Source organism: Drosophila eugracilis, unplaced genomic scaffold (assembly GCF_018153835.1).
Source record: "Drosophila eugracilis isolate 14026-0451.02 unplaced genomic scaffold, ASM1815383v1 contig_1317, whole genome shotgun sequence".
Lineage (NCBI taxonomy): Eukaryota > Metazoa > Arthropoda > Insecta > Diptera > Drosophilidae > Drosophila > Drosophila eugracilis.
In genome coordinates this window covers 47-71,413 of record NW_024572115.1, presented here as the reverse complement: position 1 = coordinate 71,413, position 71,367 = coordinate 47, and the positions used below count along the sequence as shown (strand labels likewise).

General features: G+C 40.4%; 4 protein-coding genes across 4 annotated transcripts; 3 read left to right on the top strand and 1 right to left on the bottom strand.

Annotated features, from left to right (window-relative positions):
- The first annotated feature begins 6,446 nt into the window (after positions 1 to 6,446).
- LOC108106034 (cofilin/actin-depolymerizing factor homolog) lies at positions 6,447 to 7,081 on the top strand. Its single transcript, XM_017212881.2, has one exon. The coding sequence runs from the start codon at positions 6,561 to 6,563 to the stop codon at positions 7,005 to 7,007; it is 447 nt and encodes a 148-aa protein (XP_017068370.1). The 5' UTR covers positions 6,447 to 6,560; the 3' UTR covers positions 7,008 to 7,081.
- Positions 7,082 to 24,566: 17,485 nt separating this feature from the next.
- On the top strand, positions 24,567 to 44,598 carry LOC108106032 (cholecystokinin receptor type A). The gene is given in 6 exon segments (XM_017212879.2): positions 24,567 to 24,661; positions 24,663 to 25,333; positions 39,062 to 39,262; positions 39,343 to 39,675; positions 43,588 to 43,909; positions 43,964 to 44,598. Coding segments are annotated over 6 exon segments (2,040 nt in total). The 3' UTR covers positions 44,382 to 44,598.
- Positions 25,418 to 26,218, top strand: LOC108106058 (mitochondrial import inner membrane translocase subunit Tim13). The gene has a single exon (XM_017212916.1). It carries the CDS (start codon positions 25,530 to 25,532, stop codon positions 25,866 to 25,868), a length of 339 nt encoding a protein of 112 aa, XP_017068405.1. The 5' UTR covers positions 25,418 to 25,529; the 3' UTR covers positions 25,869 to 26,218.
- Positions 41,514 to 43,643, bottom strand: LOC108106057 (probable cytochrome P450 308a1). Its single transcript, XM_017212915.1, has 5 exons — positions 43,561 to 43,643; positions 43,083 to 43,482; positions 42,503 to 43,033; positions 41,980 to 42,450; positions 41,514 to 41,919 (listed from the first exon to the last, which is right to left on the bottom strand). Exons 2-5 carry the CDS (start codon positions 43,265 to 43,267, stop codon positions 41,637 to 41,639), a joined length of 1,470 nt encoding a protein of 489 aa, XP_017068404.1. The 5' UTR covers positions 43,268 to 43,482; positions 43,561 to 43,643; the 3' UTR covers positions 41,514 to 41,636.
- Positions 44,599 to 71,367: the final 26,769 nt, after the last annotated feature.

The following is a 71,367-nucleotide window of genomic DNA, read 5'->3' as shown; positions in this document are numbered from 1 at the left end:
ATAGAACAGGGAAACTCATTTTCTTATTAATCATAATCGTTACATTTTTGTATGTCTTTGCCTTTGATTTTAGTTTTATTTTATTATTTGTTAAAAATGTTGTTAAGAAGTCTTCTTTGTATTTATTTTAATATAATTTTTGTATGAATTTAAGTGAGTTTTAAGCTTTTTTTTTAAATAAAGAAGTAAAGTATGTAGAAAAGTCTAAGTAGAAGTCTAATTTGTAATCAAAACCAAACTGTCTTTTACACTATGACTATAGGTTAAATTATTAGACTTTTTATACATTTTATAAACGTTTTTATTAAGAAAATAAGTAATATAAACATAAATATGAACATCTATTAAAGAAAAGGCTAGCCTTAACTTAAGTTAGCAAGAACAAACCAAAGTTCAGCTCAAAATGTAACCCCTAATAGGGCCTGTCTCATCTCTATGAGTATATATCTATCTATATCTTTTCATAAATACATGTTTTTATATATATTTCATATAATCTAATATATAAATATGTAACTTCTTTCAAACTAACTATAAAAGTTATAATCTTAAACACAAATCTTGTAACTTCTACTTAACTACCTCCAATTACACATTTTCCCTTCACCAAAAATGTAAATAAAAGTAAAACACCTCCCCTAAACCAACTTCTAGCCCTAAAATAATCATAACATACTATTTGATATACATCAAATATATCCCATATAGGTCATATATCATTCGTATATCGTATATATACCTATATATCTATACATATTATTCCTCCTTTGTGCCTGGCATGTTAATGGCCCCCCAAAAGTGAACAACTGTCGCAGTTATTTGACGAAGAAAAGAGGCCATACGATGAGGCTACCTGTACTATATATATCCTAAGATATATATATAGAGTACATCTACATATACTTATGATAACTGTAGTTGTAGTGTCTGAGGGGGAGTCACTAAACTTGCCGTGTCATCGCCATGTCATTCATTTGCATACCAGAAAAACTTGGCATCGCGCGGTTGGCAAACGCAAATACGCGGGCCGTTTGAAGAGGATGACGAGAACGACGACGACGACGACGATGATGATGATGATGACTATGATGGTGATGTGCCAGAAGAGGAGCACCACGTGGGCACACACATATATGCCAGATGATATTCATGAATACAAATGGAAAATGGCAATGGTAGTGTCCCCCTTTTTGCCTACTTTTTTTTGCCACTTTTGCAACGACTTTAATTGCCACAAAAGTCGTTACATTTTGATTAGCCTTAGCTGGGGCTAAGAAGTAGAAGTAAAAGGAAAGCTTGAAATTACTGCAACGACTTAAGGACCAATCGAGCATTCATCGATAATCAAGAGTCATCATCTGTTGAGTCCTCTTGTTGATTCGTTCGTTGCAAGTTGATGGCTCTTTTAATGACGATTAAAGTATTTACTTCCAGGGAATACACATTAATCACTGCTTGTATTAATGCGCTGCTGCAATTCGCTGCTTAATCGGATTCGGAAAAAAAACGACACTAACAGGAAAATGAGGAAAACTCAAGTGAGAACCAATCGCTGACCAATAAAATCATTTCATCAATAATGAAATATATTTCGTAAAGGTAAATATAAATACTTTTCCCGAGTGCATGCTGTTAGTCCTTTGCTCTTTTCAAGGAGCTGGTCGTTGCATAAGTGGGGGCCAATGCAATCAGTCTCTTAAGGAAAGTAAATGTAAAGGTAGAGGGGAGGCTAGAGGGGTGGCTAGGTGATGTACCGTGGCGTGCTGCCACTCCAAAAGACCAATCGATCGAAAGGAATGCCAATTATAGAATGCCCCAGTTGGGCAGTAATTTGCATTGCTGGTCAAAGCTGGGAAACACGGAACACTCCCAGTGCTCAATCAAACATCTGCAGCTTAAAGCAGCATTTTTGGTAAAATCGGATTGGTTGTGTGTGTGTGTGTATGGCAGGGTGTGGCACGGGTGTGGCACGGGGCAGTGATTGCTTTCCAGGAAAACAGAGAACTGAGAACAGAGAGAACTCTTTTTCAAAGACGAAATAGTTGCTGCACAAAATATTCCAAACTCTAACCAATTTCTGTGGCCAAATGAGCTCTTTTGGGGTCAGAAGTTCGTCCTTGTCCATCTGTCCCTCTGGCCATGTCACGTGCCCCCGGACCCGAAGAACTCTGAAACTATTTGCTCATATTGCTCATACGCACTGTTGCGCCTTGGACATTTTTACAGTTCGGCCTCTTTTTCTCTTTCGTTTTTTTTTTTTCAGATATACATCCCTCTAGCATTCTTTGGCTTCAATCAACTGGCATCCATCCCATGGCTCGATACATCAATAAAACTGACATTATTGACAAAAATCAATAGATTTTCCTTTCTGGCGGCAGTTTTGAGTACGCTAATTGCCGTTTCTCATTTCCCGTGCCTCATTTTCAGCCCCGATAACCTTCGGCAATTTGGAATTTTGCGCGTCGCAGAACCCGGAAACCCAGTTTTGGCATTCGCATAAAATATAAGCGGGAAATTCAGCATACATTTTCCCGCTCTTTGCCTCTTGACTTTAAATGCTGCACAACATTTGCGGATAATTTATATGGTCTTTGATGTCTCTAACGGCTTGCCATTTTCACAGCTATATATCATTTGATATATATATATATACATATATATACAAAGATATAGAGAAGAAAGCATATAAACACTGAGGAGCAGTCACTTTGACCTGGTCTAGGCTTCCATCGACCCGTGACTGCCATTGTTCTTGTTCTTTTCCCTACCAACCGACGGTAAGTCTTCTGAAGGTGAAAGTGCTGCGGGCGTTTTCTCACGCCAACTGGCTTTAATGGACGACAAAAAATGTGGGTGGCCCTAGTTGGGGTAGTAGTAGTGAGTAGTGAAGCCAGCCAGAGGATTGCCAAGTGTCGACAAGTAAGTAACGATGGCACTGGCACAGCCACACGAAGGTGATGCTGTGAATATAAGTGCCTCACCAGCAGCAGCAGCAGCAGCAGCAGCTACATCCAGTGGACACCAGGAGCCTACTTTCCACTTTCTATCGCCCCTGAGCCACTTAAGTGCTGGATGGGGCAGGGTTAGAGGGAGGCGACTTGGCTAGTGGTCTTGGCTTGTGGGGACGCCTCACAACTTTCATCGTAAACTTTGCTCTTTTTTTTTTTTTAGTTTTTTGCCCATGCAGATGGCACAAGTTTTTTTTGTTTTTTTTTTTAGTTTCTGAGAACCTGGACATTAAAAACTCTTCAGTTGGTAACGCCCCATGTTGCAACATGTTGCGGCAGCATGTTTCCTGAGCAGTTTGCTAAAGGTTTTTCATAGCTAATTGGGCCTGAATCGGAGTTCTAGAAGGAACAAAGCCAAAGCCTGGCCAGCATACCAGTCGACTACCCTTACCCTTAACCTCGTCAAGAACTGGGATTTCCTTTGTTCAGACTCAGGACCCAGGGCTAGCAAACAAACAAAAACAAACAAAAATAAACAAACAAATGTAAACAATGGAATGAAAAAGTAAAGTTGTTCAAATCAATGAAACTGCCATGAATAGCACCAAAAATAATTAAATCAAAAATGTGCTTTTCATTTACCCATTGCCCCTGCCACAGCTCTATGCCACCTCCTGCCTGCCTGCCTGCCACTTTCCACAAAAAAGCAACACGCTCTTTCCATTAAAATAGTTTCCCAAGGCTCTCTGTCAGCCGGAATCGTAATCATTCGGAATCCCCGGAATGAGGGCGGAAAGGAATCAAGAATGAAAATCCAGGAGAATGATGATCAAACGGGGGTTGGGCTAGACGTAGGCGTCATGACCTTAGTTCCCTAGTGATTGCTTCGATTGCTTGTTAATCATTCGCATGTTGGTCAACAATGTCTATGTTGGCCCCCCCTCATTGAAGGCCAAAAGCGACGCCTGCCAGCCGTAAAGCGATTTTATCGCCACGCTTAGCAGGAAACTTATGCAAAGTACACACGGTGAATAAATATTGTTAACTAAAACGAGTTTAGAAATAGTTACTAATTCCAAAAAATATAGTTTTATGTTTAGGTTTTAGTTTGTATAGTGAAAAAGTTGACCAAATTATGGGTAGAAGAAGCCTTTAAGTTTTCTTTAACTAAAAAAGCAAGAAAAGCTACAAAGAAGAACCATTTTCACAGCTTAAAAAAAGATTCCAAAACTTAATAGTTAAATATTGCTTAAGTTAACTAAAAAGTAGTATTATATTTTCCTCATTTCATTAAACTTAATCAACAATCACTAAACTAAACAATTTTTAACTGTGGAACTAACAAAATATTTTCTCTGTATAAAATCAACACTAAATGAGTTTATTAAAATTCATGAAATTTATATGTACATATTTTAAATGTGTTTAGTTTAAAACCAAACCAAAACAAAACTAAAGAAAATTTCACAATATATATTAGTTTAGATTATGCCACATTTTCTCTGGGTGGATGAGTGAATGCAGGGCAGGGGGTAAAAGGGAAGTTGCCTTCACAACCTATTTGGGCGACATTCAACGACAAATTTCTTTCATTTACGCGTAATAAAAATGAAATCTCCGTTGAACAATGGCCGCCGGGCGGCTTTTCCAGCTACAGCTACAGGAGGGTTGGAAAAAAAGTGTGTATATATATATATATATGTAGTATAGAGAAAATGAGAGGACCACCCACCACCACCACCCACCATAACTTGTTGTTCCACCCGTATACTTTGCGGCTTGCCTCAAGTGTGTTTTACGTTATTTTGTATTTAATTTACAGCTTGAAGCTCCTCCGGGAATTTTTGCTTAAGCTATGAGGAAGTGCTAGCTCCCTAGCTGCCTCCATTCCTCCCTCTAGGATAAAGACTTCTCTTAATGGCCTAAAAGTATAAGCCGTACATGTTGATTACACGGCAAAAAGCGCTTAAATATGCATGAGCCTGAGTCGAAAGCGCATTGAATTTAAAACGCATAGAATGTCTTCGAGAATTCTGTTGAAGAATCGTAAGGAGAATGAACCGTAAGGAGGAAGAACGTAGAGGACTCTGTTTATTCCCAGAAGTTGCCGTCGAGTGTCTGTAAGTGGTTGACAACGCACAGAGCAGCGGAATGAAGTTTGCCTTTGGCTTTTCATCAGATGGAGGGGGCGGAAGAGTGGTAAAGTGGATAAGTTAAACACATTTCCACTCCACAAAAAAAAAAGGATACGCATTTGACGGCGGAATACCGCGTCCACGAGCCACTCAAGGACATACTCAGTGCCTATTTGGCAGATTAATTAGGAAATTAAGTGCAAGGCAAACAGATCTCTGCCTCACTAGCTCTCGCTGTGACATTTTCCTAGAGCTCTAATCGATTGGAAAAGTATCTCTATTGTTATTTTTAGTAGAGAAAAATTCGTATTTAGATTTGAAAATAGAAAGTATTTGGCTTGGAAAATCTGGTAACTGGACATCCGGCAAGTTGTTATTTTCCACACTAATGGACATTTATGTCCTTATTCATTGAGGTCGCCCGTTGGCGCCCTGCCTTTAAAACCATTAATACTCATTGCCACGTTGGATAGATGTTATATATGGCAGAGGGTAGAGGGTATAGTATAGCCAGAGAGTAGCCGCCAGCTGCACATCCTGCGGCCCACCGCCTTTGTTTTCCTGTCAGTCAGCATGTCGTCGTAACTACTTGCCAGCCGCACACATCCGCATGTATGTACATCCTGCCTCCACTGTGGAACTTGCAATAAAATGCTGCATTAAATAATCCACAAAGAGAGATCCGATTTCCGTAACACCAAAAAAACCCCAAACCCAAACCTAAAACTAAACCCAATTCCCCTCCTACCCCCCCACTGGACATTGTTTTTGAGGAGGAGCCACAAAAGGCCACATTTAGCAGATTTTGCATGCAGAAACACGCGTTTGTTCGTTTTGGCATCGGTTGCATCCACATACAGGATGTGCTATGTGCATCCTTCATCCTTCTCTTTACATGGACAAAAGTGCTTACAAACAGTTCTAAATTTATCTCTATTTGATTGGGTTGTAAAGCAAGTTGGAGGCACGTTGGTTGGTTAGCCAGAGGCAGAGTAGCCAGAAGGTGCTGAATATCATAAATATTCATGGGCCAGTTGAGTTTTGCACAGCGAAAAATGTAGTTGATTGGTAAAATGATATTATAGAGAAATCAATTTGATTCAAAATGATTAAGAAGGATTTACATTTCATAATTTGTTTGACATTAAACCCGCCACCCCCCACAAAAAAAAAGGCTTATGTTTTTGTTTATCCTTTCTAATTGACCAGAATTTTGATACCTTTGAAATGTTTATTTTCCCACAATTTAATACCATTTTATCCCAAATTTATCATCATGAAAACTGAATAAATTTTCTTTTTGGTAAGCCATTCAAACTCCCAGTTGGCCATGCCTAAAGCATTTGGCAAGTTTTCGCTTGGCTTTCATAAACACAAACAAACACAAACTAAATTCCAAATTTCAAGACTCCTACCCCCCGTTTGTAGATTATATATTGACGCAGTTGCTCCCCACTGACCCCACCAAGAGAAAATGACATCTGGAATCGATATGAGTCGCGAGTGCAAGCATGTCTTTGAGCAGATACGCAAGTTGAAACAGCATCGTTATGCTATCTTCGTTATCCAGGATGAGAATGAGATCAAAGTGGAAAGGTTGGGAATGAGAGAATCGAACTATAGTGACTTTCTGGAGGATTTACGAAGGTCGGGACCAAATCAATGCCGTTTTGCAGTCTACGATTATGCCTATCAGCATCAGTGCCAGGGTACATCGTCCACATGCCTCAAGGAGAAGTTATTCCTAATGCTCTGGTGTCCCACGTTGGCCAGGATCAAGGATAAGATGCTGTACTCCAGCACGTTTGCGGTGCTTAAAAAGGAATTTGCAGGCATTCAGAAGTGCATTCAAGCCACAGATTTGGATGAGGCCTGTTGCAATTCTGTCGAGGAACAGCTACGTTCGTTGGACAGGGAATAGCCGGCATCCTTGTTGTTGTTTTTTCATTCTCCTTGAAATACAGTAAGGCTCTCATCCAATGGGCCATCCAGTTAGCCCCTTCCTCTGCATCCAATTTAAATTGCCTCTGGTGGTGTCGGGTGTTTTTTGTTTGTGCTGTTATTGTGGCGCCTCTAAAGTCTACACTGGCCAAGTGGCCATCCGGTGGTGTTGGCCAACGTCTCGGTATCGGTCTCGGTTCTCGATTCTTGGTTCTCATCTTTCTTGTTGCCACGGGCTCCGATTTAATTTGATTTGGCCGGGAATCTAATGAGACCATTTGGCATATGGATGCCTCTTGACGCTTGCCACGGGTATCAGCTGTAATTTGTTTTTGTCCCCGAGTTTCCTCCTCCTTCGGTCATTATCTTGACTCGCGTGGCCTGGCTAAAAATACTTTCGCCTCAGTTTGCTTCTAAGGGCAAAGTTTTTGCCGGCATTCAGACGTTTTTTATCTCATTCATAAATCACGACCAAGTTGCCCATCTCATTTCGTCATCTTCCCCCACAGCTCCCGCGGCTTTTCATATCATTTGGCAAAAAAAAAGTCTGGAAATTAATCAAATTGACAAGGGGAGCACGTCACCAGCCTCAATTGCTACACTTCAAACAAGATTTCCAATTGAATTTGAAAATTCGAATGTGATTGTGAATGTGAATGCTCATCGCGTATTGATTTGCTAAATCCAATTCAACTAGCTAAAGTACAACCCATTCAGTAATTTCTCATTCTATCTTTATCCTTTAACCAGCTTCATCAAGCGCAGCAGGACATAGTCCTTGCGTTTCCAGTGGTGACATAAAACATGACAGGAAAAGGGGAAAAACTAGCTAATTGGTTTAGCAATGTTCTATAATCCGGCTACTTTTTACTAAGCTTTCCCTACATTCTGCTTAAGTCTAATCTAGTTTTTTAGCTTTGCCCAAGTAATTAAAAAACAACTAACCCTTTGATTTTGTTTTTATAAATAGCAACAGAATAAAATAATAAGACCCACTTACCTTAATTTTAGAACATATTATTCAAATTGCACTCTTCTGTGTCAAGTTTCTAAAATTTATCTTATTTTACATTTATATTTACAAATTTATACATGTATGTAGAGATTTTCATATGTATGTATGATACATAGAACATATGTAGATATCTACATTCATATCTTTTCACATGTCCCGCTGCGGAGCACCCATTGTATTTTGGCAAAGCAATGATTAATTTGGCCTTTTGAGCCATTATAAGTTAACAAAACTCTTAACTCATATTTAAGATCACTTTTTATATATTAATTAAGCACTTGTAACACTTTTTAAAAGCGAAAACAGAATATTAACGCAGTCGTAATGACTGCAACGCGTTAAGAATGAAAAGTAACTGACTGACAAAGTGGAGAGCGCAGAAACAGAAAAGAGGATTACAGTTATTATTGCAGAGATCTCTCTCTGGTCTCTCCTCTTTCGGTCTTCTTCTTTTCTGTGACAATGGCAAGCAAAACATTGCACTGAAAAAAAAGGGGAGAACTAATTTTAAAATGTATACGTGTTATTATGCTAGGCTTGATTTTTAACTATTGCTAATTTTTATTTCTTGGCTCCTTTTATTTTTAACATATATATAACATTTTATAATATTTTTTAATGTTTTTAATGAAAAATTATATTTTTTGTCAATGATTGTTTGGTAGACATTTGTTCAATAGTATTCATTCATTATTATTCATTATTATTATTATTATTTTCTATTAATTTAAAATTTTATTTAATTTCGCTTTCAAATTTGTATTTTCAGTGTAAATCACTGCTTGCAAACTAAATGAGAGAGGAGAGGCAAAGCCTAGATCTTTGCAAGCTCCCTCTCTCTTCTACCCGACAGCGCTAACTGTAGTTTTCGCACTCGTTTGTCATTCTTGATGAATTGCAACCGCGAACGGTTGCCTGCGTATAGTAAATTTGTTTTTGGTTATAAAAAGTGTTACAAAGTGTATTAAAGTATTAAATTAATAAATAAAAAGTGATCGCAGTACTGTGCTTTGTAATTTGTTCAACATAAATTGTGTTAATAGTGAATTTAGTGCAAAAATGGAAGGGGTGCTCCGCGGGGCAAGTGAAAATATGTATGTGTGTGTCCGAGACACCTTGCAAATATGTATGTATGTACATATATACATGTATATGTAAATTTGTCAGCTTGTGAATTTGGCTGCCCCTATCCACATCATACTTACATATGGGAAGGAATACATACATATGGGAAGGAAATGGGAGAAAAATCAAGGTAAGCTTGCGAAATTTAAAATAATAATTAGAACCTTAAATTATTTTCAAAATGTAGGCGTTAGTGCTTAAATATATTTTTGTTTTGTTTGGCTTGCCAAATGGCCAACAGGCGAAGGCACAGAAAAGAGGATTACAGTTAGAAATACTATTGTAAAGATCTTTGCTTTCCTTTTACAATTTTATTTCTTCTTCTCTTTGACAAAGCAAATCATAGCTGGACATAATATTACACAGCGAAAAAAGTTGATAGATATTAAACTATTAATTATGATTGTTTTATCAGTTCTTTGAAATCTTATGTAAATTTCCTTTGTTATTTTATGTAAATTTAAAATACGATTATAAGTTCGGCTTTAATTTAAGTTATATCATATGAGAAACAAGAACTTTAAATGCTATAAGCATTGTCTTGCTGCAGTTTGAATGAAACCCCTTGAATTTTGTTCAATATATTATATTGGTATTTTTAGCTTAACTTTAGTCCAAAATACTAAAGTTGCTCCGAGCGAGAAGCGTTTACATACATATGTAAGTATATATTTATGTAAATTTCTAAATATAAATACATATATTCATTGAAGAAATTTTCGCAGGAAAATGAAAAACAACAAGGAAATGAGACGTTTTGTGTGGAAAAAGGAAGGTGAAACCATGTTTTAAAATGCAACAAATTCCAATCACAACCTGGAAGAATATAGAAAGTTAAGGTAAGTGTTTATATATGTTTTTTTATTGCAAATTCGAGAAAAATCTTGGAGTTATTTACCCTTATTACCTAAAGACATACATTTTCCTTATTAATTAACAAAATGTAAAATTCTGTTCGAAAATAGATAAAAGAATTTATTTTCATAATTATATCGAAAGTAAAAATATGTAAACTAAAGACCATTGCGTCCCTTTCGATCTTTATTTGTCCAGCGAAGGCAAATTCTGTGGGCACACCTTGCTTGGGTATCAGAAGTCTAGCTGATGAAGAAGTGATGATTCAAATAGTCCCTACCCATCAGCTTTTCCTCTAATTTCTTTGAGTAAACTAGCGTTGATAATGACCTGACCTTGAAATGGATATCCTGCGACAAAGTTCCATAAAAACCAAAGTGCTTCACAGTGAATGCCTTCCTTGCCACCTGAAAGGAGAATCGACATGCAGAGATAATACATTTTGGTTGATTAGAAGAAAGAGAACTTAAGCAACCAAAATATATTTTCCTTTATGCAGAGCTTCTTTCCCAAGGCGAGGGAAGAAATAACGTGGAGCTCTTTAGTTTTTTTATGGAACATTGCCTTTAGAAAATGAATTTCGAGGATGGCCGATTATCACACTGGCTTAATACAAAAAAATGGAATTTTTGCTAACTTTGGGGGTTTTCTTCAAAATCAGCGACTGTCTTGACTATTGGGATGTTCATGTTGTCCATTAGAACGATTGATAGTCTTATTGGAATATCTTAAGCGTAGATTCCAGAAAAAAACCTGAGCTATATAATCGGAAGTATTAGTCATTGCTAATTGGGAAACTGTGATTTTCTTTACCTATTCATAACATTTTATTACTTTGACGAGCCTTGTCAGACGAAAAAGTAATGGCTAACTTTTTTCTTTCAAAGCCAATTTAGATTTCGAAATAGTTCGACGCCCGAGTTCTATAAACGGAAAAAATAGAAAACTTTATGCTTTACCTTTTCGTAAGTTTTAACTATGTTTAACTTTTTTCACAAATTTATTGATTTCTTGGGATAGAAACTTGTCCTTACACCTCGGAAGTCGAAAGTGAACTAACTTTTTACTGAGACAAAACTAACACCAAGTGCCATAAAAAGCCATGACCAACTTGATTCAAAACCAATTCAAAAATTGGCCTACTACTTTTTCTACTTTAACATTTGAGGCACTATATCTCTTTCGAATTGCTGAACGCTGCCAACAGATGGAGCTGACTAAATCGTTGAAGACTTCTGCAATTTGTGGGCTTTAAAAAGGGGAAGCCTTACTTTGATATGAACTTTTACATCGCAGTCCTCACTAGAATAGTTAACCTTAACTTTCTAGCTCCTATAGCTATCTAAATGTCCGTACTTAGGCGGTCAGTTGGGCGGACAGAGGGGAAGGAGTAAATAAACTTGTCTATTGATCCAGTTACATACTTCTAAATGGCCATAATTAGGTTTCTGAATTAGTTCTCTTCCTAAATAATGACTCTCATTAGTTAATTTGAAGTTTCTAAACCTACTTAAGCTATTTAATAGCGATAAAAAGTTGAAATGAGCATCTCTGACCTGGTCATTTTATCGGCGTGCCCAAACTGTCGTTGATGGCGCTTCAAATATCCGTCATATGCCTGGGAAATATAAAAAGGAAAAGCTGATATCACTTGGCAGACGAGACGAGGCAAAGACGAGAGACACTGACAAGGACAAGGACATCTGAAAGCGAAACACAGCCAAAAGTGAAATGGAAACAAGGAAAAGCGAGAACAGTTTTCCAAATGAAGCGAGCTAAAACTCAAACAGAAAGATAACAGAAAAAAGGGCTGAGGAAAAAACCTCAAAGAGATGCAGTCATAAATTTGCCGATTTCGTCGTTCTTTCTTTTTTCTTCTTTTTTTTTTTTTGCCACAACAAATGTGGCAAAATCAAAGCAAAACGAGGCGAAAAGGGAAAGACGAATAGCACAGGGCTTGAAAAACTCTGGGAATCTGGGAAACAGCGAAGAAAATCCACGCAAATCTAGTGGAAAATTAAAATTTTGCCAATTTATGCGAACGTCAGAGAGGAGAAGCCGAAGCCGTTAAGAAGTGACAGCCAAGGGCAGACACGAAGGCGCCTTAAAATGGCAAAAAAAAAAGAAAACCAGTTACATCTACCCTTCATTTCTCCATTTTTTTTTTTTTTGAACTTTTGGCCAACATATCCGCGGCAAGTTCGCACGCACAGAAAGGAAATGAGTTTACCTTTTCGAAGGAGTCCGGGACGGAAATAAAGCGTTTTTTGGCTAAGACCTGCATGCAAATGCATTTTGGCCCTTAAATGCGTCGAGTAATAGCTACTTTCGTTGGGAATCCCTTAAGCCAAAGTCCATTTAAGCCAGCTCTGGCTTTCGCTACCTGGAACACCAGAAACCATTAAGGATTCATTTTTACCCTCAACTGCGTTAATAGGAGCGGATGTGCGACATCTTGTTGGGTAATGTAATTATCCATTGGTAATGGTTAGATGCTTGATTCTGAAATCTGGATTCTGGATTCTGGATTCTGGATCCCTACGACGATTTAACTCTTAATGCGTTTGTCAATGGCCAAAAACTTTTCCGCTTTCCGTTTGTCGTTTTTCTTTACAATTTCCCAAACGTTGCCGTCGTCGCCGTCGTCGTCAATTTCTAGCCAGCTAAGCTGCTTAGTTGCTGGCCAAATCCCAGACAGATGTTGCCCATTCACAGATCCTTCACGGAGGGAGTTTGAGTAAAAGTCGCGCATTCTTGCACCCCTCACTTTCACATTCACTTTCACCCGCCGTGTTCTATTTAATTATTCTTGTTGTGCTAATGAAATTGAATTTGTTAAGCCAAGTCGATGTTTGCTGTCAAACTTTGTTTTTTGGCCAGTCATCGCTGAGGAAACTTACCAGGCTGGCTGGCTATTTAGTCATTAATGGTTGGTTCTTTATCCTCGTTAGTGGAATTAGACTTGGACTTGGTTATAAGCCTCTCTTACTAAGATATAGTAGTACTAGCTAGCCACGAGTGTGTGTTTTTTTTTCTTTGCCATTTTTGTTTACCTCGTTTGGCATTTTATCTGGGCCATCATCACATGTCCAAAAAACTGCGAGTTCTGCAGGTCTGCGGTTTCTGAGTTTTCTAATTTGAAAGGCAAACATGTGGAAAACAACTGCAAGGATGCGATTTTTGGGCCCTATGCTTTGGGCTTTGTGTAGATGACTTTTCCTAGGCAAACTTGGTGGAACTAATTAGTTTTTTTATATATAGATGGCGTTCTCTTTAAAGGATTATCTTTTAGATGCTTTTAAAGTTAGAAAAGTTCTTTGGTTGTAATTAGTTTACCTTTTCTGTTCAATGTCTTATTAAATCTGTGTTAAATTGGTTTAGTTTCTGGGCTTTTGAAGATATTTAAGAAGCCAAGACCACACTGCTCTCAATTACACTTAAATTGGTTTCCCTGTCGAACGTGCAGTAACTCCTGCCTAACAACGCCAACGCCAATGCCAATGCCAACTCCATGACAGGATCAATTTGCGTCCGTCGCTCGTCGGGATATCGAAGATGCGAATACGAAAATGCTAAGTGTATGCAAAGTGCCGTGACAGGCAGATACGGAATTGTTTCCTTTTTAGAGTATTCGGGATATTTCGGGGGCTGACTCTTGCAAGGTACATTGGCTTAAGAATGGTTAGGAAAGTCTAGAAATTAAGGTTCTCCTTAGTGGGTTAATGGGTTGTAAACTAATTTTAGGGGTAAAAATTAGGAATTAAGGTCTTTAAAGGCCATAATTTCTAATAACAAAACTAACTTAATATATTTTTAGTGACCATCCAAAATTGATTACCTAATTAATGGCAAATTAATTTTCAAACTTTCAAAGTTACACAAACTTCAGCATCTACTAACTTCTTTAGGAGTCTTTCATAGGGAAGGTTAAGTCTTTCCAAAAGTTGACCCAAAGGCAGATTACCCCAAAACTAAGCCACAAATTCTTTAAGTTTCAGCACTTTGAAATCATGATTTAATTGGCCAAAAGTTATGAGAGTTTAATTTATGTAAAGAATGTTTGTTTATTCAGAAAGAAAAGGTTCGAGAAGGTCTTTCTTCTGGGTCCTTTTTAGATATTTCTGACCAATGTGCAATGTGGAATTTGTGGCAGATGGGGCACCCTTGGTCTGCCAACTGCCAGACCCGGGATGTCCAAGTCCAGACACTCGTCTGCCTCTTCGTTCACCCAAAAAAAAAAAAAAAAAACGAAAGGAAAGGAATATGGGGAGCTGCTTAATTTGAATTGCAAAGCGATGCCAGATGAAAATGCTACAAAAACCAAGGACGAAACCGCCTTCTTTCCCATACATGTGTTCCTTTTTTCTTTCTATATATGGTCTGGAATATATATATATAGGGTAGGATGGGCAAGGCAAAAAGTTCATTTATATATTTGAAAATTGGCATTTTTACGGCTTGACGCTTAAATATTTAATATGTTGCCCAATATTTGAAATCGAGAGAGTCTTCTACCCAGATATGCCTAAAAATGCGGTCACGACTTGAATATATATATACGAGGTGTGTTCAAAAAGTAAGGTGACTCTTCAAATTTCGCGAATTTCAAATTTTTCGATTATCGAAACCTTTTAGAAGTTATACGAGGTGTGTTCAAAAAGTAAGGTGACTTTTCAAATTTCAAATTTTTCAAATTTTTCGATTATCTTCAGTTTTGGGAACAAGAAAAAGTCACATGGGGCCAAATCCGGTGAATATGGTGGCTGAGGCATTATTGTGGTGTTGTTTTTGGCCAAAAAATCCAAATCCTTTGATCCATATTTTTCGATAGCAAAAAATCGCCGAGCTCGCAAAACAACTTGTAACTTTTCTAACACACCTCGTATATATATATATATAATATATAGAAAGCGATTAGGGGTTTATGTATATGTTTGATACATAGGGGTCTGTGAACCATGGCTGCCCTTTGGGGTCACTAAACTGTCTACGAAATACTCATGACGTGTCCATGTGGCGCCCCTAGGGGCTGCCGGCAACCGCACGCCAAATCGAGTAGAAATTGTGATTGCTAGGCTGGCTATTTCTGGCCAGAAGAACATGGTAATCCCCATCTTGAAGGAGAACCCCTAGGGATCTGTTAGTAATTAAACTTTCTAGGGCTCTAACCATAACCAACTTTACCAGCATAACTTTAAAAAAGAAGTTAAAGTCGAGCATGTTTCTTTTTTTTTTTTTTGGGAGTCAAATTTCCATGATGGTAGCCTCAAGATTAATGAGTCATGAAGCTGGTGAAGAGCAGTGGCCAAGCTCAACTGGCCCAGACGCAGACGTCCATACATACATAACTGATTGGGTAGCTGGTCCTGTGGATGCCAAATGGAATTGTTGCGTGTCCATGAGTTGGTCAGTTTGCCTCCTCCGTGCCTTGAAATATAAATAGAGGTCGGGTAGGGCGATTTGAGTAATGTTTTGCGGACGCCTTGGCTGGCTCTTCTGACTCGAACTTCACATTATATTGCACTTGAATTAAGACCCAAAACACTTACGACTAAAGTGTCCCATAAGAGGAGGATTTTTGCCGAGAAAAACTTTAAAGTTTATTTGCAATTTCAATCAAAAGCAACAAGGAAGTCTTCTTGCAATTATTCTAAAAAGGAATTTAATTAAAATTTAACAAATTGCCCAGCCAGAAGGCTTCCCTCTGGCAGCCAGCAGCCGGCAGCCGACATCCGGCATTTATCTTGCAAAGGCCGCGACACACATGCTAGCTGCTATCTGACTGACTGTCTGCTGGTTTCTTCTTCAATTAGCAGGGAGTCAACAACAACTAATTAACTTTGCAGGGAATCAGAGATCTCCAACTTTCTACCATCTGGATGGAGGAACTCCACTGTCAAGTGTGGCGGCGACACGTGCCAATTGCTTGGCAGATACTTTCTCTTCATTGCCAGCAGCAGCAGCAGCAGCAGCAAAAGGAAGACCCATATAAGCGGCTTACTGATTTAATTATACTCACCGAACTAAGCTGTCGTTTTTGGTGGACCATGATGATGGTTGACCCATCAGGAGGAGAGAGATTCCTCTATTGATGGTTCGTGGTTGGTAGATCGACGATGATGCAATGTCATTTCAGTCTCGCCGAAGTGCAAAGTTCATGTTGACACGCGGCGGGGATATTGGTGATTGACAGCACAGACTTTATACGAGAATGCAGTCAAAGGAGTTTAATCAAGTGGGGAGGAGGTGGGTAGGTTGCATGGACTAATTGGTTAAGGGATGAGAGGTCACGACCATTAATTAGCTCACAGGTCCAAGGTACACAAAGTCAAATGTTAATTAATTAAAATCGGATTTGTCGCCCATTCCTCTATGTTTTCGTGAGACTTTAGCACCTGAGTATAACCTCAGATATGCATTCCCATTCTCTGGCTTTCCCTTGCTCGCCTTTTCTTTGGATTAATAAAATTTGGTCTTAAAAAGCTTCAAGTCCTCTCAGCAGACTCTTTCCGGTTTTTATTGCTTTTGTTTTTCATTTTATTTTTTTTTGGTTTTTTTGCTTTTGTTAGGGGCCTGTTAATGCAGCTCTGTTTAAACATTGATAAGCCAGGCAGGCCCGCCAGCCAGCCAGCCAGGAAGATTGCAGAGAGCGGCTTCGGGCCAGGAAAAGGTGGCTGTGGCGACGGCGGCACTTGGTCAAAGTTTTATTGCGCTTCTTATGTACAGACATTAAATTAATGTTGCCAAATATTGCACTTGAGTGTTGCCGAGTGTTCGTTCCCCATTGTGTTTACCCTGACGCAACCGATGGTGGCAAATTGGGAATGGAAGGAAAGGAGGTAAGGAGGAGGAGGAGCAGGAAACTTTGAAGAAGTGTACGATGAGTATGTTTGCTGGATAATGATAAGGATAACACAGATAACGATAGCCGGAATGAGGAGCACGTTGAGTGCTTCTTGTTTCGCAACAGCTGAGCTTCGGCCGCCTTGTCTTCGAACTGGTCTCCCAACGGCAAGGTAGAGAAGAGTCCTTTATGGTGTCGAACGGATTTATTTTTAGCCAAGATGAAAAAGTTATGAATCGGAATCTCAAACAAAGGCTGAAGGTGGAAGAGTCTCGTCTTGGCAATGTTGCAGCAGGCGGAAAACTCTCTGCTGTGTTTGCCATATGACATCGCCCGTGTCAACACAGAAAAGGAAATTGAAATGCACTTTGAAGCCGTCATGAGGATGTTGGCAAGTCGAGCGGCATAAGGCTGCATGTGTTGCTCTGTTAAACGATTTAAAAAAATAAGGAGAAAAAAAATGGAAAGCTTGGAAAATGCACTGCCAGCACTCACACTAATCGCATTAGCGAGTTGGGGAACTCGCCAAAGAGGACTCCTTCTCATTGGGATCTGGATTTTTTGGAAGCGGGTGGTAGCTGGGAGGGGGGGTTGGTGAATCTGAACTGCAACTTTAGCACCCGAAAAGAAGGCTTCTTTGAATAATTTATTACTTAGTTGCAGGCCATGTCCGGGGGGGAGCAACATTTTTAAGTATTTAATATTTTCCTTGGACTGAATTTTCTGCAACGTATTGGGGTCATCAAAAACTATCTTGGTAATGTCAAGAGATTTTGTGCGTCAGCTGCATTCCGAGGGAAGTTTCTTTGACATTTTAAGAAGTTCATTTTAATGCAAACTTAAAGTCTATAAACTAAATTGAAGCTCCACTTTAAGATGTTGTTACATTTGATTAGGGAAGCTTAAGAAGTATCAAGTTGGGGTCATCAAAGAGTTGAAAAGTAACTGAAAACTTAAGGTAAACATTGATGGTAAATCAAACCACAAACTTTGAAAAGGAAACTTACTCTTATTGGTATATACAGCTACCAAAACTCTAGGCTTTAAAAACTTATTTATAGCCATTAAGTTTATAGAGTAAAAAGAAGAGGCAAGTTTATTAGGGCATCTCCATCAGTACGTCTGCTTATCCGTAAGATCAGATCATTATTCCGAATGAAATCATTCTCAAACTACATACGATTTATTTTTCGATGTTAAGTACTTTATTTTCGAATTTTTCAAGCTTGTTAACATATTGAAGATCCTTTTACTATTACTTTTAATGATGAAATTATGGCTTTAAGTCTAAGACTACGCCTTAGAGCAAGGTTTCACCAACAGGTGGCTCTATAATACAATTTTATTGCGAATTCTGAATAGAGTAATGGATATTTTCCAGGCTTATTAATATATTAAACTTGCATTTAATATATATATATAATATTACAAAATTGTGGTTAAACGTCAGGAACTATGCCTTACAGCAAGGTTTCACCAACAGGTGGCTCTATGATACAATTTTGTTTTGAACTTTGAACATCTAACAGACAAGGCACTTTGTAAGAAGAACATTCCATCTTACTTTAAATTGTTTATGTATAGAAACACAGAAAGCTATTTCTGGTCACATACTTGCTCATTCTTGTTGGTTCTTTTTGAAAGATCACAAGCGCTGTCAGCAATATATGTGCAATCCCAGGTGAAGGCAAAGGTCACATACGAGTACTCACATACTCGCATATTGCTGAATAGTTTCCCGCCCCCATTGAAAGTACAGCATTGGTCTCGTGCTTCGGCATTAAGTCACTGATGCTACGTTTCCAGGCAACTCCGTTCCATTGCTCTGTCCATCCTCCAACCGCCAGCTCATCGTGGGGTATGGATGTACACTGTATATACACCAACAGTGTCATCAATCAAAATTAGAATCAAAGCACCCTTCGATGACACGCGTAAATGGCTGTTGTTTGTTTGTCTTGGGCGTTGGTGTTGCTGCTGCTGCGGCGTCGACGGGGCTTTTTGATGAGCTGTCATTTCTCTGGTGACACCTGAGTGCGGCCCTTTTGTCTTTTGGCCATGCCTATGCCTCCTGCCACTTCGAATGGAATGGAATGGTTGTATGGTGTGGTATGAAAGGGGCTGCCTGCCCAGCCAGCATGAGGCATGTTTCAAATCATACCAGATCGAATCCGAAGAATGGCCCACGACCTTTGCTACCATAAATTGCTTGCTTTTTCATTAATTTTGAGCCCGAAATTTATGACATTTGCTTGGCAAGCTTCAAGCTAATGGCCACAAATCAGAGCATCGTATAATTTGGCTCCTGGCTGAGTGGTGGGTGGTGGGTATGGGCCTTCCCCTGATTTGATTTATTTTACCCACATGTCGCACACATTGTAATATTTTTCTTCTACTTCTTGTTGTTGTTGTTGTTGTGCCAAAAAATATGAAAGCGAAATGCAAATGACTGCCATCACACATGAACTGTATAGTACAGTGGTTGCTAAAGCTTAACTTTCTCTGTTAAGAGTAAAGTATTTCGAATTGAAGTCAATTGATACCACTGTGCAGGCCATTCATAAAGATTTCAGTGCGTGCCGGCTAACAGGGCGGATGCGTAACGTCAATTTAAAGGGCTCACAGCAAACAAAGTGGTGGGCTCCATATGATGTGAGTGGTGGGCATGCCGATGGCGGGTCCGTCTATGCTTGCATGTAGGCCAACGTACGTGTCCCGCCTGCCAAGTGGGCAGTGGGATGTATTACCAGTGATGATACGTTGGCTTGGAAATAGGAAGGGGAATGTTAAGAGATATCATTTTCTGAGATTAAGATAGTAATTGGTTTTAGATAGCAACTTAAGCTAATATTTTTATTTATTTAAAAATAGTTAGAAATTATATTAGTAATATATCAGCTTAAAGAAGTAAAATTTGTTTAGCTTTAACTTAACTTTTGCTTTTTGGAACTTTTCATTTTCAATAATTAGCAGTTTTTCTAACAATTTTCACCATAAAACAGCTGGCAAAGAAGCCTTAACCTTTAGTTTCCCCAAACCCATTAACATTCATTGCTTTTTCAACTTAAAAAAAACCATTTAAATAACATTTATTACCATCATTCTTTTTTACAATTAAACATTTCCCTTATCATATATCTTTTTTCCTATAAATAAATTAAAGCTCCGCCACCAAAAAGGTAATAAATAAGTCAACTCTGACATGGCATATTCCATGGCATATTGGTTATGGTTAATTCTATCTATAAAAAAGGACAAATCTATCGGGGGAAAAAAAAGGCAGCACAGAAAGGCGGTGAAAGTGCCGCAGACGATGAAGGCTGAGTGTTGGAATTGGAATCTGAATTAGAATGGGTCCCTCCAGATTTCCGTTTCGGTTCGGAGGGGTGGTGTGGTGGTGGGCGTGCACAAATATTAATCATTCCACCGCAAAAAGCTGGCAAAACAGTAAACAGCAAACAACCAGCCAAGCTTTTGGTGGGCAGTGGGCAGTGGGCAGGACCAACATTTACCTTGGCTTGCCAAAAATAAATCCTGAGAAAAAGAAAACAGTTTACAAATGGCAGCCGTGTCGCAGGTATTAATACATTTTCAGGGGAACAGCCTGTGTTTCTTATTTATAGAAAGAAGGTTTTTTGTTTTTGGTTTTTCGGTTCTGTTGGGTGGTTATGGTCAGAGACACACTGCTGAGTTTGGGCCCCAATTTATATTTCCTGATAAAAACAGAAGGAGCCCAGCCAACCAGACCGCGTCCTGATTGACAGTCCAGCTAAGCGCTTGGGCAACCTGTCCTGCAGGCATCCTGATTGCTCAATTAATATCTATCGGTTGGTCCATTCCATTTGATTTCCTTAGCAGTCAGTCGTTTACGAAATGTTTTGAATTATTAAAAGGATACCATAACCCCTTGGTCGGTTGGTTCTCGTAAAATTACAGATGAAACGTAATCACTGAATTGGGTTTCCCCCCCCCCAACTAGGAATGTCCTTTTGCCTCCTTGTTGATGATGGTATTTGCATAGGAATGCTCAGGGAATGACCCTTGGCTTGTATTTTGAATCAATCGCCAAGGAACTCAGCTAATTAACTGGCTAAGTGAGTGGTTTCTTAGGTCTGCCTTGGCCATACCCAGATTGCCTTTCAGCTGGGTGGGGGGGTTATCCTTTGTGTTTTTCGGCCCTCTACCCTGACTTATACTTGACTCGATTTATGTATTTAGCGCTGGCTATCGCCCGCAACAAATAAATAAAAAAGAAACAGAAAAAACAAGACAAAAAACCAGGGCAAGGCATCAGGATTTGCTCATTTCAACGTAATTCAAGCTTAGAGCTACCAAAAAGGGACTCGTAAAATATTGTTGCAAGAACAACAAGGAGCCAAGTTAAATAAAAGTTTTCGGCGTTAAGAAGGAATTTTCAAGTGAAAGCCAAAATAAAGGATAAAGGATTTCGGGCCAAGTCAATAAAGCAAAGGTCGGTCGGTCGGTCTGGGAGAAGGAAAATTTAAGCCACGATTTTTATTCTGTCGAAGCCATCATTTGGTTTTAACCTGGTCTTGAGACTCGCCTTTATTCTTACCTAATTACTTCCGTAAGGTAAATATATAAAATTAACTACCTAATGATATTTATTTTGAGAGCAAAATGAAAATGCCATATCATTAACATGGCACTGAGGTAGAAAGTCTCGGGAAACCTTTGTTAAACCTTTTGCCTAGTGTACCTAGAGTGCTGGCCGAAATCCTGAGACCCAAAGCCAGATGTGCGCTCCATTAGCCCAGCTTTTGCACAGCCGGCAGCAAAAATTTAATATCCATTTGTGACTGTGTGTGTGTGTGTGTTTGTGTGAGCTGTGGAAAATCCAAAGCATTTGCCATAATTATCTCGCTCTTCCTGTCCAAGTGCGTGTCCCTAAGCCGCCTGGCAGGAACTCGGACTCCCTCTCTCTGGGCTGTATGCTGTGTGTCCGGTGTGTCGTAGTATCCTAATGCTGATTGTGATGCTGAGCATTCGCAGAAGGTGCCGCAGCTGTCACGCCCCCCTGCAGCTGGGACAGAACGCAATTGAATCCCCAGAATGCTCATCCCATGCCCAAGGACCAGGAGGTCCCTCGCTTTATCGTGGGATATTCCGCCTGAGGGTCATCTTTAATGCCGGCTGGAGTCTAATTATGGTCGCGTGCTTGGCGGAGTACATTTCCACGTAACTGAAAGCTGGTGGCAACACTTTTCACTTGGAAAATATACCTCATTGAAGGGGTTTTCCGGATTTACCATTTAACTTTAAGAATGACAATTTAACTTAACTTCCATTGCCACGTAACTGGAACTGTCTCTCTTAAAGCACTTTTCCCTTGTCATTTCCTAGTTTTTCTGACCTGTGAACTTAATGCTTTGGTAGATGTTGTCTTGTCAATCGGTCGGAACATTTGGCTTTGACATGACTCATGACCAAAAAGTTTTTCCTTCTAACAAAGAATCAATTTACAAATGGGAAAACTCTGGGAGTTGGGAGTTGGGAGTCAGAAGTCGGTAGTCTCGTTTATTATTGCAAAACGAACTTAAGATAGGAAGGCCAGCAGTATCTGTCTGTCGACAAACAAGAGTGTAGTGTAGTGGTTTTGAGGTAGATGGCGTGGCCAAAGCTGCGCCAAACGTTCTCGGTAATAAATGGCTTTGGATCGCGGGAACAAGCAGCTGAAATGGGCGATTAATTCATTATTCAGACGCATACCGCCTTCGACCGCCTTCATTATGCATTCACAGTGTATCTGTTGCTTCGGTTCTTAGTGGAATCACTGGAATCATTACCCTTACACTGTATCTGTAGTTGTATTTATATCTGTAACTGTATCTGTATCTTTATCTGTATTTGTAAATGTATCTGTATCTGAATCCTGGCCATTAACGATGGTAAACTGTAATTTTCGGCTCCCTGAATTGCATTAACTGTCGGCAATCGCTGCTCCACCATAAAGTTGAAAAACAACAACAACAACTCAGCCATAGCCAAATGCAAATACAATAATTAAAATTAATTAAAGCCCAAAGTAAATAAATAAAATGGAGGCTGTGGTGATAGCCGGGAAAAACCACCCAAAAAACAGTTGAACTCAACCCCCCCACCCTAGGTTTTTTAATTCGGCCAACGCTTCTGGCCACTTTAATTAATGTTGCAGCATTATTTATATGCCCAGGCAAAAGTTTGTCTTTCGCGGGGGGTCGTTCTCTTGTCTCGAACCCTCCCCATCCCTCCCTCTCTTCACGAAAAAGAGTCAAATTGAATTAATCAATTTAGGCAAACGTTCAGGCCAAGTTTTTTTTTTCTTTCCATAGAACGATCGGGCGCCACTTGAGAGAGTTTCCACTGGAAAATTCCACTAAAACTTTTCAAGTTTTTCGTCTTTCTTGGCCTTTTGCAGTTAATTTACTCCACCAAAAGTCGATTACCCTCAGTCGGAATGGAAACCAATGTGGAAAATAAAGTTTTTGCAACTTGCACAACCTGTTGAGGCAAGAACTGACTCGCGTGGGTCGTGTATATGCCACCGAAAAAAAAAAAAAAAAACAGGGAGAAAAACCAGAAAAAGTAACCACTCTGGTTTCACTTTATGGCTCCTTCTCCTCATGGGCAATGGCAGTGTGGCGGAGTGATTTATAAACTTGGGTCCCAGGGCAAACAAACAGCGGTAAAGTCTTTAAATAATGAGCCAAAGGTGTAAGCTGGAAGGTGAAAGGAGTCGATGGAGTCCGCCGGAGCTTCGCTAATTAAGTTGACAAATGTTGCCTTTCGTTGCCTTTTCCGCTCCTGTCTCCTGACTCCTGTCGGAGGCACTGATTCCCCGACAGTTCCCCGGGGAGACATGCAAATTATTCAAGCCAGTTCAGTGTTCAGTGTTACTCCCACTGATTGCCAAACATTGTAGCAGGCTCCTCCTACCGTCAGCTCCTCATCTTGTCATCTTGTTTGACTGCGCCCCGGAATGTATGCTATGCTGAGGTGGCAGTGTTAGTGATTTATCTTTTTTGTAGATAGATTTGGCGGGTTTTTTAAAGATTTTAGCTGGAAAGGGTTTTTTGTAGGGAAATTTATGATGTTTCGAGATTTTTAATTAATATATATTTGATTGGGAATATAAACGGTTTAGATTTAGGCATTATAAAGAGTGGCCCACGAAAGATTTGCGTTTTAAAATCAAGCGTAAACTTAATCATTTCGTAAACCGCAATCTTTCTCCTAAATATCTGACACATTGACAATGACATTCGAAATATCAAAGTCAAAATTATCAATAGTTCAAAAAGCAAACGCTACATGGGCCAACCTGTATATATAAAGCTACTATATAAAGATATTTTATTACCTAATTTCCCTAGCCAATCTGTCAACACCACTGACTCTTGGTAATGATAATGCTTATGAGCCAAAACGTTGCTTCCATAAGGTGGTGATTCTGGGTAATCAAACTTGCATTTTTCCCAAGACATTTTCTTTTAACAGAAATATATTTCCTTATAGAAAAAGTTATATATGACTTAGAAAACATTTTAGTGTAGTAAACTATCAATCAAAATCCCTTTAAAAACAAAATCCAACGGAAATTCCAGTTTAAAAACAACAACAAGTCCCGTTGGCAACATGTTGCCATCCATGACTGTGGTGAATTGTAGGCTTAGCCTTCAGCAGCATGTTGCGGTCGCTGGATGCCGGCTGGTTGGTCACAAAAAGTGCCGACAAAATGCCATCAGTGCTTCGCGAAGATTGCGAGGCGCGACACATAACGCGGAACGCGAACTCCATAGTCCCGTTGTCACAGAATTTCAACCGACCTGACCCCCATTTTTGTTGCGTGAAAGTTTGACGAAGTCGAGCTTAGTGCTTAGTGCGTTTGCGAGTCCGGTTTAAAAGGATCATATACGAATCCGTTTCGGCCTCACGATTGACGCCTTCTATCGCTTTCTGCGCCAGGCGCTGCCACTGGCCAAGGAGGCAGTTAATCATTCAAATGGCAGTCATGATATCTCTGCCACCGCCACCGCCACCGCCGTCGCCGCCGTTGGGGTGACCATAAGCGGTACACCTGGCGATCTCTTTAACTACAGCGGTGTAGAACTAGATCTCGGTCTGGATTTGGATCTAGAATTGGCTAGCACCCCCACTTGGGTAGCGCCGACAACCATACGAACGCCGGCGAACCGGAGCGTGGTGAGGGTCAGTGCCGATGTACCCATTTGGGTGGTGCCCTGCTACTCGGCCATCCTGTTGTGCGCTGTGGTTGGTAATCTGCTGGTGGTGCTCACCCTGGTCCAGAACCGACGGATGCGAACGATAACCAATGTATTCCTGCTCAATCTGGCCATTTCGGACATTCTACTGGGTGTCTTCTGTATGCCTGTCACCCTGGTTGGCACCCTGCTGAGACACTTCATCTTTGGCGAGCTGCTCTGCAAGCTCATCCAGTTTGCACAGGGTAAGTGGGTGGGGGGGTTTAATAGGCCAGTGTAGGCCAGTAGGCCAGTCCATTTATGTCCCCCTGGTCCGTGTCCAAATTAAATAGTGCTCCAAGTTCGAAAACTGGTGAATCCGACAATCATTAGTCCCGCCCCTTCCACCCTGACCCGACACCGAGTCCCAGAATCGGTAAAGTCAAGTTCATAGACAGACGAATGGCACCCAATCATCATGACCTGGAAAGAATACGCCAACAGATCATGTTGGCCAACATTCAAGAGCTAATCCAGAAGATCTCACGGCGCTGTTTCAATGCCTGTGTCGCTTTGCCTGGCTTGGAGTTGCGCTCCACGGAGCGTGATTGCCTGACCACATGCATGGATCGATTCATGGACTCGGTTCAGGTGGTGTCGTGCCAGTACTTTCAACGCCGGCGCCGCCAGCAGCAGTTCCGTTTGGCCAGATTGGCCGCCGCTTCCGCCAAAACGTCTTCAACTGGCTTTAAGTCTGAATCCTCATCAAGTTCATCCAGCAAGGAAAAGGAAAAATTATGATTATGGCCATGTGTTGGATTCTATCCAATCTGCAAACGGAGAAGTCTTTAGCCCATTGCTTTGGCTCTTCGCCTCCTGACTCCACCTGGGGGAATCACCCGAAGATAAGGTCACTTATCTTACAGCTCCCCTGAAAGCTTTAGAGGATAATTTCATCCCTTTTTTTGCCTGGCCTACGGGCTAAAGGTATTCTGGAGGTGGAGCAGCTGAGAGGAGGAGGAAGTGGATTTGCTACTGGCGAGGCCGCCAATGATGTCTTCGTGTTGGTCCTTAGCAAATCCTAGTAAAGTCATCGGTAAATGGAGATTGACAGATAATAAAAAGATGTCCTTTTTTCTTGTCGTACTAAACAGTCATTTTCTCTATTTAAGGGAAAACCTTAAACCTTAAACCCTTTCCCATAACTTCAGTTTAATATACAGAATGAGAGGGCGTTAGGAAATACAATTTCCCGGAGTTTTCCCAGCATAAGTTTTTAAGATAGCCATACTAAGTATTTTAGATTGCGCCCGCTTATGCACATCGCTTTTCCACTTAAGAAAACTGTGTGTGTGTCCCCCACATCGATTTTACGCACAATTTCCGCGCTTATTTATGACTTAAATCATATTTTGTTGTGGCAAGAAGTGTTGTGGCACACACACTATACATGACTATATATATATATATACTATATCTCATCTCTGCATCCGCTTGTCAATGGCCGTATTTTATGGTGGCCCGCATCTGCGTAACGACAGCCGGGGGTTTCCCCAAGCTTAACGAGGTTCTTTTGGGGGTTCCTCAAGGGTTCAAAAGATTAAATAGGCCCACGCACATGGGTAGATAGATGCCCCCAACCATGTGCCTGTGCAGGATGTGCGGGATTGTCCTCTTTAAAATCATTTCAACTCTCTCGCTCTCTCGATGACTGAACCCAAGTTCAGTCCTTGGAAAAGTCCAGTCCAGTTCAGGATAGGAAAACATGGCTAGCCAGAGACATTAATTTGTGTCTCCTCTTCTACCCAGGCACACACGCGTGTGTGTGATGGAGGGAGGGAGAGAGGGAGGAGAATCTATCTGATGAACCTGGGTTCACCCATCTGTGAGACACTTTGCCTTGGGCGTGATTCCATAGCCAGTCAGTCAGTCAGTGGTGTGGGAATGGGGGCTCAAGATGAGAGAAATGCCCCTGACACCTGTCAGAAATGCTCCAGAGCATCCTATGAAGTTTTGGGCAGTTCATTTAGGGAGAGTCATCGGATGGAGGAGGAGTAGAATCAACTTGGAGGCAACCCAAGAAACGAAGTGGCATTAATTTGCTTATTTAATCAAAGTGCAAGCTAAAGGACATTCTAATTATTCGTTTATGAGATGCCTAGGGGCGGGATCCTTTACCTGTTTCTTAGCTATTCTTGATCCCACTTCGAAGAAGCCTTCAAGCATGGAAGATGGTTGAGTCAAGGCCAGTGCAACGGATAGATACTCGAATATGCAATCCTTCTGCTCTTCTAATCCCGGCTGATCCCCATTTCCATTGCAAATTACCCTCCAGGAGACGGGCTGCTCAACATTCTGGCCAATTTCCATATGCACACAGTACCATAATCGATCCAAAGCTGGAGATTCCTTTGCTTTGGGTATTGCTACTGCTGCTGCTGCTCCTTGCTTCTTGGAGAAGCACTCAAGACGCAGCCTAAGCAGCCTGGAATTGCTTTTAACCATCGCAATATTGCGAAAATCATTCCGCTATGCAGCGTCACGTCGCGTGTTTCTTGGTAAAGCTTCTCCTCCACCTCCTACTCCTCCTCCTCCTGCTGCTGCTCATCCTCCATCCGTTTTCCCTGAACTCCACCAGATGCTTATCCCCATCCTCCTCTTCATCCTTCCCCCTGCACTTTCATGACTTGTTTCCTGTTTCCTGCGTCGTTTTAGACGTGCTGGTAATGTTGTTTGTCTTGCTGCAAGTTTGTTTTCGGGACTGCCGGAACCACGCTGCTGCTGGTGCCGCAGCCTCCTCCTCACATCCTGCCATCCCTTGGCATATCCATCTTGGCCGCCCACGCTCTAACTTATTAACAACATAATAACAATGGCTGGCAAACACAAGTCGAGCGAGAGAGAGAGAGAGGGGAGGGCAGACAAGAAGGCACACCCGTACACACATGCCAATTTGTTGAGTAAGCACTTGGCGTTGTCTTGGAAGGCTCAGTTAGACCCGTTTCTTACCCGTTTCTGAAGGTGGAGATCCTTTTAGCTACCTACCTACCTACCTACCATCTGTTGCATGGCAGCCGTCGACTTTTGGTCGTAAATCTGAAAATGTCATCACTTGCCACGCTGGACTGTGGTGGCAGGCACCAATTTATGGCCATCGTCACGTCAAGGTGCAGCAATGTCCTGCAACGTTCTGGAGTTTTGTTTCCTTGGTTTGCCATTGCCATTGCCATTGCTTCTAAAGGTGGTCTTGGACCACGCCCTTTGATTTATGGTTGTAATTATGCATTTGTGGCCAGTGGCATTTCCTCCTTTACCACCCCCCCGTCACAACCCAACACTGTCATTCGATTTCCTCTGTCAGCTGCCGCCTGAAGGAGCTGCTGGAGCGCAGGTAATGGCCATTATTTATGCAAATCGAAATGGGTAGAATGAACTTCTGTTGTTAAGCCAGTTTGCAAATTGGTAACACATGTTGGCCAGTTAACTAATTAATGAAATTTGCAACTAATTAATTAATTCGCAAAAAGAGAGTTAAAGGATTTTTTAAAAGGAATTCGAATGAAACTTAAACAATGATATGGGGAAAAAAATGAAATTGTGTTAATTTGAAAAGTCAAAAAGAAATTTTCAAAGCCAATTTCAGGGAATTTAAGTCAGGAGGATATTTCCCAGAAATTTCTAAAATTAGTAGGAAAAAAACAGACAGATTTTTTGCTAATTAAAAGAGATTTTTAACGCCTACATTTAAGCAAGTTATGAACATACCTTCATCCTTCTTCGACATCATACTATTGCTTAAATAATTCCCCTAAATAGTTCCCCCCAATTAACACAAATTAAAGACCAATTAAAATTTATCAAGATTTATTTATTTTCTAATACAAAAAAGGTTAGGCTTCTTAGCTAAGACAAAGCCTTAAAGAAGGACACTTAAGAAGGACATTCAAAGGGTCAACATTGACAGGTCTAGTTTTATGACTTCAAAAGGTCTTTCCGTTTTTCTTCCACTTTTTAGAGGCTAAAACGACGAAGGTCGACACTGCACTTGTTGCCCTGCAGATTTCTAACGGCCTTGAACCCTGACCTGTAGATGGACAGAAGACCACCCATTGGGTGGTCGTTCAAGTTGCTGACAGCTCAGCAAATTAATGATTAATTGAATTCTGGCTCAGTTTTTCTTTGTTTTTACAAAAGGTTTTTCTCTGTCTGTTTTTTTTTTCTTTTCATTTTCATTTTCTTGGCAACAGAAATCAGGTTTACGGCGTCGTCGTCGTCTACGTAATCATTAATTAGGCCAACTGGAAAGAGAAAAATTAGAGAGGAAAATGTCTCAAAAATCTAACTGCAATTCTTGGAGGTTTTTCTTTTATGGGTTTTTTTCTCTCCCTTTTTTTTCTCTTGGCAGTTCAAGGGGCAAAAAAGGGGCTTCAGTAATGAGCAAATTTATGCCAGCGCCCCCAAACACACACATATTCGCTGGAAAAACATTAAGAGGGGAGGCAAAATGGCATAAGTAGAAAAAAAACGAATTCAAATAATAATAAAAAAAAAAAAACTAACCACATAGCTGCTCTTGAGCTGCAACTTTTTCCTCTGTGGCAGCCTCATGACCTATGTTTGCCCCTACTCTTTGGCTGCAAAGTTTGCTCTGAATCTTGGGATTTATTTGACTAGCAAGAGGGGAGAGGTTGGACGCAATTACCCGTTGTTTTCCCTCATTTTAATGAGAGTTAACTGGGCGAAAACTCGAAAAACTATATATGAATGTTGCCCCCCTCCTACATGCCACTCCATCAAATTGATTGTCCTTCTGCTTTTTGTTCACATTCTCAACTTTATGATGACCATAACAATCGCTATCTTTTGGAAAAGTGGAAAATCGACACTTACACACACACACACATACACGCACACACTTTATTGACATGGTTATTGATTTTCAATTATATATAAATATTTTTGCAACTCTTGGAGGAGGAGAAAAAATGTCTGTCTGTCCTGGCATTGATGTACTTCATCTGGCTGAGAGGGTTGGGGGGCGGGGTGGGTTTGGAAAAAAGCATCATTTAAACGTTGTTTTCATCAGCAATCTGTGTTTTTCCGCCATTTCAATTTGCATACGCACACCAAGCAACCTCCAGCAACCAACATCGTAAAGCGTGGGAAAAGTGTAAAGTGTAAAGTGTAAAATGGAAATGTGCTCCTAATAAAACTTTTCTGCCCTCGATGCTGATTTCTGTGCGGTTTTCCATATAATTGATCTCCAACCTCAGCTGCTGCTGCTGCTGCTGCACTGCCAGAAATCAGCTTAAGTTTTCAATTTTCAAGCCTTGCTTATTGGTGGGTTTTCCCAGAGAAAAGCTTATATTTGTCAAGATTATAATCAAAGCTGTCGTCCTTCGCGTCCATTAAATGCCATGAATAAAAAACGAGAAAACCATTAAAAAACAGAAAAAAAAGCGAGCAAATTAAAACGATATTTAATGCCACCTTTTTGCGTGTGAGTATTATTTGCGTGAGGGAAATGAAGTATACTTTTGAGCTGAATTAATGAGAGTCTTGGCCTGGGTCCTAGTGGGAGGGAGGTGGCAAAGTTGCAGAGTGGGCTGTCGTCTTAAGGGCACGTGGGGCCACAAAGGGAATACAAATGAAAGGTGATTTTTCAGGTTTCTTTAAGGGAAGATATTTTCCCGACGGGGGAGGGGGTGGGAGGACCATCGCATAAAGTGCGGTTGACATGGCCTAATGTGATATTAACGTGGCTTATATATGCAACTCATATTGGATTGCATTGATGTGTCAGCCACATACATTCCACATCCACAGCTAACAGCTGTCCTCACCTTTTGTTTGCAGGTCAAGTTGCCATTAACACCGTTACGCCACCTCCCCTGCTTTCTGTTTTCTGCTCTCTACACCCACCTTAAAACTTCCTTTGTACCCAATTTATTTAGCAATTTATTGCGAGTTGGAAAGTGAAAAAGAAAGTGACAGCGAAAGGCATTTCAGAGTGGAGAAGCTCAAGATTGAAAAAACACTGTCATGGCAACAATTACGGCGTGTTTAAGTAGCCCGTGAGAAGTGAAATCACGCCACTTTGCCCAGCGATGCAAATCTCTTTTCGCTTTACTTCCAAACTCCCCCTCTGTCGCGGCACAACAGATAGATTGTTTATAGTTGGCATCAGGCGGGAAAGTCTCGGGATAGGTAAGAATAAGACTGAATGGAGGGAAAAACAAGGGGAATCGGGGTCACTAGACCTTATTATTTGAAGAAACTTTATTTGAAAGGTTTTTATGTGCTGCCATTTTATGATATAAGTTAAGGGGAAGTCTCAGAATAAGTCAAAGAATAGTGAAACTTTAAGATTTTACTAGCTGTTATTAACTCGAAGGATAAGTAGATGCTGTCTGAAGTTTGAATAGTATAGAAAGTAAGTAGAAAGTATATAGTATATAGGCAATCGGGGTCACCAATAATACTATTTGGAATATCCTAACACTGTCAAAATAGCTTGATTCCGAATCTTAAAGATTTCAAGTTATAGTTTACTACAATTTTGTGATACAAATTTGAATGGCATCATTTAAGAAAGTCTCAGGATAAGTACCTTATTGAAAGCATGGCAAAAATAAGTTGAATCGGGGTCACCAACATTCACCTTTGACCAAATAGAAGTTTCGGGCACGAAACCTTTAATTACTAGCTATTATTAGTTCAACTTTGAAGGCAGATACTTCATTGATTTTTACCAAGAAGTAACTAGAATAAGAGGCAAATTATAACACTATACTATCAACGATTAAGCAGGTCTAGATTAAATACTGTTAAACGGGGTAACAGGGTCACCAAATGCAGACAGAGAATAAGTCACAGATTGAATAGAGTGCTAAGAGGGTAACTAAAGTCTATCCCCAGAATTCAGAATCTCAACTTAAAGCTTACTAGTTAGGAGTTAGTTCAAAATGAAAACACATATTCAAAACAAGGGACATCGGGGTCACCAGACCCAACCCTAACCTCGAAAAATACCAATTGAATTCCAAATCGCAGCTCATTGAATACTATTTACTATTTAATTTAAACGATTTACATACTCTGACAATTTAATTTAGAATAATGGAAAGTTAGGCCACACATAAAGAGGGTCATTAGTGGGGGATTTCAATCAGCGAATGATTAAAATGTCCAATAAATTTGACCAACTGATTGGAAACTAATGTAAATGCATATAAAATAGGTAATAGGTCATAAATATTTAAAGGCCAAAATGGAAAAATCTGTTCAGTTTACGAACTTAAAACCTCGTTGCTAGACAAAAAAAAGACTTTAGCTCCATCAAGACGAACTTTTTGTGAACTTTTCACCGACACGCGGTGAACGCGAAATGCATTATTCACTTTTATGTCTTTTTCCTGCCCGTGTTGCCGAAAAAAAAAAATGAAAAAAAAGAAAACGTAGGGAAAAGGTGAAAAATCTCAACTCAAGAGTTTTACGTTGAGTTGCGACAGCTACTTGAAGTGCACCTGGAGCACTCACTCCCCGGCTCAACTTTGCTGATGCAGTTCAGCCGGCAATTTGACTGTCCGTAAATCGAGCGACATAAACAGGTCACCCAACAATGGGAGGCAGAAGCAGAAGCAGCACCTGTGACTGAAATTACCACCTTCTACCAGTCCAGGTCATGCATTCGAAATGGTGTTTTCAGAGGAGCACCTCCAAGTGAATCTTTAATAGGTGAAATAAATCGATTTTAGGTCAACCTGAAGAGGTTTTTGGGTAAAGCAAAAAACAACACCCTTCCTATGGTCAGAATATTCTTGATAAATTTTTCCCAATCATCCGGAAAATATGCAACAGTTTTTGTTTTTCGTACAACTAAACTTTTCTAGTTTTCCAATTAAAATGCTAAGCTCTAGAGTTTCTACCTAAAATCCCTTTTTCTCTCTCAGAAAAACAAAACAAAAAAAAAGGGGAAAAGGGCAAACCCCTTTACCCAATCAGTGTGTAGGACATTTTAATTTGTTGTGTTTTACAATTTTCCCCTCTTACAAATTCATAACAACGATGTGGGGAGAGGCTTTCACTTGGTTCTCTTTTCTTTTTTGTGGATTTTTCATATTTTTCTTATTTTTTTTTATATATCTTTATCACATGCATATGGGGGTCGCTTCAGGCGGAAAAGTTGCTCTTTGTTGGGTCATAACTTTACGTATCAATACGATGGCTGAAACAATGGGAAGCAATTCCTTTTTTATATAATTTCACAATTTCGCAAGGCAACGGCGGCGGGCGAGCGAAATGAAAAGGGAAAACAGACCGGAGAAATAACAATAAGCGGAAAATCGACCATCTGATACTTCTTGTTATCCTTATCTTTTGCCACAAAAGCCTTGAAAGATTCGAAAGTAGAGGGTAGAGGTAGAGGTTTATACCATATTCGTTCGTTCTTCTGCTCTTTTTTTTTTGTTTTCAATCTGGCGCTGACGACAGGCCAAAAACTTTTTTACCCAACCGTTTTTTATTGTTGTCTCAAATTTGGAATTATTTTTATTGAGGATTCTGAGGGGGGAACAGGCAGGAGCACACACACGCACATTGGACTCTTGTCGAGTCCATAAAAATCCACTTTCAGCTCTGTAACTGGCAAGCCAAATGGCCAAATGGCCAAGATGGACTTATTGTCATTGAGTAGCAAATGGGGGCGCTAAATCAAAAACAACGACCAGAGGGCAAAGCCGGAATTGGATTTGGATTTCGAAAATTTTCCCATAGCTGATGACAGGGAAAGGGAGAAGGGTACAGCATTGGGAAATTGAAAATGGGGACATGTTTTTTTTTCGGTGAATCGATTTGCATGACCCGCTTAAAGTCATTTCCAATTTGATAACCATAATTTATGAAGCTATTTTGTATTGCAATTTTCGCATATAAATTACATTAAATATTAACGTCAGCCGTGAAATGGAATCTATATAGACCATATGTAGTTCTGTATCTGATGAATACGTTACATATCAACATAAATCCAAACAGCTTGTTTAAACAAAACCAATGCTCGCTGAACTTCAAATATTTACGTTGATGAAATGAAAATCAAGCAGAGAGAGAGATAGAGAGAGAGGGGGGTTAACCGTAACAGTTTTTAAGCTGTTAGAATTGAAGGTTTTACTGGGGAACTTTTTGATCCACTCTCGCCATTGCTAAAATCCCAAATCCAACAATTAGTTGATGCCACATCACGCGCTGCGGTTGCAAATCCATTGTATGTGCCCCCACTATTTGCATAACATTACACTCATTAAACAGACGAGGAGGAGTTATTAATATAGTGCTGAGTGTCCTGGCTGGGATTATAGTTTAAAGTCTGATTGAAAGGGTCTAAAAAATAAAAGAAGGAGGAGATGGCTTAGTACTTACTTTGCCAGGAATCAGTCTGAGGTAACAGCACTTTTAATTGGTACTCAACTTACTCCTTTGACCTCACAACTTGCCCGTAAATTACAGACCAAATAAGTGACTTTCAGCTGGACCCTGGGCATCCCCCTTCTTCTGGTCCACCTCAAAAGGCTTGAGAGAAAAACTCTTGGCAAGACCACACTCGACGGTTGGCGTTTATTTACCTTGCCTTGCCTTGTCAGTTGAGATGTGCAGGGTGAGAAATATTATAAGGGAATATTAGAAAGATATATTATTAATGGAAAGGTAGTGGTTTTTAGATGGTAAAATTAGTAAATATTGTAGAAAATATCCCTAGAAATCGTGCAGGCCTTAAAATAGTTTGAGGTGCCTGAAAGTAGGCAACAAAAAAGGGAAAACTTGTGAATTACTTTGGTAGATAAGAGGTTCCTTTCTACAGACATCAACTGCTATTACTTCTTGTACATTTCTTCATAATCATAAAAATATATTACCTTTTAGTAGTACTTTCTCCCAGTGTAGAGCCACCACTAAGGAGTGCATGCAAAATTGCCCACGGCAGGTGGCTTACCCAGAAACGGAAGCCTGTCGAACTGCAACTTGTACTCTCTGAGGGCAGAGGCCAGTTTCATACTTTTGCGGTTGTTAGCTTAATTTAATATAACTTTTTGAGACCTGGTCCAAAATGGGTGTCGAAAGGTGAGAGGTGGGTGTGGGTCCAAAGAAGATCGAAAAACAAATAACCAGAAAGGAAGTAAAATGTTTTTGGCCACAACCCTCAGTTGGCTTTCCAAGTGGATGATAGATGGTGGTGGATACCAAGTCCGGTACAATTAGCAGCTAAGCAAAGTTGAAAAGTTCATTTTATGCAGCGTGAAAAGCCGGAAAAGTTCACACTGAGCTATGTACAAGCTGCCGTGCACCTCTTCTCTCCCTCATCTACACAGGTGCTCCTCCAACTTTATTAGAGTTTAATTTGGCCAGAAGCCGTAGGCGACAATAAACACAGATGAAATATGAGAGGCAAGGTTGTGGCCATTTTAATTGCAGAATGAGGAAAACCAAGGGAAAACTCTTGCAGGCCCAAGTTAGATAGATTTCTCTTTTCCACAAAACCGAACAAAATGATGAGTCTCCTACGATGGAATGCCCAACAAAGAAACTAAAATGTTATATTTTCCGTTTTGCAAGTCCGGTCTTTCATTTGATTTCCCACAATTTGCAGCATACATAAAGTTATAGCCACACTCACACACACACACCCACACAAGAACAACAACAGGATGTTTCTGCATGGGGGAAAACCATTCAAAGTTTGTCACTCGAACACGCACGGCAGTTCAGGTTAAGGGTGGGAGTGGTAGTGGGAGTGGGAGGATTTAGGTGGTGTTAGCCAAGCCACGAGGGAAACGGGAACCCGGCTCATTGTCATCATTTTCCGAACCGAGTTGGCTTTGAGCACCTGAGATCTGTCCACCGAATGTGGCTATATCCGAGATGCCCATGCCCATGCTCGTCGACAGCGCCATCAATTTGTCATTTTTCCGTACAAATATGTCGGTTTGCATGTTCTCGGATCTTAGCTTGTCCGTTGAATGTTTGTCCTTTTTGGCTTTTCATGTTTTCGGCATTCGGCATTCGGCATTAGCTTTTGCTCTTTGAAATATTCTAGAAAATTATTAGGCAATTTAAAGTGTTTTTGAAGGCTTGCCATAGTGATTAATTCTATTAATTAGTAATTGATTTTGGTTGCTAATCAGTGTAGATCATTAATTATGGGTTAATAAAGGCAAAATTAGTTTGATTTGTGAGTTGAGAACTTTTTAAAAGGTTTTTATTTTAAAGTTTGGGAGTTTTATATACATATATTTTTATATATTTTTAATATTTTTTAAATGCATTTATTTAGAAAAAATGGCTTAAAAATTATAGAAAGTGTTTCAGTTGGCACTTTATTTAAGTTTTATTCAATAAATAATTTTAAATGATTTGTTAAGGTATTAAATTTAAAAAAATCTTCAATCATTAATCATAGAATCATAGAAAATATGTTAAATATTTTATTTAAAAAGGAAAAAAAGGTCTTTAAAGATTTCTGCTAGCTTTGGTAATCTTTTATTTTCCCTTATATATTTTTAATTAGTTAAATAATAAATATTTAAGCTATCTAGCTCCAAATAGGGCTAAATTTAATCCATAATAATTTAAAAAAATTAATAAATTTAAATAAATTCCAAGTCAGACTCTCAAAAAAGCGTTAAAAATGCAATTTAAAAAGAAAAACAAAGTCTTTAAAGTGTTTTGCTAACTTTGGCAAGAATTTAACACTTATTAATATATTTTAAATATTTAAAATTAGCTTAAAAATATATCTTTTAGATATATCCTACCAATAGGTTTGAACTTAATCCAAAATAATCAAACAAAAACTCAATCATAAACTCAAAAACGGCTTAAAAATGCAATTTAAAAGGTTCCTAAAGTATGGTGCTTACTTTTATAAACATATTTTAACCTTATAAATATTTTTTAAATAATTTAAATTAGTTAAATAGTAAATCTTTTAAGGTATATCCAACCAATAAGTTTAAATTTAATCTATAATAATCCAAAAGGTAATCAATAATAAACTCTAAAACGTCATAAAAATACAATATAAAAGGGAAACAAATTTCTTAAAGTATAGTGCTTACTTTTATATTCAATTTTAATCTTATAAATATTTTTAAAATATTTTCAACTTATTAAAAAATAAATCCTGATCATATCTCTCAGCAATATAAATAAACTTAATCCAAAATAATCAAACAAAAATCAATAAATGTAAATAAATTCCAAGTCATAAATCAACTCAAAAAGAAAAACCATTAAAAATACAATTCAGAAAAGGAAACAAACTTTGCAAATGCCTGTCATTTATTTTGTTATCTTTTTTATATATTTTTGTTTTCTTGTTTTTTATTTGCAACAAATCTGTCATGTTTTTGAAATAGGTCGTTGAGAGGCAGCCAGCACTGGCTGCCAGATAAGAAATGCATATTTAATAATTTTATTCTAACACTCAGCAGGCTGCCCCCAGGAGGAGCTTAGCTTGTTTTATGGCGGCGACAAAATAATCCTTGGAAAGAAATACAAAAAAAAAAAAACAAGAAGAAGTAAAACAGGTTTTTAAGGGGCGATTATCAGAGATATCACGGAGCTATGCAGGGGCTAAGCCAGCTCAGAACTTGGCTAGCTCAGGTCTCAGCCAGCTCAGGAGTTGACCAGCTTAGGTCATATTTCCAGCATGAAAAAACCTGACCTAACATTTGTCCATGTCAAAGTTCTTCTTCGATATTTTCGTGTGTGTATGTTTTCGTTCAATCAGCCATTCTTTCGACACACTTTTCCGCTTTAAGCATTTGACATTTTCACAACCCCACACCCCCCTCCGCCTCCTGGCAAATCGAAAAAGCGTGGGCGTGAACGTGTATTTGCCTTTCATTCATTTCATTGCAGGCCCAGCATTGCGGTCCGGCTTCTATTTTCAGCATTTCCATAAAATTTACATTTTTGTTGCGGGACTCCGATCTCTCGAAATCACTGAGCCATGGAATGATGGTCCACATTTTGTCCAGGCCAAAGGGGTTCCCCTCTCTCTCTATGTATTATGGAGTTTGGCACGCGGTGGAGCTAAATTTAATTTTGTTAATGAGCTTTCCCCGCTTTTCCCATCATCAAATACCGCCAATGAGGCTGCCAGGCTGCATATATATAAAGGAAAAAGGAAAAAAAAAAAAGGAAAACACACTCAACCCGTTTTAGAGGTGGTCTTTCCAGAATCCACTTAGCAAGTTATGCGAATGTGGCGGTGTTTTGCCGCCTTTATTGCGCTGTTGATGCCAGGCCAGCCAGCCAGCCAGCCAGTCAGTTAGGATTAGGATGGGGATTCGGATTGGGAATAAGCAAAGGAGTAGGAGTAGAGGATTGTGGATTGCGATTGTGATGGTGGCGATTAGGAATGACGATAGCCCATTGCCGGGGAAAACTTGAAAACTGTAGGCCGCCGCGTTGGGGGACTTTTGATTAAATGCGGCAACAAAGCTATCATAGAGCACAGAACCCAAACCCAAACTCAAACAGAGGGAAAACAAGTTGAGGCTGACAAAGGACATTAACATTTTAATTGTTCCTGAGGAGGCAATGGTCTCCAATGGACCAAGCAGAACACAATTGTGCCCAAATAAAAGTTTATGGATGGAAAAAAATAAGAGAGAGGAAAAAAAAAACTGAACCAAGGGCAACCAGGAAATGGCCATTAATATTGAAGTCATAAAAGTCAGGAAAAGTTTACGAAGGATGGCAAATGGCCAGGCGTAGATTAGCAATATTTTTGATTTCGCCAGGAAATTGACTTTATTAATTTCTTTTCACGCTGATGATTATGATTTTATTCCGGGAAATAAACAAGTTTAATGTGAGATTTTAGTGGGTTGTTAAGTTTATTTAAATTTTAAATATTTTCTTACTAAGAAGTTGGTCATGAGAGACATTCTTTCACTTTCACTTTATTTTCTTTACCTTCTTCTTTTTAGCTGCCTCTGTGGCCGTCTCGTCCTGGACTTTGGTGGCCATCTCCTGCGAGCGTTACTATGCCATCTGTCATCCTTTGAGATCCCGCACTTGGCAGACCATAAACCATGCCAACAAGATCATAGCCATCATCTGGCTGGGAAGTCTGGTATGCATGACGCCCATTGCTGCTTTTAGCCAACTGATGCCTACCAGTCGACCAGGTAAGGCTAGAAGATACCAAACTGATTCGCTGATAGCCAGAAGCTAATCGAAAAATACTTTCTTTTTTGTATCTTTCAAGGACTACGTAAATGCCGCGAACAATGGCCGGCGGATAGCCTGAACTACGAGAGGGCCTACAATCTGTTTCTGGATCTGGCCCTTTTGGTCCTCCCATTGCTGGCTTTGAGCTTCACCTACCTGTTCATCACTCGCACCTTGTACGTGAGCATGCGCAACGAGCGGGCCATGAACTTTGGCAGCAGTGGCCCGGAGGTTACCGCCTCCACAGCCGCCGCCTCCGCTTCGGGACCTGGCAGCCAGCGGCGCTCCAACGGAAGCCACTGCCAGTCCCTTGACACGATTGTGCCCCACCAGCAACAGCAGCAACATCATCATTCCCAATACTACTATGGTAAGAAATTCTTGTTTAAATTTTGGCAAAGTTCCCTCTGCGAGGGTCAAAGGGTTTTGTGGGTTCAGCGGTGTCCCAGCTGTCGGAGGTTTATTAGTTGCGACTTGTCCCGGGGGAGGCGCCGCCATTCGAGATTAGTTCAACTACCCAAAGCTCCGCCAGAAACTGCGTCACACGCAATTTGCATGGCCAAGTTTGGCATGCACGAAAAGGTTCGAGTGTCGACGACTCTGGCTTAAATCGCGGAAGTGAATTGGATGGCTGGTTTTGGGTGGGAGATGGAGGATGGAGCTTGGAGCCTAGAGGAGTTCCAACCAAAAAAGAAAAGAGAGGAGGTACAAGAACCAAGAGACAATAGCGAAAACGAAAGCGAAAGCCTGCGGCGTTTTTACTTTCATTTGCATTCGCATCGACGGCTTTAAGAGCACTCCCCATGGCTAGATGGCGCTTTGCTATCACCATATACCCATTCCCATCCCTTCCAGCTGCGAATGCTGTGAATAATCTTGAGATTATGGGCACAACCATTCTAGGCAGCCCAAGGCCTAAAGCTGAACCAAATCAATTCTTCTAATTCGCCTTTAATGCTGTGACTTTAAGTGGGCGCGCCAAAGTCTGCCAAATGTTACAGACAGAGAGTGCTCGTGTAAATATAGAACCTATTCCCCCACAGGGTGAACCATTCTGAGAAGTAACCTCTTTGAATTCCTTGGATGCGTGTTGATAACGTGACGTGCTTGATAAATGCACACACTGCCTGCCTGTCGGTCGGAGAGCGAAGTCATCCGTGGAATCCCCGTGGAAATCACTCTAAGACTGAGCCTCTGGCAGCAGACATTCTTTCATCTTTGCCAGGAAAACATTACTCTACTTGTCTTTCTTTTTTTTTTTTTGCTCCAATTAACGTTGGTAAGAGAGGTGTAGATCTTCTAGGATGCCATTCCCGTAGCGACTCATTTGCATGAAAGGGTAGTAGGGTTCTGTGTTAAGTCCTTTATGGGAAATGGAAATGGTTCGCATTAGCATAGACCTTCAGGAATTATCGCGGTACTCGTGGGGCGGACGCTCTCTACTGGAGGTCATCGAAGTGATTCATTTCCGGGTGCTTCTTCTAGGTGGCTGACCTCTCTAGGCCCGCTTAACTATCTGTTTTGGGGGACAAACGGACTGCTGCTGCTGCTGTTGCTGCTAAAAAGGTCAATTTAAGTGCCGTAAATTATGCACGAGACGAGCATTTAAGAGCTCTCGTTAAAGGCCGTTTTGGCTCATTCCTAGGCTGGCAAGGGAGGCTGCCTCCCACTCATTTTCACACATACTCATGCCCCAGCTGTGTGACAATAAATTTGATTAAATTTTTAAACTTTTTCTTGTTGCTGCTATTTTTGCTTGTCGTTTACGGCCATCGTTTGACATTACCCTGTCATAAATTGCCAGCCCGGAGGACAGACTCTCCTCTCCTATCTATCTATCTATCTATATATAGTATGTATATCGTTGGGTCACAGAAATATCCTGTCCTTTCCTATCCTCCTCTCCTCTGGCTGGATATATTTTCATGGAAATTGCCATATTATTTAGAAGTTCAACGCGTGCTTAGAGCTCGTATGTTATCATCCGCAAACTGCGCTTTTAATGGGAATTTAAATTATGTTCGGCTCAACTATTTTCCAAGCCGCAAAACAGCAATAAAACTGGGAAAAAGGATATGTTTTCAAGTCGCAGCTGTTTTTATGGGATTGAAAGATAATGACTTTTTGGTTTTATCTGACTTTCTGTTCGACAGAAATATTATCAAAAAGCTGTTAATAACTTCTTAACTTCATTTCTCAAAGTCTCAATTTGGTTCTTATTACTTTTTTAATTAACTTTAAGGTAATATTCCTTAAATATTAAACCTTTTCTTCATAAAGTCCAAACTTGATAGATTCCTTGATAAATCGAAGTTCAAAACCTCTTTCCTATTAAGTTACCCTTTTCATCAACCTCAGCCAGATACCCTTTTTGCTGGCAGTCAGGAAAGTACAAGGAGATACCTCCACCTCCATGCGATCCCTATCCGCTAGCAAGACGCTGTGATCCTGCAGGAGTGTAGCCAAAGCAGCCTTCGTCTGAAGCAAGCCAAGTCGCATTCCTGGACACATTCTGGGACCAGCGCCGAAACCCAAAAATCTGCAGCCCAAAGGTGGCTGATTGAAAAAGCGTTCTGGACGAAACTGATTAGGTTCGGGATACAAGTCAGGATCACTAGAATGATAAGGAAGGTTATATAAAAAGATAATCTCTAAGATGGAAAAGTTAACCCACAGATGAATAGCCTGAACAGGCAGAACCAGAACAGTGCCCAAATCCACTTTGAATTCCTGACCAGTTCCAGATTTCTGAGATGGCAGAGTAAAGGATTTCGTGCAGAGCTTCTGGAGAGCCTGCATGGCTGGATGCAGACGCAGTGCCTCAAGCAGTGCAGCTTCAGTATAGCGAAGTTCAGCCAGAGCAGCTTGATTTAGTAACGAGCCATCATGACGCTGAGCCACCTCATCCAGTTCCATGTGAAGACGTCGCTGTTTATCCTCGTTAATGGCCAATTCGTAAAGAACAAATGCTAGTAGCATGGCTGAGGTTTCATAGCCCTCCAGAAGAAGAGTGGTGGCATGACCAGTTAGCTCATCCTTTGTCAAAGTCCTTTTGCTATCCGCCAGCCATTGCAGGAGATTGTCTGCGCCACTTCTGGCTTCCACCAAATCCCTGAACCAATGCTGCAGAGGAAGGGGAACATATCTGTAAAGAGAAAATGGATTACAAGAGGGCAGATGGGTTTCAGTACACCAACCTGTGGCCTATGATCCAAGCCAAACGAGGTGAGTGCAGCAATGCAATGGTCTCCAGCAAACTCCAAGAACTGGGCTGGAAAAGTGGAGCCAGCCATTCAAGCCAGCGACTTGGAGTCTCACCCACTTTCCGGCTGCTCAGGCAATGGGCATCCAGGCCAAAGACCACGGAGGCAACCACCTGAAGGGTATAGCGAGTGGCCAACTCCTTGGCTTCAAACCGTTCCTGCGGCACTTGTTCCCTAAGCAACTGGCAAGCTCGTGCCAAATGTGGCAAGGTCTGACGGACACGACTTGGCGTGAAGAGGGGGACAAGGTCGCCTCTCAAAATGCGCCAGCGGTCACCAGTGGCGATGAAGGGATTATGGCTAGCCAGGACATCACGATGTTGGTCCACATGAAGAGCATTATCAGCACAGTCGGTGAAGTTGCTGCCCACCAAGATCTGACGCAGTAACTCCTGGTCACGTACCAGAATGGCGGGTTCGTTGAACAAGCGATAGAAAGCCACATATTTCAGGTCGGGATTGAGTCTGTAAGAACAGGATAATCACTAAGAAGTCTTTAAGAACTTAACCTCACCTGTAGATCTCCTCATAGACTTCACCGTAAGACCACCTTCCCAAAGCAAAGTCCAACATATTGCCCACAAATGGCCAGCCAAAGGGTCCCTCTAGGCCCAACCGTCGCCAGTGGTTGCCCTGCCATTTGGCAATTAGCAGAGCGACCACCACAAGGAGACAAAACAGTAGGAGTGGCAGCCACATCGATGTCAATCTCCAGCGTCAAATGCACATTCGCATACGACTTGCAACAGGCAAATGCAACCGTTTTGACCACATCAAAACAGCTGAGACAGGTCATTTTGGAGTTGCGTGATTCCATGATTACGGCCTATTAGCCTCGTGATGTCTATATTTATCAATCAACTGACATGAACTTCAGTTGAAGGTTTCAATCACGCTAGCTTTGAGGCAACTCACTATGGGAGGGAGTGGCAATTGCAATTTTATAAATTCTATTCTCTACATAGACTTTTTATCATAAAACTTAAACTTACCAACTCATTACCCTTACTTTTCTACAGCGGATTACAGCCACTGCGGCAGCAAGCGAAGATTAATCGGTGGAGGAGGAGGAGGCGGAGGCGGAGGTGCCTCCTGTGAGGGAAGAAGACATCTCTATTGCATGCGTAGTGCCTCCGTGAAGTCCCTGCGTCATCAGCAGATTAATGGAGGAGGTGGAAGTGTAACCGTAACGGGAACAGCAAATGCTGAGTGCTGCAGTCGAGTGCATAGGATGCGCCACCAGATGCAGCCACAACAGCAGGGCTACATGAGTGACAATGAATCGAGGAGGAAGTCTCTATCCCAGCCCAGTCTAAGGATTACAGAGGCGGGGCTAAGAAGGTAATGGTGATGCAGAGGAAGGGAAAAATCAAAGTGCCAATTTGTATCTTACAGATCCAACGAGACCAAGAGCTTGGAGAGCAAGAAGCGAGTGGTGAAGATGCTGTTCGTCCTGGTACTGGAGTTCTTCATCTGCTGGACACCGTTGTATGTAATCAATACGATGACCATGCTTTTGGGACCGGCAGTTTACGAGTATGTGGACTACACGGCCATTAGTTTCCTGCAGCTGCTGGCCTACTCCTCCAGCTGCTGCAATCCAATCACCTATTGCTTCATGAACGCCAGCTTCCGGCGAGCATTTGTGGACACCTTTAAGGGAATGAAGATTTGTGAGCGATTATGTGCTCCGTGCTGTTTCTGGCGAAGACGTTCCAAGAATGAAACGAATCTGTCCGTGGCTGGTAATTCCATTGCACTGGCCAATTCAGTCATGTCCAGCCATACGATCCTGGAGAGTCCACGACTCTGAGGCAGCCGACGGCGACAGCAGCAGCAGCAGCAGCAGGCGGAGACGGAGTCACTTTAGTATACCAAAGAATACCGATCGAGTGCACCAATATGTGATGATGCAATGTAACTGCAATAGAAACTGTGGTTGTCAACGATTCTGCCGCGTTCTGAATGTGTGTGGATGTGGCTAGATGGGAAAGAACGATAAAGCTTGGGGTTAACCCCTCTTAATCTTATCGATTAGTGTTTTAATATGTGTGTTTAGAGTAGCGCTAGAGCAAGTTATTCAGTGTGAGTTAATCCCTTTAAGTGGATGCAATCTGTAGGCAAAGGAGAAGGGTGGGTAGAGCTCAGCTGGATAACTATTTTTAAACAGCAGATTAGTCTTAATAACTTGGCTTTAGAGTTAGCATGGTGGTTAAAAAAAGCTTAAAAAATGTTTTATATAATAATAGTTTAAACTTATGCTCTTTTAGTACAGCTGTATCTTGTTAAAATCTGGAAGTTTTAAGCCTTTCAAATGCTTTAAAAAATAATGTTAACTGTCCAGTCCAACATGTCGAATGAGTAATGTTTACCCAAGTTTCAAACCACTGTGCTACTTCTAAAACTCCAATTTTTTTTTCTATTTTCACGTTATAGAGTTCTACCCCTAAGAGTAGAAATTCCGCTGATCATGATCAAGAGGCAGTGGAGGGTTTCAACGAATCAAGAAGCATTTGACAGCAGGCTGATTTTACAGGGTAGACAGGAAGCTCCTCCCGGGAGGATTCCTCTCATTCAAAAATAAATGGTTGTCAGAACGGAGCTTACGGAGTGGCCAGTGTCACTCCAAGGTCCATTAAAAAAATAAAACAAGTTAATCCGAAGTAAAAAATTGACAAAAATCCAATTTTAAGTAGATGAATATACGTTTTCGGGTATTAATAAAATAAATAAATAATATATCTGCAAACGTTTCATTTTAGCTAACAAACACACACGATTCAACGAACTTGGCAATTGCAATTATTATAGTTATTATTAATATTATTATTATGACATTTATATATGTATAAATCTGAGTGTTTTTATGTAAATAAGATGGAAATCAAATCAAATAAAACGACATCAAAAATTCGGGTTCATTCAGGCAAAAGCGTTGTATGCTTTTAGGCAGCCAGCCATTTCTGTTACCCAGCCAAATGAAGTGGCCCGCTGGGCAAAACCAAAAAGTCCGATGTCGGAAGGCTAATTGATTGCCTGCCAGTTTGGTTTCACCTCGGCATTAACTCAAGCTAGTGGGGATTTTGGCACAAGTGCAGAAGGTTCAAGGATGGAGGATGCAAATCACCCACATTGCTGACCATTTCTTGCTAATGAGTTGGGCATTAATTTCACTGCTGCATGCGATGTTCCTTTCACATGTAAACGGGGAGAACAAACTACCCAAGGCAGCTAGTTATTGAGCTGTCAGCCGCAGACCACGTCTCTTCAGACATATACACAAAAGAGAAATCTCTAGCTATGACAGAGGAGTCATCATCATCCCAAGTTCCCAGTCAAGCAATACCAATATAAGGCGGCTGACTCTATAAATAACTATAATGATGCAGTATGGAGGAGAGTATGGTTTCCATAAACGGATCGATAGGCTCGGCTCTGTTTTCCATCTCAGATAAATCAATTGCCACTCCTGAGGACAGCAAATGAATTGGTCTGTGGTCCACGTTGGGCGCTGATTGATGAACTACGATTCCAGGAGTCATCGCGTGTAGGTTTGTTCTTCCTTCCTTCCACCCAATTCAAACTACCATCTCGTTTTCAATCGCAGGTGCACCGTTTGATCCTTTGCGGTTGGCCAAGCAATTACTCATGATGATTGGCGAATGCCTAATTGCCTTTGCCGTTGGATTTTCGCCCGTGCACCTGCTAGGTGTGCCACGGACTGCAACTGCATATGTAATCAGATGATGAGTTGGGTTCTCCGGATCACAAACACACCATCATTCCGGACAGCACATGGCCTATTCCCATGAAAAAAAAAAAAGAATGGAAAGCAGACCTCACAATTACGAGCGAGTGTCCTTTGTTGCCCTTTTTGTTTGCTACGTGACAATTACCGAAGCTATTACACGTAATAAACGGAGCACCAAGTGTCCCAAAGGAAGGAGTCGGCTATTGCTATCCGGTATGCGGGCCATGCCCCCAGTCCATTGCGAATTTTAACCAGATCATGGTCAACTGTGTAGCTGGACATCTGGGCTATGCCTTTCGGGTCACGTATGCCTTTTGAAAGATCGTTGTTGGGTCCAGCAAACTAGCCAAACAGATGGAAATTCCCAGGCAATTCCCCGGCAATGCCAGCAAATTTATAAAGTATTTATTGTTTTGCCAAGTGCCAGCTTGGTGGAGTAAACTTCTCGCTGATGATGATGGGTTGGGTGCTGTAAATCGCAGATGACTCTATGTGGAGCAATCCCAACCACTCCGCCCACCTCACAGGATTTCTATGGACTACAATTTTATTGATGTACTCAACTTGGTTAGCAGTTTGAACGAAATGAATGTCTCGGCCGGATAACCATTTTTCGTTAATGCTGCGTTCCTTAAGCCCTCGGTAACAGATTGCCCAACATAATCCGATTTATTAAACGAATAAAAATATTGACAGCAGACACTTTTATTTCTTCATCGCAGCTACTTTTATCTCTGAACGTATATCGATCAAAACTTGGCATAATGCAATAATGATAAGATATCGTCAGTTTATAGCTTTAAAAATGTGAAAAAAAAACTATTGATGGCTTCAAAAAATATGGAATGTCGTATCGACACTTTAATTTCCTAATCGATTGCCTAAAAAAGCATAAAACTGTAACCGTTTTAGCCGTGCGTCTTGTTTTGACAAAGTTCGAGCTAAGAGACTGTAACAAGTCCGCAATCTCTGCAGTAAGAAGACGTATACTTGATTTTGGGCGGAAAAAAATCAGTTTTTTGGCCATAGCACGGCCAAAAATGGTCCAAATGAGGAATGTAATACCTCGTAGGGCTCGTAACTTGATTGCTATGATTCCCAATTGATTCGCATTAAAATCTGGGAAACTTCATTTTTGGCCCATTTTTTGAAAATTTTGATGATGGTACCCCTTATCAAAAATGCGAAAATTGGGTCAAAATTTACTTTCCCAAAATCAAAAAACGGGTGATAGGGGTGGTAAGTGCTGGTCGTTAGCAGCACAAAACAGTCGTTCTTTTAGTTCTGCGTCTTGTTTTGGCTGAGCGAGAGCTAAAAACCCGCATAAAATATGGCATTTTGATTTTTTAGCCATTAAATCAGCACTCGCAGCAAAAGTGCAGAGCAATATTGTTAAAAGTAGGTATAGGGAAGTAAAGTTTTGGTTGTTAGCTGCACAAAACAGTCACCGTTTTAGCCGTGCGTCTTGTTTTGGCAAAGTTAGAGCTAAGAGACTGCAACAAGTCCGGAATCTTTGCAGTCAGAAGACGTATACTTGATTTTGGGCGGAAAAAAATCAGTTTTTTGGCCATAGCACGGCCAAATATGGTCCAAATGAGGAATGTAATACCTCGTAGGGCTCGTAACTTGATTGCTATGATTCCCAATTGATTCGCATTAAAATCTGGGAAACTTCATTTTTGGCCCATTTTTTGAAAATTTTGATGATGGTACCCCTTATCAAAAATGCGAAAATTGGGCCAAAATTGACTTTCCCAAAATCAAAAAACGGGTGATAGGGGTGGTAAGTGCTGGTCGTTAGCAGCACAAAACAGTCGTTCTTTTAGTTCTGCGTCTTGTTTTGGCTGAGCGAGAGCTAAAACCCGCATAAAATATGGCATTTTGATTTTTTAGCCATTAAATCAGCACTCGCAGCAAAAGTGCAGAGCAATATTGTTAAAAGTAGGTATAGGGAAGTAAAGTTTTGGTTGTTAGCTGCACAAAACAGTCACCGTTTTAGCCGTGCGTCTTGTTTTGGCAAAGTTAGAGCTAAGAGACTGCAACAAGTCCGGAATCTCTGCAGTCAGAAGACGTATACTTGATTTTGGGCGGAGTTTTTTGGCCAAAAAGTGGTCCAAATGAGGAATGACTTTCCCAAAATCGAAAAACGGGTGATAGGGGTGGTAAGTGCTGGTCGTTAGCAGCACAAAACAGTCGTTCTTTTAGTTCTGCGTCTTGTTTTGGCTGAGCGAGAGCTAAAACCCGCATAAAATATGGCATTTTGATTTTTTAGCCATTAAATCAGCACTCGCAGCAAAAGTGCAGAGCAATATTGTTAAAAGTAGGTATAGGGAAGTAAAGTTTTGGTTGTTAGCTGCACAAAACAGTCACCGTTTTAGCCGTGCGTCTTGTTTTGGCAAAGTTAGAGCTAAGAGACTGCAACAAGTCCGGAATCTTTGCAGTCAGAAGACGTATACTTGATTTTGGGCGGAAAAAAATCAGTTTTTTGGCCATAGCACGGCCAAATATGGTCCAAATGAGGAATGTAATACCTCGTAGGGCTCGTAACTTGATTGCTATGATTCCCAATTGATTCGCATTAAAATCTGGGAAACTTCATTTTTGGCCCATTTTTTGAAAATTTTGATGATGGTACCCCTTATCAAAAATGCGAAAATTGGGCCAAAATTGACTTTCCCAAAATCAAAAAACGGGTGATAGGGGTGGTAAGTGCTGGTCGTTAGCAGCACAAAACAGTCGTTCTTTTAGTTCTGCGTCTTGTTTTGGCTGAGCGAGAGCTAAAAACCCGCATAAAATGTGGCATTTTGATTTTTTAGCCATTAAATCAGCACTCGCAGCAAAAGTGCAGAGCAATAATGTTAAAAGTAGGTATAGGGAAGTAAAGTTTTGGTTGTTAGCTGCACAAAACAGTCACCGTTTTAGCCGTGCGTCTTGTTTTGGCAAAGTTAGAGCTAAGAGACTGCAACAAGTCCGGAATCTTTGCAGTCAGAAGACGTATACTTGATTTTGGGCGGAAAAAAATCAGTTTTTTGGCCATAGCACGACCAAAAATGGTCCAAATGAGGAATGTAATACCTCGTAGGGCTCGTAACTTGATTGCTATGATTCCCAATTGATTCGCATTAAAATCTGGGAAACTTCATTTTTGGCCCATTTTTTGAAAATTTTGATGATGGTACCCCTTATCAAAAATGCGAAAATTGGGCCAAAATTGACTTTCCCAAAATCAAAAACCGGGTGATAGGGGTGGTAAGTACTGGTCGTTAGCAGCACAAAACAGTCGTTCTTTTAGTTCTGCGTCTTGTTTTGGCTGAGCGAGAGCTAAAAACCCGCATAAAATATGGCATTTTGATTTTTTAGCCATTAAATCAGCACTCGCAGCAAAAGTGCAGAGCAATATTGTTAAAAGTAGGTATAGGGAAGTAAAGTTTTGGTTGTTAGCTGCACAAAACAGTCACCGTTTTAGCCGTGCGTCTTGTTTTGGCAAAGTTAGAGCTAAGAGACTGCAACAAGTCCGGAATCTTTGCAGTCAGAAGACGTATACTTGATTTTGGGCGGAAAAAAATCAGTTTTTTGGCCATAGCACGACCAAAAATGGTCCAAATGAGGAATGTAATACCTCGTAGGGCTCGTAACTTGATTGCTATGATTCCCAATTGATTCGCATTAAAATCTGGGAAACTTCATTTTTGGCCCATTTTTTGAAAATTTTGATGATGGTACCCCTTATCAAAAATGCGAAAATTGGGTCAAAATTTACTTTCCCAAAATCAAAAAACGGGTGATAGGGGTGGTAAGTGCTGGTCGTTAGCAGCACAAAACAGTCGTTCTTTTAGTTCTGCGTCTTGTTTTGGCTGAGCGAGAGCTAAAAACCCGCATAAAATATGGCATTTTGATTTTTAGCCATTAAATCAGTACTCGCAGCAAAAGTGCCGAGCAATTATGTTAAAAGTAGGTATAGGGAAGTAAAGTTTTGGTTGTTAGCTGCACAAAACAGTCACCGTTTTAGCCGTGCGTCTTGTTTTGGCAAAGTTAGAGCTAAGAGACTGCAACAAGTCCGGAATCTCTGCAGTCAGAAGACGTATACTTGATTTTGGGCGGAAAAAAATCAGTTTTTTGGCCATAGCACGGCCAAAAATGGTCCAAATGAGGAATGTAATACCTCGTAGGGCTCGTAACTTGATTGCTATGATTCCCAATTGATTCGCATTAAAATCTGGGAAACTTCATTTTTGGCCCATTTTTTGAAAATTTTGATGATGGTACCCCTTATCAAAAATGCGAAAATTGGGCCAAAATTGACTTTCCCAAAATCAAAAAACGGGTGATAGGGGTGGTAAGTGCTGGTCGTTAGCAGCACAAAACAGTCGTTCTTTTAGTTCTGCGTCTTGTTTTGGCTGAGCGAGAGCTAAAAACCCGCATAAAATATGGCATTTTGATTTTTAGCCATTAAATCAGCACTCGCAGCAAAAGTGCAGAGCAATATTGTTAAAAGTAGGTATAGGGAAGTAAAGTTTTGGTTGTTAGCTGCACAAAACAGTCACCGTTTTAGCCGTGCGTCTTGTTTTGGCAAAGTTAGAGCTAAGAGACTGCAACAAGTCCGGAATCTCTGCAGTCAGAAGACGTATACTTGATTTTGGGCGGAAAAAAATCAGTTTTTTGGCCATAGCACGGCCAAAAATGGTCCAAATGAGGAATGTAATACCTCGTAGGGCTCGTAACTTGATTGCTATGATTCCCAATTGATTCGCATTAAAATCTGGGAAACTTCATTTTTGGCCCATTTTTTGAAAATTTTGATGATGGTACCCCATTTCAAAAGTGCGAAAATTGGGTCAAAATTTACTTTCCCAAAATCAAAAAACGGGTGATAGGGGTGGTAAGTGCTGGTCGTTAGCAGCACAAAACAGTCGTTCTTTTAGTTCTGCGTCTTGTTTTGGCTGAGCGAGAGCTAAAAACCCGCATAAAATATGGCATTTTGATTTTTAGCCATTAAATCAGCACTCGCAGCAAAAGTGCAGAGCAATATTGTTAAAAGTAGGTATAGGGAAGTAAAGTTTTGGTTGTTAGCTGCACAAAACAGTCACCGTTTTAGCCGTGCGTCTTGTTTTGGCAAAGTTAGAGCTAAGAGACTGCAACAAGTCCGGAATCTCTGCAGTCAGAAGACGTATACTTGATTTTGGGCGGAAAAAAATCAGTTTTTGGCCATAGCACGGCCAAAAATGGTCCAAATGAGGAATGTAATACCTCGTAGGGCTCGTAACTTGATTGCTATGATTCCCAATTGATTCGCATTAAAATCTGGGAAACTTCATTTTTTGGCCCATTTTTTGAAAATTTTGATGATGGTACCCCTTATCAAAAATGCGAAAATTGGGTCAAAATTTACTTTCCCAAAATCAAAAAACGGGTGATAGGGGTGGTAAGTGCTGGTCGTTAGCAGCACAAAACAGTCGTTCTTTTAGTTCTGCGTCTTGTTTTGGCTGAGCGAGAGCTAAAAACCCGCATAAAATATGGCATTTTGATTTTTTAGCCATTAAATCAGCACTCGCAGCAAAAGTGCAGAGCAATATTGTTAAAAGTAGGTATAGGGAAGTAAAGTTTTGGTTGTTAGCTGCACAAAACAGTCACCGTTTTAGCCGTGCGTCTTGTTTTGGCAAAGTTAGAGCTAAGAGACTGCAACAAGTCCGGAATCTCTGCAGTCAGAAGACGTATACTTGATTTTGGGCGGAAAAAAATCAGTTTTTTGGCCATAGCACGGCCAAAAATGGTCCAAATGAGGAATGTAATACCTCGTAGGGCTCGTAACTTGATTGCTATGATTCCCAATTGATTCGCATTAAAATCTGGGAAACTTCATTTTTGGCCCATTTTTTGAAAATTTTGATGATGGTACCCCTTATCAAAAATGCGAAAATTGGGTCAAAATTTACTTTCCCAAAATCAAAAAACGGGTGATAGGGGTGGTAAGTGCTGGTCGTTAGCAGCACAAAACAGTCGTTCTTTTAGTTCTGCGTCTTGTTTTGGCTGAGCGAGAGCTAAAAACCCGCATAAAATATGGCATTTTGATTTTTTAGCCATTAAATCAGCACTCGCAGCAAAAGTGCAGAGCAATATTGTTAAAAGTAGGTATAGGGAAGTAAAGTTTTGGTTGTTAGCTGCACAAAACAGTCACCGTTTTAGCCGTGCGTCTTGTTTTGGCAAAGTTAGAGCTAAGAGACTGCAACAAGTCCGGAATCTCTGCAGTCAGAAGACGTATACTTGATTTTGGGCGGAAAAAAATCAGTTTTTTGGCCATAGCACGGCCAAAAATGGTCCAAATGAGGAATGTAATACCTCGTAGGGCTCGTAACTTGATTGCTATGATTCCCAATTGATTCGCATTAAAATCTGGGAAACTTCATTTTTGGCCCATTTTTTGAAAATTTTGATGATGGTACCCCTTATCAAAAATGCGAAAATTGGGCCAAAATTGACTTTCCCAAAATCGAAAAACGGGTGATAGGGGTGGTAAGTGCTGGTCGTTAGCAGCACAAAACAGTCGTTCTTTTAGTTCTGCGTCTTGTTTTGGCTGAGCGAGAGCTAAAAACCCGCATAAAATATGGCATTTTGATTTTTTAGCCATTAAATCAGCACTCGCAGCAAAAGTGCAGAGCAATATTGTTAAAAGTAGGTATAGGGAAGTAAAGTTTTGGTTGTTAGCTGCACAAAACAGTCACCGTTTTAGCCGTGCGTCTTGTTTTGGCAAAGTTAGAGCTAAGAGACTGCAACAAGTCCGGAATCTCTGCAGTCAGAAGACGTTTACTTGATTTTGGGCGGAAAAATCAGTTTTTGGCCATAGACACGGCCAAAAATGGTCCAAATGAGGAATGTAATACCTCAGGGGTCTTAACTTGATTGCTATGATTCCCAATTGATTCGCATTAAAATCTGGGAAACTTCATTTTTGGCCCATTTTTGAAAATTTTGATGATGGTACCCCTTATCAAAAATGCAAAATTGGGTCAAAATTACTTTCCCAAAATCAAAAAACAGGGGTGGTAAGTGCTGGTCGTTAGCAGCACAAAACAGTCGTTCTTTTAGTTCTGCGTCTTGTTTTGGCTGAGCGAGAGCTAAAAACCCGCATAAAATATGGCATTTTGATTTTTTAGCCATTAAATCAGCACTCGCAGCAAAAGTGCAGAGCAATATTGTTAAAAGTAGGTATAGGGAAGTAAAGTTTTGGTTGTTAGCTGCACAAAACAGTCACCGTTTTAGCCGTGCGTCTTGTTTTGGCAAAGTTAGAGCTAAGAGACTGCAACAAGTCCGGAATCTCTGCAGTCAGAAGACGTATACTTGATTTTGGGCGGAAAAAAATCAGTTTTTTGGCCATAGCACGGCCAAAAATGGTCCAAATGAGGAATGTAATACCTCGTAGGGCTCGTAACTTGATTGCTATGATTCCCAATTGATTCGCATTAAAATCTGGGAAACTTCATTTTTGGCCCATTTTTTGAAAATTTTGATGATGGTACCCCTTATCAAAAATGCGAAAATTGGGCCAAAATTGACTTTCCCAAAATCAAAAAACGGGTGATAGGGGTGGTAAGTGCTGGTCGTTAGCAGCACAAAACAGTCGTTCTTTTAGTTCTGCGTCTTGTTTTGGCTGAGCGAGAGCTAAAAACCCGCATAAAATATGGCATTTTGATTTTTTAGCCATTAAATCAGTACTCGCAGCAAAAGTGCAGAGCAATAATGTTAAAAGTAGGTATAGGGAAGTAAAGTTTTGGTTGTTAGCTGCACAAAACAGTCACCGTTTTAGCCGTGCGTCTTGTTTTGGCAAAGTTAGAGCTAAGAGACTGCAACAAGTCCGGAATCTCTGCAGTCAGAAGACGTATACTTGATTTTGGGCGGAGTTTTTTGGCCATAGAACAGCCAAAAATGGTCCAAATGAGGAATGACTTTCCCAAAATCGAAAAACGGGTGATAGGGGTGGTAAGTGCTGGTCGTTAGCAGCACAAAACAGTCGTTCTTTTAGTTCTGCGTCTTGTTTTGGCTGAGCGAGAGCTAAAAACCCGCATAAAATATGGCATTTTGATTTTTTAGCCATTAAATCAGCACTCGCAGCAAAAGTGCAGAGCAATATTGTTAAAAGTAGGTATAGGGAAGTAAAGTTTTGGTTGTTAGCTGCACAAAACAGTCACCGTTTTAGCCGTGCGTCTTGTTTTGGCAAAGTTAGAGCTAAGAGACTGCAACAAGTCCGGAATCTCTGCAGTCAGAAGACGTATACTTGATTTTGGGCGGAGTTTTTTGGCCATAGCACGGCCAAAAATGGTCCAAATGAGGAATGTAATACCTCGTAGGGCTCGTAACTTGATTGCTATGATTCCCAATTGATTCGCATTAAAATCTGGGAAACTTCATTTTTGGCCCATTTTTTGAAAATTTTGATGATGGTACCCCTTATCAAAAATGCGAAAATTGGGCCAAAATTGACTTTCCCAAAATCAAAAAACGGGTGATAGGGGTGGTAAGTGCTGGTCGTTAGCAGCACAAAAACAGTCGTTCTTTTAGTTCTGCGTCTTGTTTTGGCTGAGCGAGAGCTAAAAACCCGCATAAAATATGGCATTTTGATTTTTTAGCCATTAAATCAGCACTCGCAGCAAAAGTGCAGAGCAATATTGTTAAAAGTAGGTATAGGGAAGTAAAGTTTTGGTTGTTAGCTGCACAAAACAGTCACCGTTTTAGCCGTGCGTCTTGTTTTGGCAAAGTTAGAGCTAAGAGACTGCAACAAGTCCGGAATCTCTGCAGTCAGAAGACGTATACTTGATTTTGGGCGGAAAAAAATCAGTTTTTTGGCCATAGCACGGCCAAAAATGGTCCAAATGAGGAATGTAATACCTCGTAGGGCTCGTAACTTGATTGCTATGATTCCCAATTGATTCGCATTAAAATCTGGGAAACTTCATTTTTGGCCCATTTTTTGAAAATTTTGATGATGGTACCCCTTATCAAAAATGCGAAAATTGGGTCAAAATTTACTTTCCCAAAATCAAAAACGGGTGATAGGGGTGGTAAGTGCTGGTCGTTAGCAGCACAAAACAGTCGTTCTTTTAGTTCTGCGTCTTGTTTTGGCTGAGCGAGAGCTAAAAACCCGCATAAAATATGGCATTTTGATTTTTTAGCCATTAAATCAGCACTCGCAGCAAAAGTGCAGAGCAATATTGTTAAAAGTAGGTATAGGGAAGTAAAGTTTTGGTTGTTAGCTGCACAAAACAGTCACCGTTTTAGCCGTGCGTCTTGTTTTGGCAAAGTTAGAGCTAAGAGACTGCAACAAGTCCGGAATCTCTGCAGTCAGAAGACGTATACTTGATTTTGGGCGGAAAAAAATCAGTTTTTTGGCCATAGCACGGCCAAAAATGGTCCAAATGAGGAATGTAATACCTCGTAGGGCTCGTAACTTGATTGCTATGATTCCCAATTGATTCGCATTAAAATCTGGGAAACTTCATTTTTGGCCCATTTTTTGAAAATTTTGATGATGGTACCCCTTATCAAAAATGCGAAAATTGGGTCAAAATTTACTTTCCCAAAATCAAAAAACGGGTGATAGGGGTGGTAAGTGCTGGTCGTTAGCAGCACAAAACAGTCGTTCTTTTAGTTCTGCGTCTTGTTTTGGCTGAGCGAGAGCTAAAAACCCGCATAAAATATGGCATTTTGATTTTTTAGCCATTAAATCAGCACTCGCAGCAAAAGTGCAGAGCAATATTGTTAAAAGTAGGTATAGGGAAGTAAAGTTTTGGTTGTTAGCTGCACAAAACAGTCACCGTTTTAGCCGTGCGTCTTGTTTTGGCAAAGTTAGAGCTAAGAGACTGCAACAAGTCCGGAATCTCTGCAGTCAGAAGACGTATACTTGATTTTGGGCGGAGTTTTTTGGCCATAGAACAGCCAAAAATGGTCCAAATGAGGAATGACTTTCCCAAAATCGAAAAACGGGTGATAGGGGTGGTAAGTGCTGGTCGTTAGCAGCACAAAACAGTCGTTCTTTTAGTTCTGCGTCTTGTTTTGGCTGAGCGAGAGCTAAAAACCCGCATAAAATATGGCATTTTGATTTTTTAGCCATTAAATCAGTACTCGCAGCAAAAGTGCCGAGCAATTATGTTAAAAGTAGGTATAGGGAAGTAAAGTTTTGGTTGTTAGCTGCACAAAACAGTCACCGTTTTAGCCGTGCGTCTTGTTTTGGCAAAGTTAGAGCTAAGAGACTGCAACAAGTCCGGAATCTCTGCAGTCAGAAGACGTATACTTGATTTTGGGCGGAGTTTTTTGGCCATAGAACAGCCAAAAATGGTCCAAATGAGGAATGTAATACCTCGTAGGGCTCGTAACTTGATTGCTATGATTCCCAATTGATTCGCATTAAAATCTGGGAAACTTCATTTTTGGCCCATTTTTTGAAAATTTTGATGATGGTACCCCTTATCAAAAATGCGAAAATTGGGCCAAAATTGACTTTCCCAAAATCAAAAAACGGGTGATAGGGGTGGTAAGTGCTGGTCGTTAGCAGCACAAAACAGTCGTTCTTTTAGTTCTGCGTCTTGTTTTGGCTGAGCGAGAGCTAAAAACCCGCATAAAATATGGCATTTTGATTTTTTAGCCATTAAATCAGCACTCGCAGCAAAAGTGCAGAGCAATATTGTTAAAAGTAGGTATAGGGAAGTAAAGTTTTGGTTGTTAGCTGCACAAAACAGTCACCGTTTTAGCCGTGCGTCTTGTTTTGGCAAAGTTAGAGCTAAGAGACTGCAACAAGTCCGGAATCTCTGCAGTCAGAAGACGTATACTTGATTTTGGGCGGAGTTTTTTGGCCATAGAACAGCCAAAAATGGTCCAAATGAGGAATGACTTTCCCAAAATCGAAAAACGGGTGATAGGGGTGGTAAGTGCTGGTCGTTAGCAGCACAAAACAGTCGTTCTTTTAGTTCTGCGTCTTGTTTTGGCTGAGCGAGAGCTAAAAACCCGCATAAAATATGGCATTTTGATTTTTTAGCCATTAAATCAGTACTCGCAGCAAAAGTGCCGAGCAATTATGTTAAAAGTAGGTATAGGGAAGTAAAGTTTTGGTTGTTAGCTGCACAAAACAGTCACCGTTTTAGCCGTGCGTCTTGTTTTGGCAAAGTTAGAGCTAAGAGACTGCAACAAGTCCGGAATCTCTGCAGTCAGAAGACGTATACTTGATTTTGGGCGGAGTTTTTTGGCCACAGCACGGCCAAAAATGGTCCAAATGAGGAATGTAATACCTCGTAGGGCTCGTAACTTGATTGCTATGATTCCCAATTGATTCGCATTAAAATCTGGGAAACTTCATTTTTGGCCCATTTTTTGAAAATTTTGATGATGGTACCCCTTATCAAAAATGCGAAAATTGGGCCAAAATTGACTTTCCCAAAATCAAAAAACGGGTGATAGGGGTGGTAAGTGCTGGTCGTTAGCAGCACAAAACAGTCGTTCTTTTAGTTCTGCGTCTTGTTTTGGCTGAGCGAGAGCTAAAAACCCGCATAAAATATGGCATTTTGATTTTTTAGCCATTAAATCAGCACTCGCAGCAAAAGTGCAGAGCAATATTGTTAAAAGTAGGTATAGGGAAGTAAAGTTTTGGTTGTTAGCTGCACAAAACAGTCACCGTTTTAGCCGTGCGTCTTGTTTTGGCAAAGTTAGAGCTAAGAGACTGCAACAAGTCCGGAATCTCTGCAGTCAGAAGACGTATACTTGATTTTGGGCGGAGTTTTTTGGCCACAGCACGGCCAAAAATGGTCCAAATGAGGAATGTAATACCTCGTAGGGCTCGTAACTTGATTGCTATGATTCCCAATTGATTCGCATTAAAATCTGGGAAACTTCATTTTTGGCCCATTTTTTGAAAATTTTGATGATGGTACCCCTTATCAAAAATGCGAAAATTGGGTCAAAATTTACTTTCCCAAAATCAAAAAACGGGTGATAGGGGTGGTAAGTGCTGGTCGTTAGCAGCACAAAACAGTCGTTCTTTTAGTTCTGCGTCTTGTTTTGGCTGAGCGAGAGCTAAAAACCCGCATAAAATATGGCATTTTGATTTTTTAGCCATTAAATCAGCACTCGCAGCAAAAGTGCAGAGCAATATTGTTAAAAGTAGGTATAGGGAAGTAAAGTTTTGGTTGTTAGCTGCACAAAAACAGTCACCGTTTTAGCCGTGCGTCTTGTTTTGGCAAAGTTAGAGCTAAGAGACTGCAACAAGTCCGGAATCTCTGCAGTCAGAAGACGTATACTTGATTTTGGGCGGAAAAAAATCAGTTTTTTGGCCATAGCACGGCCAAAAATGGTCCAAATGAGGAATGTAATACCTCGTAGGGCTCGTAACTTGATTGCTATGATTCCCAATTGATTCGCATTAAAATCTGGGAAACTTCATTTTTGGCCCATTTTTTGAAAATTTTGATGATGGTACCCCTTATCAAAAATGCGAAAATTGGGTCAAAATTTACTTTCCCAAAATCAAAAAACGGGTGATAGGGGTGGTAAGTGCTGGTCGTTAGCAGCACAAAACAGTCGTTCTTTTAGTTCTGCGTCTTGTTTTGGCTGAGCGAGAGCTAAAAACCCGCATAAAATATGGCATTTTGATTTTTTAGCCATTAAATCAGTACTCGCAGCAAAAGTGCCGAGCAATTATGTTAAAAGTAGGTATAGGGAAGTAAAGTTTTGGTTGTTAGCTGCACAAAACAGTCACCGTTTTAGCCGTGCGTCTTGTTTTGGCAAAGTTAGAGCTAAGAGACTGCAACAAGTCCGGAATCTCTGCAGTCAGAAGACGTATACTTGATTTTGGGCGGAAAAAAATCAGTTTTTTGGCCATAGCACGGCCAAAAATGGTCCAAATGAGGAATGTAATACCTCGTAGGGCTCGTAACTTGATTGCTATGATTCCCAATTGATTCGCATTAAAATCTGGGAAACTTCATTTTTGGCCCATTTTTTTGAAAATTTTGATGATGGTACCCCTTATCAAAAATGCGAAAATTGGGTCAAAATTTACTTTCCCAAAATCAAAAAACGGGTGATAGGGGTGGTAAGTGCTGGTCGTTAGCAGCACAAAACAGTCGTTCTTTTAGTTCTGCGTCTTGTTTTGGCTGAGCGAGAGCTAAAAACCCGCATAAAATATGGCATTTTGATTTTTTAGCCATTAAATCAGTACTCGCAGCAAAAGTGCCGAGCAATTATGTTAAAAGTAGGTATAGGGAAGTAAAGTTTTGGTTGTTAGCTGCACAAAACAGTCACCGTTTTAGCCGTGCGTCTTGTTTTGGCAAAGTTAGAGCTAAGAGACTGCAACAAGTCCGGAATCTCTGCAGTCAGAAGACGTATACTTGATTTTGGGCGGAAAAAATCAGTTTTTTGGCCATAGCACGGCCAAAAATGGTCCAAATGAGGAATGTAATACCTCGTAGGGCTCGTAACTTGATTGCTATGATTCCCAATTGATTCGCATTAAAATCTGGGAAACTTCATTTTTGGCCCATTTTTTGAAAATTTTGATGATGGTACCCCTTATCAAAAATGCGAAAATTGGGCCAAAATTGACTTTCCCAAAATCAAAAAACGGGTGATAGGGGTGGTAAGTGCTGGTCGTTAGCAGCACAAAACAGTCGTTCTTTTAGTTCTGCGTCTTGTTTTGGCTGAGCGAGAGCTAAAAACCCGCATAAAATATGGCATTTTGATTTTTTAGCCATTAAATCAGCACTCGCAGCAAAAGTGCAGAGCAATATTGTTAAAAGTAGGTATAGGGAAGTAAAGTTTTGGTTGTTAGCTGCACAAAACAGTCACCGTTTTAGCCGTGCGTCTTGTTTTGGCAAAGTTAGAGCTAAGAGACTGCAACAAGTCCGGAATCTCTGCAGTCAGAAGACGTATACTTGATTTTGGGCGGAAAAAATCAGTTTTTTGGCCATAGCACGGCCAAAAATGGTCCAAATGAGGAATGTAATACCTCGTAGGGCTCGTAACTTGATTGCTATGATTCCCAATTGATTCGCATTAAAATCTGGAAACTTCATTTTTGGCCCATTTTTGAAAATTTTGATGATGGTACCCCTTATCAAAAATGCGAAAATTGGGCCAAAATTGACTTTCCCAAAATCGAAAAACGGGTGATAGGGGTGGTAAGTGCTGGTCGTTAGCAGCACAAAACAGTCGTTCTTTTAGTTCTGCGTCTTGTTTTGGCTGAGCGAGAGCTAAAAACCCGCATAAAATATGGCATTTTGATTTTTAGCCATTAAATCAGCACTCGCAGCAAAAGTGCAGAGCAATATTGTTAAAAGTAGGTATAGGGAAGTAAAGTTTTGGTTGTTAGCTGCACAAAACAGTCACCGTTTTAGCCGTGCGTCTTGTTTTGGCAAAGTTAGAGCTAAGAGACTGCAACAAGTCCGGAATCTCTGCAGTCAGAAGACGTATACTTGATTTTGGGCGGAAAAAATCAGTTTTTTGGCCATAGCACGGCCAAAAAATGGTCCAAATGAGGAATGTAATACCTCGTAGGGCTCGTAACTTGATTGCTATGATTCCCAATTGATTCGCATTAAAATCTGGGAAACTTCATTTTTGGCCCATTTTTTGAAAATTTTGATGATGGTACCCCTTATCAAAAATGCGAAAATTGGGCCAAAATTGACTTTCCCAAAATCAAAAAACGGGTGATAGGGGTGGTAAGTGCTGGTCGTTAGCAGCACAAAACAGTCGTTCTTTTAGTTCTGCGTCTTGTTTTGGCTGAGCGAGAGCTAAAAACCCGCATAAAATATGGCATTTTGATTTTTTAGCCATTAAATCAGCACTCGCAGCAAAAGTGCAGAGCAATATTGTTAAAAGTAGGTATAGGGAAGTAAAGTTTTGGTTGTTAGCTGCACAAAACAGTCACCGTTTTAGCCGTGCGTCTTGTTTTGGCAAAGTTAGAGCTAAGAGACTGCAACAAGTCCGGAATCTGCAGTCAGAAGACGTATACTTGATTTTGGGCGGAAAAAAATCAGTTTTTTGGCCATAGCACGGCCAAAAATGGTCCAAATGAGGAATGTAATACCTCGTAGGGCTCGTAACTTGATTGCTATGATTCCCAATTGATTCGCATTAAAATCTGGGAAACTTCATTTTTGGCCCATTTTTTGAAAATTTTGATGATGGTACCCCTTATCAAAAATGCGAAAATTGGGTCAAAATTGACTTTCCCAAAATCAAAAAACGGGTGATAGGGGTGGTAAGTGCTGGTCGTTAGCAGCACAAAACAGTCGTTCTTTTAGTTCTGCGTCTTGTTTTGGCTGAGCGAGAGCTAAAAACCCGCATAAAATATGGCATTTTGATTTTTAGCCATTAAATCAGCACTCGCAGCAAAAGTGCAGAGCAATATTGTTAAAAGTAGGTATAGGGAAGTAAAGTTTTGGTTGTTAGCTGCACAAAACAGTCACCGTTTTAGCCGTGCGTCTTGTTTTGGCAAAGTTAGAGCTAAGAGACTGCAACAAGTCCGGAATCTGCAGTCAGAAGACGTATACTTGATTTTGGGCGGAAAAAAATCAGTTTTTTGGCCATAGCACGGCCAAAAATGGTCCAAATGAGGAATGTAATACCTCGTAGGGCTCGTAACTTGATTGCTATGATTCCCAATTGATTCGCATTAAAATCTGGGAAACTTCATTTTTGGCCCATTTTTTGAAAATTTTGATGATGGTACCCCTTATCAAAAATGCGAAAATTGGGTCAAAAATTTTCCCATAAATCAAAAAAAACGGGTGATAGGGGTGGTAAGTGCTGGTCGTTAGCAGCACAAAACAGTCGTTCTTTTAGTTCTGCGTCTTGTTTTGGCTGAGCGAGAGCTAAAAACCCGCATAAAATATGGCATTTTGATTTTTAGCCATTAAATCAGCACTCGCAGCAAAAGTGCCGAGCAATATATGTTAAAAGTAGGTATAGGAAAGTAAAGTTTTGGTTGTTAGCTGCACAAAACAGTCACCGTTTTAGCCGTGCGTCTTGTTTTGGCAAAGTTAGAGCTAAGAGACTGCAACAAGTCCGGAATCTCTGCAGTCAGAGAGAGGCGTACTACTTGATTTTGGGCGGAAAAAATCAGTTTTTGGCCATAGCACGCCAAAAATGGTCCAAATAAGTAATACCTCGTAGGGCTCGTAACATTGCTATGATTCCCAATTGATTCGCATTAAAATCTGGAAACTTCATTTTTGGCCCATTTTTTGAAAATTTTGATGATGGTACCTCCTTATCAAAAATGCGAAAATGAAAATTTACTTTCCCAAAATCAAAAAACGGGTGATAGGGGTGGTAAGTGCTGGTCGTTAGCAGCACAAAACAGTCGTTCTTTTAGTTCTGCGTCTTGTTTTGGCTGAGCGAGAGCTAAAAACCCGCATAAAATATGGCATTTTGATTTTTTAGCCATTAAATCAGTACTCGCAGCAAAAGTGCCGAGCAATTATGTTAAAAGTAGGTATAGGAAAGTAAAGTTTTGGTTGTTAGCTGCACAAAACAGTCACCGTTTTAGCCGTGCGTCTTGTTTTGGCAAAGTTAGAGCTAAGAGACTGCAACAAGTCCGGAATCTCTGCAGTCAGAAGACGTATACTTGATTTTGGGCGGAAAAAAATCAGTTTTTTGGCCATAGCACGGCCAAAAATGGTCCAAATGAGGAATGTAATACCTCGTAGGGCTCGTAACTTGATTGCTATGATTCCCAATTGATTCGCATTAAAATCTGGGAAACTTCATTTTTGGCCCATTTTTTGAAAATTTTGATGATGGTACCCCTTATCAAAAATGCGAAAATTGGGAAAATTGAAAACTTTCCCAAAATCAAAAAACGGGTGATAGGGGTGGTAAGTGCTGGTCGTTAGCAGCACAAAACAGTCGTTCTTTTAGTTCTGCGTCTTGTTTTGGCTGAGCGAGAGCTAAAAACCCGCATAAAATATGGCATTTTGATTTTTTAGCCATTAAATCAGCACTCGCAGCAAAAGTGCAGAGCAATATTGTTAAAAGTAGGTATAGGGAAGTAAAGTTTTGGTTGTTAGCTGCACAAAACAGTCACCGTTTTAGCCGTGCGTCTTGTTTTGGCAAAGTTAGAGCTAAGAGACTGCAACAAGTCCGGAATCTCTGCAGTCAGAAGACGTATACTTGATTTTGGGCGGAAAAAATCAGTTTTTGGCCATAGCACGGCCAAAAATGGTCCAAATGAGGAATGTAATACCTCGTAGGGCTCGTAACTTGATTGCTATGATTCCCAATTGATTCGCATTAAAATCTGGGAAACTTCATTTTTGGCCCATTTTTTTGAAAATTTTGATGATGGTACCCCTTATCAAAAATGCGAAAATTGGGCCAAAATTACTTTCCCAAAATCAAAAAACGGGTGATAGGGGTGGTAAGTGCTGGTCGTTAGCAGCACAAAACAGTCGTTCTTTTAGTTCTGCGTCTTGTTTTTGGCTGAGCGAGAGCTAAAAACCCGCATAAAATATGGCATTTTGATTTTTTAGCCATTAAATCAGTACTCGCAGCAAAAGTGCCGAGCAATTATGTTAAAAGTAGGTATAGGGAAGTAAAGTTTTGGTTGTTAGCTGCACAAAACAGTCACCGTTTTAGCCGTGCGTCTTGTTTTGGCAAAGTTAGACGGCTAAGAGACTGCAACAAGTCCGGAATCTCTGCAGTCAGAAGACGTATACTTGATTTTGGGCGGAGTTTTTTGGCCATAGAACAGCCAAAAATGGTCCAAATGAGGAATGACTTTCCCAAAATCGAAAAACGGGTGATAGGGGTGGTAAGTGCTGGTCGTTAGCAGCACAAAACAGTCGTTCTTTTAGTTCAGCGTCTTGTTTTGGCTGAACGAGAGCTAAAAACCCGCATAAAATATGGCATTTTGATTTTTTAGCCATTAAATCAGTACTCGCAGCAAAAGTGCCGAGCAATTATGTTAAAAGTAGGTATAGGGAAGTAAAGTTTTGGTTGTTAGCTGCACAAAACAGTCACCGTTTTAGCCGTGCGTCTTGTTTTGGCAAAGTTAGAGCTAAGAGACTGCAACAAGTCCGGAATCTCTGCAGTCAGAAGACGTATACTTGATTTTGGGCGGAAAAATCAGTTTTTTGGCCATAGCACGGCCAAAAATGGTCCAAATGAGGAATGTAATACCCTTAGGGCTCGTAACTTGATTGCTATGATTCCCAATTGATTCGCATTAAAATCTGGGAAACTTCATTTTTGGCCCATTTTTGAAAATTTTGATGATGGTACCCCTTATCAAAAATGCGAAAATTGGGTCAAAATTTACTTTCCCCCAAAATCCAAAAACGGGTGATAGGGGTGGTAAGTGCTGGTCGTTAGCAGCACAAAACAGTCGTTCTTTTAGTTCTGCGTCTTGTTTTGGCTGAGCGAGAGCTAAAAACCCGCATAAAATATGGCATTTTGATTTTTAGCCATTAAATCAGCACTCGCAGCAAAAGTGCAGAGCAATATTGTTAAAAGTAGGTATAGGGAAGTAAAGTTTTGGTTGTTAGCTGCACAAAACAGTCACCGTTTTAGCCGTGCGTCTTGTTTTGGCAAAGTTAGAGCTAAGAGACTGCAACAAGTCCGGAATCTCTGCAGTCAGAAGACGTATACTTGATTTTGGGCGGAAAAAAATCAGTTTTTTGGCCATAGCACGGCCAAAAATGGTCCAAATGAGGAATGTAATACCTCGTAGGGCTCGTAACTTGATTGCTATGATTCCCAATTGATTCGCATTAAAATCTGGGAAACTTCATTTTTGGCCCATTTTTGAAAATTTTGATGATGGTACCCCTTATCAAAAATGCGAAAATTGGGTCAAAATTTACTTTCCCAAAATCAAAAAACGGGTGATAGGGGTGGTAAGTGCTGGTCGTTAGCAGCACAAAACAGTCGTTCTTTTAGTTCTGCGTCTTGTTTTGGCTGAGCGAGAGCTAAAAACCCGCATAAAATATGGCATTTTGATTTTTAGCCATTAAATCAGCACTCGCAGCAAAAGTGCAGAGCAATAATGTTAAAAGTAGGTATAGGGAAGTAAAGTTTTGGTTGTTAGCTGCACAAAACAGTCACCGTTTTAGCCGTGCGTCTTGTTTTGGCAAAGTTAGAGCTAAGAGACTGCAACAAGTCCGGAATCTCTGCAGTCAGAAGACGTATACTTGATTTTGGGCGGAGTTTTTTGGCCATAGAACAGCCAAAAATGGTCCAAATGAGGAATGACTTTCCCAAAATCGAAAAACGGGTGATAGGGGTGGTAAGTGCTGGTCGTTAGCAGCACAAAACAGTCGTTCTTTTAGTTCTGCGTCTTGTTTTGGCTGAGCGAGAGCTAAAAACCCGCATAAAATATGGCATTTTGATTTTTTAGCCATTAAATCAGCACTCGCAGCAAAAGTGCAGAGCAATAATGTTAAAAGTAGGTATAGGGAAGTAAAGTTTTGGTTGTTAGCTGCACAAAACAGTCACCGTTTTAGCCGTGCGTCTTGTTTTGGCAAAGTTAGAGCTAAGAGACTGCAACAAGTCCGGAATCTCTGCAGTCAGAAGACGTATACTTGATTTTGGGCGAAAAAATCAGTTTTTGGCCATAGCACGGCCAAAAATGGTCCAAATGAGGAATGTAATACCTCGTAGGGCTCGTAACTTGATTGCTATGATTCCCAATTGATTCGCATTAAAATCTGGGAAACTTCATTTTTGGCCCATTTTTTGAAAATTTTGATGATGGTACCCCTTATCAAAAATGCGAAAATTGGGTCAAAATTTACTTTCCCAAAATCGAAAAACGGGTGATAGGGGTGGTAAGTGCTGGTCGTTAGCAGCACAAAACAGTCGTTCTTTTAGTTCTGCGTCTTGTTTTGGCTGAGCGAGAGCTAAAAACCCGCATAAAATATGGCATTTTGATTTTTTAGCCATTAAATCAGCACTCGCAGCAAAAGTGCAGAGCAATAATGTTAAAAGTAGGTATAGGGAAGTAAAGTTTTGGTTGTTAGCTGCACAAAACAGTCACCGTTTTAGCCGTGCGTCTTGTTTTGGCAAAGTTAGAGCTAAGAGACTGCAACAAGTCCGGAATCTCTGCAGTCAGAAGACGTATACTTGATTTTGGGCGGAAAAATCAGTTTTTGGCCATAGCACGGCCAAAAATGGTCCAAATGAGGAATGTAAACCTCGTAGGGCTCATAACTTATATTCCCAATTGAATCGCATTAAAATCGGGAATCATTTTGGCCCATTTTTGAAAATTTTGTGGTGGTACCTTATCAAAAATGCGAAAATTAAATAAAAAAAAAAAAAAATGGTCGTTAGCAGCAAACAAAAACAGTCGTTCTTTTAGTTCTGCGTCTTGTTTTGGCTGAGCGAGAGCTAAAAACCCGCATAAAATATGGCATTTTGATTTTTTAGCCATTAAATCAGCACTCGCAGCAAAAGTGCAGAGCAATAATGTTAAAAGTAGGTATAGGGAAGTAAAGTTTTGGTTGTTAGCTGCACAAAACAGTCACCGTTTTAGCCGTGCGTCTTGTTTTGGCAGAGTTAGAGCTAAGAGACTGCAACAAGTCCGGAATCTCTGCAGTCAGAAGACGTATACTTGATTTTGGGCGGAAAGTTTTTTGGCCATAGCACGGCCAAAAATGGTCCAAATGAGGAATGTAATACCTCGTAGGGCTCGTAACTTGATTGCTATGATTCCCAATTGATTCGCATTAAAAATTTTGGCCTCATTTTTTTTGAAAATTTTGATGATGGTACCCCTTATCAAAAATGCGAAAATTGGCCAAAATTGACTTTCCCAAAATCAAAAAACGGGTGATAGGGGTGGTAAGTGCTGGTCGTTAGCAGCACAAAACAGTCGTTCTTTTAGTTCTGCGTCTTGTTTTGGCTGAGCGAGAGCTAAAAACCCGCATAAAATATGGCATTTTGATTTTTAGCCATTAAATCAGCACTCGCAGCAAAAGTGCAGAGCAATAATGTTAAAAGTAGGTATAGGGAAGTAAAGTTTTGGTTGTTAGCTGCACAAAACAGTCACCGTTTTAGCCGTGCGTCTTGTTTTGGCAAAGTTAGAGCTAAGAGACTGCAACAAGTCCGGAATCTCTGCAGTCAGAAGACGTATACTTGATTTTGGGCGGAGTTTTTTGGCCATAGAACAGCCAAAAATGGTCCAAATGAGGAATGACTTTCCCAAAATCGAAAAACGGGTGATAGGGGTGGTAAGTGCTGGTCGTTAGCAGCACAAAACAGTCGTTCTTTTAGTTCTGCGTCTTGTTTTGGCTGAGCGAGAGCTAAAAACCCGCATAAAATATGGCATTTTGATTTTTTAGCCATTAAATCAGTACTCGCAGCAAAAGTGCAGAGCAATAATGTTAAAAGTAGGTATAGGGAAGTAAAGTTTTGGTTGTTAGCTGCACAAAACAGTCACCGTTTTAGCCGTGCGTCTTGTTTTGGCAAAGTTAGAGCTAAGAGACTGCAACAAGTCCGGAATCTCTGCAGTCAGAAGACGTATACTTGATTTTGGGCGGAAAAAAATCAGTTTTTTGGCCATAGCACGGCCAAAAATGGTCCAAATGAGGAATGTAATACCTCGTAGGGCTCGTAACTTGATTGCTATGATTCCCAATTGATTCGCATTAAAATCTGGGAAACTTCATTTTTGGCCCATTTTTTTGAAAATTTTGATGATGGTACCCCTTATCAAAAATGCGAAAATTGGGCCAAAATTGACTTTCCCAAAATCAAAAAACGGGTGATAGGGGTGGTAAGTGCTGGTCGTTAGCAGCACAAAAACAGTCGTTCTTTTAGTTCTGCGTCTTGTTTTGGCTGAGCGAGAGCTAAAAACCCGCATAAAATATGGCATTTTGATTTTTTAGCCATTAAATCAGCACTCGCAGCAAAAGTGCAGAGCAATATTGTTAAAAGTAGGTATAGGGAAGTAAAGTTTTGGTTGTTAGCTGCACAAAACAGTCACCGTTTTAGCCGTGCGTCTTGTTTTGGCAAAGTTAGAGCTAAGAGACTGCAACAAGTCCGGAATCTCTGCAGTCAGAAGACGTATACTTGATTTTGGGCGGAAAAAATCAGTTTTTTGGCCATAGCACGGCCAAAAATGGTCCAAATGAGGAATGTAATACCTCGTAGGGCTCGTAACTTGATTGCTATGATTCCCAATTGATTCCGCATTAAAATCTGGGAAACTTCATTTTTGGCCCATTTTTGAAAATTTTGATGATGGTACCCCTTATCAAAAATGCGAAAATTGGGTCAAAATTTACTTTCCCAAAATCAAAAAACGGGTGATAGGGGTGGTAAGTGCTGGTCGTTAGCAGCACAAAACAGTCGTTCTTTTAGTTCTGCGTCTTGTTTTGGCTGAGCGAGAGCTAAAAACCCGCATAAAATATGGCATTTTGATTTTTTAGCCATTAAATCAGCACTCGCAGCAAAAGTGCAGAGCAATATTGTTAAAAGTAGGTATAGGGAAGTAAAGTTTTGGTTGTTAGCTGCACAAAACAGTCACCGTTTTAGCCGTGCGTCTTGTTTTGGCAAAGTTAGAGCTAAGAGACTGCAACAAGTCCGGAATCTCTGCAGTCAGAAGACGTATACTTGATTTTGGGCGGAAAAAATCAGTTTTTTGGCCATAGCACGGCCAAAAATGGTCCAAATGAGGAATGTAATACCTCGTAGGGCTCGTAACTTGATTGCTATGATTCCCAATTGATTCGCATTAAAATCTGGGAAACTTCATTTTTGGCCCATTTTTGAAAATTTTGATGATGGTACCCCCTTATCAAAAATGCGAAAATTGGGTCAAAATTGACTTTCCCAAAATCAAAAACGGGTGATAGGGGTGGTAAGTGCTGGTCGTTAGCAGCACAAAACAGTCGTTCTTTTAGTTCTGCGTCTTGTTTTGGCTGAGCGAGAGCTAAAAACCCGCATAAAATATGGCATTTTGATTTTTTAGCCATTAAATCAGTACTCGCAGCAAAAGTGCCGAGCAATAATGTTAAAAGTAGGTATAGGGGAAGTAAAGTTTTGGTTGTTAGCTGCACAAAACAGTCACCGTTTTAGCCGTGCGTCTTGTTTTGGCAAAGTTAGAGCTAAGAGACTGCAACAAGTCCGGAATCTCTGCAGTCAGAACACGTATACTTGATTTTGGGCGGAAAAAATCAGTTTTTTGGCCATAGCACGGCAAAAATGGTCCAAATGAGGAATGTAATACCTCGTAGGGCTCGTAACTCGATTGCTATGATTCCCACTTGATTCCGCATTAAAATCTGGGAAACTTCATTTTTGGCCCATTTTTGAAAATTTTGATGATGGTACCCCTTATCAAAAATGCGAAATTGGGTCAAAATTTACTTTCCCAAAATCGAAAAACGGGTGATAGGGGTGGTAAGTGCTGGTCGTTAGCAGCACAAAACAGTCGTTCTTTTAGTTCTGCGTCTTGTTTTTGGCTGAGCGAGAGCTAAAAACCCGCATAAAATATGGCATTTTGATTTTTTAGCCATTAAATCAGTACTCGCAGCAAAAGTGCCGAGCAATTATTGTTAAAAGTAGGTATAGGGAAGTAAAGTTTTGGTTGTTAGCTGCACAAAACAGTCACCGTTTTAGCCGTGCGTCTTGTTTTGGCAAAGTTAGAGCTAAGAGACTGCAACAAGTCCGGAATCTCTGCAGTCAGAACACGTATACTTGATTTTGGGCGGAAAAAAATCAGTTTTTTGGCCATAGCACGGCTAAAAATGGTCCAAATGAGGAATGTAATACCTCGTAGGGCTCGTAACTTGATTGCTATGATTCCCAATTGATTCGCATTAAAATCTGAGAAACTTCATTTTTGGCCCATTTTTTGAAAATTTTGATGATGGTACAAAATGCGAAAATTGGGTCAAAATTTACTTTCCCAAAATCAAAAAACGGGTGATAGGGGTGGTAAGTGCTGGTCGTTAGCAGCACAAACAGTCGTTCTTTTAGTTCTGCGTCTTGTTTTGGCTGAGCGAGAGCTAAAAACCCGCATAAAATATGGCATTTTGATTTTTAGCCATTAAATCAGCACTCGCAGCAAAAGTGCCGAGCAATTATGTTAAAAGTAGGTATAGGGAAGTAAAGTTTTGGTTGTTAGCTGCACAAAACAGTCACCGTTTTAGCCGTGCGTCTTGTTTTGGCAAAAGTTAGAGCTAAGAGACTGCAACAAGTCCGGAATCTCTGCAGTCAGAAGACGTATACTTGATTTTTGGGCGGAAAAAAATCAGTTTTTTGGCCATAGCACGGCCAAAAATGGTCCAAATGAGGAATGTAATACCTCGTAGGGCTCGTAACTTGATTGCTATGATTCCCAATTGATTCGCATTAAAATCTGGGAAACTTCATTTTTGGCCCATTTTTGAAAATTTTGATGATGGTACCCTTTTATCAAAAATGCGAAAATTGGGCCAAAATTGACTTTCCCAAAATCAAAAACGGGTGATAGGGGTGGTAAGTGCTGGTCGTTAGCAGCACAAAACAGTCGTTCTTTTAGTTCTGCGTCTTGTTTTGGCTGAGCGAGAGCTAAAAACCCGCATAAAATATGGCATTTTGATTTTTAGCCATTAAATCAGTACTCGCAGCAAAAGTGCCGAGCAATAATGTTAAAAGTAGGTATAGGGAAGTAAAGTTTTGGTTTGTTAGCTGCACAAAAACAGTCACCGTTTTTAGCCGTGCGTCTTGTTTTGGCAAAGTTAGAGCTAAGAGACTGCAACAAGTCCGGAATCTCTGCAGTCAGAAGACGCGTATACTTGATTTTGGGCGGAGTTTTTGGCCATGAACAGCCAAAAATGGTCCAAATGAGGAATGACTTTCCCAAAATCGAAAAACGGGTGATAGGGGGTGGTAGTGCTGGTCGTTAGCAGCACAAAACAGTCGTTCTTTGAGTTCTGCGTCTTGTTTTGGCTGAACGAGAGCTAAAAACCCGCATAAAATATGGCATTTTGATTTTTTAGCCATTAAATCAGTACTCGCAGCAAAAGTGCCGAGCAATTATGTTAAAAGTAGGTATAGGGAAGTAAAGTTTTGGTTGTTA

Coding starts and splice junctions, on each gene's coding strand:
- LOC108106034 (XM_017212881.2), top strand. CDS start 6,561: ATGACATCTGGAATCGATATGAGTCGCGAGTGCAAGCATGTCTTTGAG.
- LOC108106058 (XM_017212916.1), top strand. CDS start 25,530: ATGGCACCCAATCATCATGACCTGGAAAGAATACGCCAACAGATCATG.
- LOC108106057 (XM_017212915.1), bottom strand. CDS start 43,267: ATGTGGCTGCCACTCCTACTGTTTTGTCTCCTTGTGGTGGTCGCTCTG. Junction 43,034..43,082: donor GTCTATGAGGAGATCTACAG/GTGAGGTTAAGT, acceptor CTGTTCTTACAG/ACTCAATCCCGACCTGAAAT. Junction 41,920..41,979: donor CCTGTTCAGGCTATTCATCT/GTGGGTTAACTT, acceptor TTATCATTCTAG/TGATCCTGACTTGTATCCCG.